Source organism: Saccostrea cucullata, unplaced genomic scaffold, assembly GCF_032062105.1.
Source record: "Saccostrea cucullata isolate Sc308-1 unplaced genomic scaffold, CSIRO_AGI_Scuc_v1 ctg500, whole genome shotgun sequence".
In the NCBI taxonomy this organism is placed as follows: domain Eukaryota; kingdom Metazoa; phylum Mollusca; class Bivalvia; order Ostreida; family Ostreidae; genus Saccostrea; species Saccostrea cuccullata.
In genome coordinates this window covers 8,198-80,286 of record NW_026925240.1, presented here as the reverse complement: position 1 = coordinate 80,286, position 72,089 = coordinate 8,198, and the positions used below count along the sequence as shown (strand labels likewise).

Sequence of the window (72,089 nt, the reverse complement as noted above, 5' to 3'; positions counted from 1 at the left end):
ATATTCATATATAAGAGACAATAGGAAAGACCTTCATGGTAGCTCAGCCAGTAGAGCGCTCGCTCCGTGCTCGAAAGGACGTGTGTTCGAATCATGACCACGACTGGCCTTACACTGTAGTCGATAAATTTGGTAGCAACTGTTTCTTCAGCAACTCTGCTTTCGGCACTCTGAATTGAAAGTTGCAGGTCTTTCCACCTTTATTTCACCGTAGGCGTTGTCAGAATAAAGAAACCTCGGTGCTCAGTGCCTCCGAGTAAAGGTCTAAATTTGAAGCCCTTCAACGTACTTGCTGACATCTTTTTGTGGGGTTAAAACTCTCGATCGGGACGTAAGACAACATGCAATCAATCAAATATCGATGGAGGGCCATGAATTAAGACTCATACTCGCATTCAGACCCATTGAGCAGTATTGATTCCTTATCATGCCAAGGCATACCATGACATAGGACCTTATACTATGACATACATGTAGGACCTTGGTTTTTAGGGTCTGATGAACCAATAACTTTCACTTAAGACTCACACTCGCATTCAGACCCATTGAGCAGTATCGGTTCCTTATCATGCCAAGGCATACCATGACATAGGACATTGGATTGTAGGGTCTGATGGACCCAGGACTTTCACTTCAACTGCCGGGCGCATGGCCAAGGGACAGAGCTACAAACCTGGAATGCCATTGTTGGACGTGGAGGCCGGTCCTTTGGACGAGACCGTAAAAAACCAAGTTCCCGTTTCGCATTAGAAACTGGGACGAAAAAGACCCCTCACTGTTCAATGGCCCTAAGTGCCGATTATAGGTCTAAATTTGCAGCTCTCCACCGACAAGTGGTGTGAGTGAAAAGTTCTTCATAGAAAGGGACGTAAAGCAACAAAACGTTTTTTAAGGAGTACTTTGCCCCCCCCCCCCCCCCAATGGAATTTTCAATTTAAGAATTCAGCCTAGCTATAGCAACTATTACTGTAAGTTATTTAAATTTATGTATTATATGATGAAGAGAGGCAAATAAATATGCAGCACACGCGTTTGAAGTGAGGACCGATCGTTTTTCTTCTCTGTTCATCTTTTCTATTGAAATAAAGGCAACAATGCTCCACTCGCGGAACGGACGATCGCGTCAATATCCGAGAAAAATAATAACCATTGAAACACAGAATAGTAACCTGTGAGAATACTACATAAAAAATCTAATGAGGGGCGGTATGAAACAGGTCGTCTGTGAATTACAAAAGCTTCGACTGGTCAATCTGACACAAGAAAAGTCAAAAGGATCGCTAACATTGAACCAGCGAGCCTTGTATGGACGCAGCCCATCATAACACGGCGTAATTTGGATAAGGTGATAAAAATCGAAGTCACATCGCATCAGACCTAATCCTACAATAATGTCCAGCGACAATAAACCTCTCTCCGGTGGATTAATTTCGTTTTTCTTACACATAATGTTTGGGAAACTGCCAAAGTTTCAGACACCAATATATTACAATATGAATTTCTTTCAATATTATATTAAATGCTACTGAAATAATAAAAATGTCTTGTAAAAATAACATACAGAGTAGTTTTATTTTTCGGATGAATCTGGCAAAAAGAATATTGAAAGTGAAATAAGTTTTTAATTGAAATTTTGGCTATTTAAAGTTTTCTATTAGTGTTAATGATTTAATATAATATGTCAGCAGATGTTAGGATGTTTGTCAAGAAAAAAATGGAGGTCAGTCTTTTATCTTTGATAGAGCTCCAATTAAGTGGCAATCAAATTCAATTAATTTTTCTCCATTAAAAGAAGACTGTAATTTGTTTTGCCCAGCATGATGCATTTTGCAAAATACAATTCTGTTTAGAACCAAGTCCTTTTATTAGGACGTTCGCTCTTTTGCGATCAAATGAAATGTCTGTTTGACTCCGAGTTATCTATAAGAATTTTGTCGATTCAATTTGCTTTTGATTGTTTATGATTATTTGTAAAATGTGACTTCATGTACATACAATAGCCTCCTATCGTGAATAAATATTGAAAAGAAAAATCATGTTAATTGAATTGTTATTAAAAAATTGTTTCAAAAAAACCCAAAAAAACTCTAATTTTGACAATGGTTAAAGCTTTTAAGATCATGGTAATTGAAAAGTACACAGAAAAATTTATAACACATCAGGGACGTGGGTTTTCAATTAGCGACAGGCGAAACATTGGAATAATTCAAATGAAACTTTGTACATTAGAAAGAAATGAATCAAAGGTGATATAGATAGTTCCTTATCAGTATTTGGTCTCGTCTCTTATCGCTCGGGGTACGTTATGAGAAATTTACGGTACATTACGGGATGTGGAACAATGCTCAACCGTGATCTGACCATGGCGTCTATTTTCACCGAAGGGTCACTTAAAAGTCATCTGTTTTTGATTTTTAGAAATCTCAATCGCCATTTCTCCACGCACAAATGGACATTGGAATATCCATATGCCAAGGTGTGTACAGAAATAGAGAAAGAGAGCGGACAGCTGAACTGTATGGATGCTTGACCATTAAGTCCACCATCATCGCTGTGATTAGATCCTCGTTAATGGGTCCATCGGAGCAGACGAAACAAGAAGCGTACACACTGGATCGGGTTGATCTAAGAACCGCTGGACATCATCAAACTAGGATCATTTGAAAAATCCGACGTGCTTTGATACAATCAAATCAAATTTTGTATAATGTGCTGCATCGGAAAGATAATGTTGCCATTAATGGCGCCGCAGGGAGAGTCAGATTGCACAAGTTTATTTGCTGCTGTCACGGATCTTCCATGACCAATGCTAGAGTTCCTCTCTACCAAAATTAAAAACAAATACTGACCAGAACGCTTCGTTTGATTTATTTCTTGCATTTCATGGCCTTAATTTAAGTTATATCATTACCCAGGACAATGAAATGACTTGCAAGCAAGACAAAGCACTCTTGTCCAAATTGCTAAAAGTGTACGAGATGTACCTATAAAATGTGGAAGCGAAAGTGCACTTCACAGCACGAGCGTCCGCGTTTCTTCATTCTTCTGTCATAATCGTTACATGGAAGACTTTATCTTTTTGCGTTCCCGCTTTGTGGCTAATTGGTCAGTGATGTACTGTGCTAGGTCTATTTTATTGGTAAACATCAGTGCATTGTTTGTACGTGTACATATTAAATGGTCCTGTCGTAACATTTGTAGTTGTTGCGTCCGGAAACGCATTTCTCGTTCGTGTTCTGACCAAACGACAAGACGCTTTTGGAGGAACAACGTGTTCTTATAACGGGTCGACATCAGCCGACCTCTTTTTCTTTCCCAAGGAGAGCCAAAATTCCGCTTAGTAGGGGATTGTTTCCCTTATTAACATACCCCTTGGGAGATTTATGAAGGATAAACATTCGGTGCTCATTTGATTTCATTTAATCAGTTAAATTTATTTGGGTTTTTTAACATCAGCGAATTAAATTTTGCAATCATTAATTTAGAATTTTCAAAATTTGAATCTTATCTGAGACAGATAATTTTATATGATAAGCATCTTTACAACAGTAACATACTTGTGGCTTGTTTCCTTGCACTTAAATGTATATACGTAAATAGGAAGGAACTCGAGGAGTTTTTACCAATAATAGTGGCTTTAAAGTTTTTTAGTTGTCAATCTGGAAATCACACTTGATTCTGAACATGCTTGATTTCCTATTCTGATAGATAAGGTTTGAGGATGTACGTAATACTACCTCTTTAATGGCTCCCTTTTCTACAATGTATGAGTAGGAAATAAAAAAAAAACGTTTAGAATTTCATCTTGATATAATGTGCATTATTTCTAAGTCTTTATTATATATAATTTTTTAATGTGCGCTGTGTTTACATATCCAAATTATGAAGCAGAAATTGTATTCTCCAACGATCTTTTGTTCTACTTTAGATAATAGGAATTTAAAGGTTGTCAGGTATTAATTCAAAGGTTAAAGTACGATTTGGTTAGAAGACATCGTATCTGTTTGACGGGAATTTTTCTCAATATATTTTAAAACATTGTTTTCCTTCCCTTATCTCTGGCTTGCAGTTACTGAATGAATAAATTTCCAAAAAAAAAAAACCAAAGTAAAAATTCCAACACAAAACAAAACTCAAGAAAAATAAGAACTATCGAAAAAGAAAGAAGAAAAATACAAAATAACAAAGAATCAAACATAACAGAGGAGCTACTCGTTTCTAAAAGGTTATATATATTTTGTTATTTCTTATGGTACTGCATATACTTAAACTGTATATATTTTTCTTTTTACCAATTCCAGTTACTGAAACATGAAAATTCTGTTAGTCCCCCACCCCCTAATTGAACAATGTTCTTTTTATTGAAAAATACAAACGTATGCATTGTGATATACCCCAAGTTTTCAGAATCATTTTCAAATTGGTAAAACAAAAAGACTGTTCAGAAATGTTCATCTTTGTAAAATTAATTTTGTCAGCTGAATGATGTCAGAGGAAATTGTTCTTGATGTCTGTGCGTTAGTTTGCGTCTTTTTATCTATAAAGCAGATATGAATAAAGGATACATCTAAAACCACAAAATGACCATTTTCCGTAAACGGCTACTTACAATTAAAGTTACGGAAACTTTTAACGCCGATTTTATCTTGTCTGCTTATTTTAAAGGAGTTTGTGATATAAATAATTGTGGTTTTATACGATATAAAACATGTTTTTGACGAATATAGCTTTACATGTTAAATATATCATCTCTTTGTTACACTGAGTCTGCCCCTAAAATTACAAAACTCACTGTTCAATGTGTGTTTTAAAACCGTACTAAACATATAAGGTGCCATGATTACACATGTACTTAGTATTACATATTATTCATTTATTTCACCTATAGTACACGCAAAATTTGCAATAAACAGAATTACCCAAAAGATGATGCAGAATTGTGGAATTAAGGCACATAAATTGATTCCATGACAACACAGAAACTTCCTTTGATTATTCAATAAAATGATGTACATTGTATTTTTTAGTTATAATCGTCACACATAGTAAATAAACATAATGTATTTTTAAACAAAATTATGTACATGTACATAATACCTATTATGAAGATAATAAAATATGTTCTGTTAGATGAGATAAGCGAAAACTCCATTAACAGTTAGAGAATAACGTTTGATAATGGTCGCATTTTCACCGCGCATAATGACGATTTTCACCTAATGAGGTGCCACCATTGGAGATTTTGCCTTTGATTAATTGTTAGTTAAGACAAGCATAATTTTACTAGCCTTTAGTTATCTCTCAATCCATAGATTGCTTATGGGTCTGTTTATCGCCAGATCGTCATTTAATAGTTCATTAGTTCACGTAAGTTAGCATTAATGTTTAAGAATATTACTGACCAATTACAATCGTACGATCAAACAGCTCCTCTCTATAGATAAGAATCAAACATCTCCGATTTACATGGCCGCCGCCTCCCGGTTTACGTGGATTTGTATTTATTGGACAACATCAAAGAATTTCTCTTGTTGTTTTATTTATTGATACCAAGGGGTTTGGCAATATTTCATGAATTTAGTCATTCTTCGATCTGACGAATATGAAGATAAAGCCTCATTTGCTTAAAAAAAGTTTTTCCCCATCAATCAAAGTACGAACAAACAATTTTCGTAACCCATTTCGTTTTCAAATGAATATTTTTTTTAAATAAAATCAGGCACAAGCATATATTTATTAATTTCTATTTTCATTAAAATTTATATACCCATGAGGCTGAATGTAATGTTATCACTGATGATTCATGTTTGGTCAGTTTGATCTTAATGTTAAAAAAATGTACAACCGGTCCTATAACGTGTGTATTAATAATCGATTATTTCCAGTCTTGAGGCTATTTTAAAATTTTCAACGTTGATTTATAAGTTCTATCTTTTAAATTTCTTACATCATTTAAAAGGACAGATTTGTTAAGCTGCTCGACTTCCGGTTTACTTCTTATTCCTGTTATGTACCTTCTGAAGTCTCTGCATTCCTTCAATTTGTCCTGTAATTTTGTACAGCAAAACTTGATTTCTGTTTGTCTACATTTTTTTGTTTCGTATGTGTGTGTGTGTGTGTGTTTTGTTTGTTGTTTTCCCCCACTTTTTTGGTTTGGTTGTTGGTTTAAATCCACAAAGACATTGACATTTGAAGGTCTCGACAACTACTGTTAAATTAATCGTTCTTTACTTTTCTGCTAAAATCATGACAGATATCGATGGGGAAAGCGTCATTTATCTTTGGTTGTACAATCAAATTCCTTGCTGAAAAAAGTTGGGCGATCCCGTTTTAAACATTGCCTTTAAAACAACATACAAGCGGCTAGCTGAGAAATACTATTTGTTCTATCTCAGAGAGATCTATTGGGGGTCAAAAGTGTATATTGATATAATTTTACTCACATTGCGCCGAAAAATGTTTATTGCTTATGTATATTCCGATTTTATCAGAGAAGTCCGGCCGTTAGATATGAGATGATAGCTTCATGGTTGAAGACCAAAACGCGGAATTTGTTTTCCCAAAGATACCGCTTACGAGATACGTGACGCTGGCTACTAACTATCTGTTGTCAAAATATACAATAGGATAAGACCTGCCAGTACTGAAAAAAAGAACTGCAATAAATTTTCAATAAAAAAAATTAATGTTAAGATAAAATGCATATATGACTTAAGTTTTCCTGTTGAAATTGAAGTGTTTAAAAAATAAATCTGCTACTTTTCATTATTGTTTTCTGAGTGCCAGATGGATGAGATAATATTGCATGAAAATGCGTCATGAGTTGATCATTTTGGCTAGAGTTCAATGAAAACACTGCCATCTTTCTTCACTGATCTATAAATACATAATTGAGAAACGGTTATCCTTCTTAAGGAGAGGTCCTTTTTTCTGCACTTTATTTAAATTCAGATCTAAATTTTTGCTTGAAAATATGCGATGAAGACATTTGATGTTGTTAATTGTCGAGATATGGATTCGACAATCTCTGATACAAGCGGCAAAAGTACGGAGGGGTAATGCATATTATGGATTTTAATGCTATTCTCGTAAAAGACAATAAGCATTAAAGAAAATATACGGACACGCACTGGCACGTGCATTTTCCTAATGTATCGCCTTATTAAATAACTGTCTTCTTATATTAACTTAATAGTTTTATAAAGAGTATATTTCTCCTAGGGAAACGCCATTAGAGGCATTGCCATAAATCATAAAAACAGGTTATCAGTACCTTAAGCATGTGTGTTATGAGCATGCCATTCGGAAAAATTATCTGGTATACATGCATAATTTAACAAAAATGTGCGTTTACATACTTTTTTCCATATATGTTGTATCACAAGCAATAAAACGGTGCATTTCAGACATGAAAATGGCGCGAGCGCTTAGTCAATTATAAACTTGTTTTACTGAGCACAGATTGAGACAAAAAAAGTACTAAATGTACTGTGTATACCATAAATCTCTTTTGAACCTGAGTGCTCTTGTTTCCCTAATGGCATATATGTTACCACTATTTTTTAATTTAAGAAATTCAAAACTTTAACAAAGTTTTGCAATTAAAAAACTATAACATTGTGCATTTAAAGATCATCAAGACACAAGACTTAGAAACATGTTTTTCATTTTACCCCCCTCAGTAAATAAGTTATCCCATTCTAAGTGGGACAGATTTATAATATTTATTTTACAAGTCAAATTTCAATTCTATTTTATCATTGCCTTTATGTGCAAATCTTTAATAACTATTATGACCCAATTCTATTCTCAAAGAAAGTCGCCATAACACTGTAGAAGCTTCAGTACACGACTTCCTGCTGGTGAGTTCGCCGCACGCAATAGGGCGTGATTCAGACGAACGAGGAACAGTTGTGTCAAATTCTGGCATATCCATGGTGGGAGTTACTAATACTGCCCGCCGCTTCTTCCTACATTCAGCGTTCAAGGACGGGTCTCGATACAGCACATGATTCAACATTATATAGGCTCTGAAACTTAGCATTTGCCATTCTGTTTAGATTACCCAAGGGTTTCCTAAAAATCTGCATTGTATTCCAAGTATGCATGATTTTCTCACTTTATTGGCCTATGCCAATTTTTTTCATGATATTAAGTGTGTTTGGCTCCTACAAATTGTATGATAACAATGGAAAACAAATTTTAGCACTTTTTTGATCATACTTGGGTGTATGATAAGGCTTTATTTTGAAACTAATGTAAGGCTTTATTTTGAAACTAAAATAAGGCTTTATTTTAAAACTTTCATAGAAAAAAAGCAACAGTACGGGATGGTTTAATGTAGTACAAACTACAATGTTCTCAAAAATCAACAGTTGTAAAAGCTCACAAAATGTCACTCAATTCACAAAATAATACGTATATGGTACTAGTGTATACAGAGAAAATTTGGCCCCGTTTTATTTTCGCCCTACCCTCGGTTGGGTGAATTTAAAGAATACTGTACAATTTCTTTAACAGAAATGTAACTAGACAAATTTCAGACGGAGCAAAGTTGTTTGCAAGTGTAAAAGAGCGAAAATAAAGCGGGGCGAAAATAATCCTATATGCAATATTTACTATATACCGATGTCATTCTCATGAACTCCTTACATAATTAATCATATACATAACTCTCTGGGGAAAATCTCAATCACAGATAAATTACAGGATATGTGTGTCATGTTGTAAATTTTGAATTTACCGGGTGGCAGTAAATACAAAATTTACAACATGAGTTGTCATGTTGTAAATTTTGTATTTACTGCCGCCCGGTAAATTCAAAATTTACAACATGACATGTGAATAAAACCACCAAGTACAGTATACATTTTCTTATTGACATCCGGTCATCAGTTATATTTTAGGCTATGTCCAGGACCTGGAAAAATATTTGGTTTTATATTTTTGCTATATTTTAGTTCTTTTATAAACTTCATTGATATCTATACATGCAAAAAATTTCACAGTTCACTTTAGATTTCAATACATAGGACTCAAGGCAAGTGTGACCGGTCAACGGGGTAAGTTTCCTCCTTTTAGCATATGATTCCCCTTCATTTTTTTGCAGGTGTCGGTTAACATATAATGTTTAGGTGTTTAAAAAGTTAACATACGATATGTCCAGTTTACAGAAAAAATTTCACAGTTCACTTTAGATTTCAATACATAGTAGTTTTTATGAAATCCCCTTCATTTTTTTGCAGGTGTCGGTTAACATATAATGTTTAGGTGTTTAAAAAGTTAACATACGATATGTTTGTAGTTTTTATGAAATCGATCACTTTTTATTATTTTCATCCCTTTTCCTTCATGATAATGAAAAACTGGCTTCTGAGGAAGAAGAAAGAAAATTCAATTTCTCTTAAAATGACGATAAAATGTACTTCTCGGAATGCAAAATTAATACTAATAGAACTACCGTTTTTGATTTATTGTAAAATCTTTATGAATCATGTTAAAAACATAATTAAATTTGTTTGCGCGAAAACTCGATTGAGAATTCTTTATTTTAATTCTAATTTTTTAAGAGTTATAGTTCCTGGTTGAGAAGCGGAATCCTTAATCTTAGTATTTTTTATAGTTAACCCTAAAATAACCTGTTGCACGGTCGCCTTGATGTTCTATCATAAGCTGTCAACACCAATCGCGCCCTTCTTAAGGAGTTCTTTTGAAGACTGAATTAAGGTGATGCTGACCAGAGCCACTGGATGGTAAACTTTTGGTACCCCCGCTTCCCCCCTAAGTGTGAACATGTGCAGTGAAATTGAGTAACACACGGACGGTGCGCTATGACCTAGCCGTTGCGATTAATGGCATCACAAGGAAGATTGATTCAGTCCGAATAGCGAAGCACGTGTTCACATTTAAATTTTGAGCTGAACGACCGGGTCATCGAAACCCCTTGCACATGAATTTTTCTCAACAAAATTATGTGCTGTAATTTGGAATACTGGTCAGTTTTAAGAAGGCCGTGGGAAAGAGGAAAAAAAAAACGGTAGATGCAACTGAAATACATCCAGCTCTAATAGTCTCCTATACTTGTTGGAACAGTTATACTTACATGTTTAAAAAATATATATATAATGTTTGATTTGTAAGACCGTTAAGGACTATATTTTTTTTCTCATCAATTAATGACAATAGTGCTTAGAAATCGTTCGTTTTTTATAGAAAAAATACAATCAATGTTGAAAAGAAATGATTGAAAACTAAAGTTCAACTTGTAATGCTCTCACTTTAGCGATATATTTAAATTAAACATAAAATGGACATATTCAGTAAGTTAAGTAAATCTGCGAAACAAATTGGAGAGAATTAACTCATATATAATGTAGAGTATGACTTCATGTTAATTTACTCAATTATTCCCAGAAACAATAGGGCAGTAATAATTCAGTCATAAGGTAATTATTTAGCGAGGTCAAGCATGTGAAATTGATCGACTTCAAAGCAATACAGTGCAGCCCTATAAGTAAGTCTCTCTTGCTGTCGATGACGTAAGAGTGATTAGTTCTCCCGACCTGCATCTTATTGCACAACAAAGACCAGGGAATTGGCAATTACATGCTTCACCGTTACTCAATGTTCAATGTTAATAATACCGGGTATGATGAGTTTACGTGAATTTGTACAACATAATAAAAGACTGTTTTCACGTTATTGCAATTATAACATGGCAGGTGCGAGCAACACAACCTTAATCTACGAGGGAAACATCACAGATTTAGTACTTTTGATGACGAGAATTGTTAAGCGCTAATTTGAGGAAAATACTCATAAAGTAAAGTTAGTATTTATGAAAAGGTATTGTTTGAAAATAATATATCGCTCGTAAACATTATATATAAATATAGTGAATGTGCTTGTGCAATAGCGTTATTTTTAGATTCATAATAAACTGATAAATATCGTAATGTATTTGAACTTACACAATAAATGGTTTACTTCTACAAAAAGAGAGGTTTAATGCTCTTGATCTTGCGTCTACCGGTCATCCGTTACATGGATAAGTATTGTCCCCCTGATCTCTTACGAGGCTTGACCTAACCATAATGGATTAAGTTTTATTCGGGCTTAATTTTACACAAAATGATGAGCTATTGGGATTCCATTCCCCTTCAGATTTTGCATAATTTTTCCTAAGCATATTGAGTAACAATTCTGAACAAGTATATTATTTTTGTAAAATTAACAATGGGAAATGTTGCTAAAGCCAGTTGTGTATTCGTTCTCTCTCACAGATGGTCACGTGGGGGACTTTGTATCCGAAACACTTGATCCCATCAACGTTATGTAAGAAGTTATGGCGGGTGACTTAACGAACTGTTAAAAAGTCGAAGTAACCTAGTGAATTACTCAACATTTACAGACTGAGTCACACAATAGAACTCAGACCTCTGCTTGGTATAGCTTCGGACCGTGAACAGTTTTTATTTGTAAATGACATAACCTGGCCAAATTCTTATGCAACTCCCAAACACAAAGGGGTTTCAGTCAGATTTAAGTTTTGTGGTTTGAGGGTTAGACAGGAGAAAGGAAGAGGGCATAGAAATTCCCATTTAATAACGTTACATTTAGATTTTAAACAAATCTGTTGATATTTTTAAATATGATGAAAAGAGTATCCGATATGAAGTGTATGAAGATGTGGGGGAATAAAAGTTTAATTAATTTATTTATTTGTTAGAATTAAAACAGTATTGAACAATTGAACATAAAGAAAAACACTATTTAATTTAAAGAAATTTTGCATAATATTTATTATAACTTTTGCAAAAGAAATGTTGAGGATCATTTTATTCATTCTCCCCAAACGATTTCAGACTTCAAGAGGTCATTTTCGAGGAGTGCAGGTGAAATTAATCCCATGATGATCGCTTACAAAGAATGACCAAAGGTGACCCGTGGTCAAAGCCGTCTTCCTACTGAGAAGGGTCTCTCATTTACCAATCCAAAAAATTACCTTTCGCAAATGAAAAACACAAATTCATATCATTTAATCACCCACTCATCAGTTTCACATTACTTGCCTCGATAAAGAAGCATAATGCTTATGAATATTTATAGAACACTGTTATCATTAATTTTTCGCTTTTCAATCTTTGTTTTATGTTGACGTTTTTGAAAAAAATCTGTTTTATTGTGTTTTAGAAGTCAAATAAAAGAAACTATTCCTGCTCGTGCCAGATGCGGCACAAGGAAAATAATACCATTGGACACATTCGGGTGGCCATTGTTCTGCCCAGGCCTATTCGTGTATTTACGAGTTGTATATTCTTTTTTTATTTGCCCTCGTGTGACAGGACACACGCGGGTCATCTAAATTAAAAGCCCCCCTCTCGTGTCATCTGATGGCAAAAAACGACATTCCTGGTCATAATTAGTTTCTTTATCACTCAAAATCACAATCGCTTCAAAAAAGCCACCTGACCATGCCCAATGATTCCTTTGAATAATTCTTGATGTATCTGTTTACAAAGAAAATCTCATATTATTTAGTAAATAAATGCATGTGTTTCCTAACCTGAAGAATGTAATGCATGATTATTCATTACGTATATCAGCTATACAGTAGTAATGTTATAATCTTTTAGCATATTTTCACTTTAGGAACAAAATGCATAGATGTTTTATACTATTTTAAAAGGATACTACTCTATATCTAGAGTGTCTATTCTTTCTTAGACTGCTATAAGATTGGTTTATGTTCGAAAAATCTTACGAATTGAGTTGTTCACATTTTTTGCGTAATTTGTACTCATATAAAGCTCATTTTCTTAAAAAAAATAAAAAAAAAAATTAAAAAATTTTTTTAAAAATTAAAAAAAAAAAAAAAAAAGATAATTTTTGTGAATAAAAATGAAAGCTTCACCCCGAAAAGAAGAGAAAATTGCAAAAAATTGACGAATTCAAACTTCTAGTCGAGCAGAAAAAGAGAAGTCATGGCTTTTACTATTTGAAGAAAAAAGTGGGTACTAGTATTCGCTATATTATCATGCAAACATTATCCCGATTAAATTCCACTGGTAAAGAAGATTTTATAAGTTATTATACATTTTGAACAAACGACCAACTTTGATAGCATCTCCCTGGAGCCTACACCATGAAAAAGGACCCTATTCTGGTACAGGGTTCATTTCTTATTATAAAAACCCTGCCCACAGTTGACTGTTTAGCGACTTATGAAGATAGCTGTACATTCTAATGGTTTTGGTTCATCCTTGCAGTCCCTGGGGAGACACTGTGCAGACCATGAATTTCACAATGATTGTTCTATGCAAATAGATAATATACATCATACATTTATTGCACGATTGTGATGTATAAAGATTTCTTCGCCCTTGAAACCCCCCCCCCCCCAAGGCAACGCCCTCTATACAGGAAGGAATACAAAAATAGAGCATCAGAATCACAAAGGTTGACATAAAAAGAACAATTACTTAAGTTGGAGAGCTTTCTTCCTTATATGGTAAAACGTGTTTGTTAATTTTCCATATTTGAACCTATTTTATGTACATTATGTATATTTATGCCAGGCTACTTAATTTGTTTAAAATTATATATATGAAAGTGGACGTTCCAATGGAATGGTTGATACATATGTACGATTAATGAAGCCAGTATAAAAATCCTAGAACAATCCTACAATGGCTTTTTAACATAACTTTATTAAGTTATGTACTTGCTTAGTAAAGTGTTCCTACGTATTCTAATTGGAATATTATGCATCTGAAATCAATTTAATAAAAATTCGGACTTCAGAACTAAATAACTTAAAATATATCGTTTCATGCAAACATTACAGATTCTATCAACTATCGCAATTCAAAGAAAGAAAACAAAATATTATTAGCTTTTGTTGACATCAAACAAGCGTTTGATACTGTATACGGCGAATTGGATTTTGGACCAAGTTGCAATTCAGTGAAATAAATGGCAAATGTTAGCAATATATTAAAAATGTTAAAAGATATTAAGTATTATAGGAAAATGAAAAACTTGTCGACAAAAGTTTTAGCTGTAATGTCGGAGTAAGGCAGGTGATTTTTTTTAACCATTTTTATTCTCAATGTACATAAAAATCTTGGGTTTTTAACAATTTATTAATGCTATAAGACGTATGTCTTTTGCAATAAAGAAATTGAATTAACAGATCTGAAATGTTTTGGAGTTCGTTATGAAGAATTCAGTAAATTTGTTATAACAGATTAAATTCGATAGAATGATTTTAAAAATATTGATATACAAAAAGTATTAGATTAGTTAAAACAAATTCGACAATTCTTTACAGAGAATTCAAAACTAATTTTTGATTGGTCCTTATAGAGCTTCCGTGAGTCTCAAAGATCTTTAAGGACTATAATGTCAACTCAAAACGAAAACAGCAGAAATATGGCTGAAATATTACCGACTCGGCGTAAAACAATAATCAATCAATCAAAGCGAAAACAAACATCCTCAAAAAAACAAAACAAAAAAACACATCTTTATCCTGAAAATTATAATGCTGTCTGATCCCCTGATATAATTCACCCCTCCCTTTTTTTATTTTTAATATTTTTCTGTCGTTTTGGGGGTATCGTACGTGTACTTCTGATCAGTTTGTATATAAAATGTATATAAGCATTGAATGTCTATTGTTAATGTATCTATATTCTGGTCTGGATGAATACTGTGCATTCACTCATTACTATAAAAAGAAAGTGTTGCATAACTCCAGTATTTTATTAACTCGTGGAGGGTGTGAATTCGTGTGTGAAAGGTACTCACGAATAACACGAATATTGAACCAACACAAAATGAAATGATTTCACAGTAAATTGAATTCGATAAAAAAAAAACATTTTCAATCTATGACAGCCTCTGATTTAATCATGGTTTCCTTTATTATTTCAAATTTTATACATTGTTCAACAAGCCTTGTTCTTTTCATTGGAAACAAATGTAAACTTATTCAGTTTGATATTTATAGAAATTGTTTATGAGGATATTTTTTTAATGAGCTAACACATACAAAAACCTCTTCATTTCACATATTAAGATGCTGATGGCATTTTTGTATATTTTGAATGTCTAATATTTTACAGGGCTAAAAAGTGTCACATATCACACTTCATGACTTCAGTTTCAGTGATCTTAATCAAGAAATGACACAATACAATCACAGATACAGGCATGCTTCATGAAAATTTAATTACTATAGCTGCTCTTACGCTGAGCAAACAACGAGGTGGATTTTGACATGTAAATTATTCAATAATCCCTCGCCGTGGAAACGTTGTCTTACAATGACACAGAGTCAGCAATTGATTAGGACAAAATTAGACAGCAATAGTTGCGAAACAATTGTGCCTTGTTATGAGTTCCTTAAAAGTACTAGCTGCTTTATAAAAGCTGGCACACTTGACAACAAGTCCCTGATGGCATTAGAGCTCTGGAAGTGTCCAACATAGAAATATCCCGGACAGGTTCTAATGACTAGTTTTCCCACGTCTCAGCCAAAGAAGTGAAAGCAACAATTCAGTCGTAAATTATGGATTTCACACAAGTTGACCACGCCGATCGAATTATATAATTAATTGAATTCTCCGGACATATTATTGCCATGTCGTAAGCGGCTATTGAGATCTCGAACAATAGGTGCGTTATTGGAGATGCATCCCAATCCGGATGCAGGGACTGCCCTCTTTGTTCTGGGTTGTATGGGACCCATTCTGTATTATTTTTAGATATTTAGTCATTTAGCACACAGTTGGGGCGATTAATAATTGAAGGGAGGAAGCAGATTGCGCCGGCGTGACATTTCCAAAAGTAATCTGTGCCAGTATTGTGTGTTGTCCAGACATCAGCAACTCCAATTTGGAGGGAGGAATTCAACATTTCTACAAAAAAATAGTTTATTTGACCAGCTTTGGTCACCTCTAATTAGAATATTCAGCCGATTAACAGATAATGCATCAAAAGTATCATAAGTTACCTTTTCTGAAAACTCGCATTTGGGACATCAAGATGATTAAAAGACCAGCAATGCAGTTTTCGAGTTCTATATGCATCCAGCAGTGATTTTGACTTAAAGATATAGTCTTGAAGTTTTTTTTCATCACGGTGTACTTTTGTTTCTAGATTCGAAGCGGTATTTTGAGGCAAATCAAGATTTAACACCATGTGGTCATCACTTAGAATCTGATAAACCCCTCTTTGATGGATGCCCAGCTTCTCTCCTTTATGTCAAACAAATGCTAATGTTTATGTAATTTGAAATGCCCTTACTTACAGCCGAAGTCATATAAACAAACAGGCAGGATAAAGGGGCTAAGATTTCCCGTTTCTCGCCAAAATACCGACCATTATCGCGTCTGTGTCGGTCAGTTTCAAATATATTACATGAAATTCAATATTGCGAATTTGTTTGGTCATCCTGACCATCTCTATAACCTTGCATTCCGGGAAAATTTAGGAACAACACAAAAGTGATAAAATATTTCGAGGCGAGCGTGCGAGAGAGAGAGAGAGAGAGAAAGAGGGGGGGAACTCAAGCATGATAGTACGATGACTTGTCAATGATTATTCTTTAGCTGTATTTAACATTATTTTTCGACGTTATCGGTAATGGCCAAATATTCAATTTCCATTCGGCTGCTGTCGCCTTAATGTTAAAAGGGTTTTGTTTATTGAATTCGTTTACTCGTCTTGTACACTCCATTCTTATTGAATTATTCAACCAAAAAGCATTATTCTAACAAAAAAAGGCAATGTCCCTAATCATAAATGTACTTTTATTTTAGAGAATATTGCAAGAAAAAGTTAAATTGATTTTTTTCCTTTCAAGACAAAACAACTTTATTCAACTTTCATTAAATCTAATAGTATGAAAGATATGGAGATAACAAACAGCATTCAAGATCAAAAGTCCATTAAACTTTACAAAATAAGAGGAGAGCTAACACGGACCTCCAAAACATCAAAGGTGGAATCAGGTGGCATGGAGGAGTGAGCATACCCTGCCGTCACACCCGCCGTGTGCTCCTTGTCATGATCATGATCATGATAATGGAAAAATCCGTCGTCAATCCAGTATATAAATAATGGACTTACAATTAGTATGAAAAACGTCAGTCAGCATTTGTAGAGCTTCCAATTCTCAGTGTAGGTAACATATATTCCCTCTAACGTTGTAGAAAAAATAAACATACAGAATTACGGCATTATTCCTTCATCTCTAGAAAAGGACACAGCCACTGTGGTAGCTAAAAAGTATATCAGACCTTTGATACTAGGACTTTAGTTTAAAAAAGACCCAAAAAGGACCCTTTACATCTTGAGCAACAATTACCACGGTACATTTATATAGTTGCGAAAGAAAATGCTAATGCTCTGATAGATAAATAAAAATTGTTTGAATCTCTCTTAACGAAGCAAAGATTTCTGGATTTTGAACGGCCAAAGGTATCATACATATACTGTAAGGGATTTCTCTTGATTTGTAGCCGTGTACTTCTTAATTTCCAAGTAAAAGTCAGTAAGCGGCAGTTGTATATGATTTTTTTTGTGCTTTTTTATGCCGCGAGGGGATTAATAAACGAGTTGGATAAAACAATTCATACTAGATTATTTTATCCCACGTTTTATCAATATTTTACACTGTTTATTGTATTCTTTAATGGAAATTTAAGTTTGAATACTGTTCGTTATCGCCATATATTTCCTATCCGAATCTGCCTTAGTTTTTACTACATCACTTTCACGTAAAACCCGTGACGTCACAGCAGTGGGATATGAAGAAAAAAAAATCCAATGAGTGATAACCACGGGAGGGGGAGGGGGGGGGGGTAAACATGGGATATATAACTGTATACCAGACATGTCCTGTATCAAATTATACAATGTGTTGTAACTTCCGGTCTTTGTGATTAAGTGGACACTATAAGCCAGATTGACCTTATGGTCATGTGGAAATTTTGCGCAATATTTTAAGTCATGGACATGAATTGCGGTTGATTGACCATATCCCACTTGTCTGAACATTTTCTCAGAGCTTTGGAAAACGATGGGAAAAGGTCATATAAATAATGATACATAAAATAGAATTTTCAGCAACTGCCATAAAGAAGATACATATTATATCCTTCCAGAAAAAACGCCACACCAATTTTCTATTCACATTAAAGAGAACTATTACACATTTTTGTCACATGGTTAAGAAAATGAAACTGAACAAACAAAAAGCAAACTAACCAGAAGTCTCTGATGAGACTGTAGCTCTACTGGTCTGTACGTATAACATAGGAAAAGAAGCACTTGGATTTGAAACTTTGCAACAGGCAGCAATGAATAGAATTATGTATCTTAGTGTAGTCTACTTGTGTGCCAAGTTATATTGAAATCAGTTCAAAACTGTCGGATGAGTAGTGTTTTAAAGGAATTTCACAGAAATTTTTATTTTTGGTAACCATGGCAACACCGTTTATCGATATTAAAAACCAATGCATTAATTTATGTTTCTTAGTGTTGTCTACTTGTGTGCTAAGTTATATTGAAAGTAGACCAAAACTGTAGGAGGATTAGCGTTTTAAAGGAATTTCCCACAAATTTCTATTTTTAGAAACCATGGCAACACCGTTCATCAAAGTCAAAAACCGATGCATTAATTATGTATCTTAATGTAGTCTACGTGTGTGCTAAGTTATATTGAAAGTAGGCCAAAACTGTAGGAGGAGCAGCGTTTTAAATGAATTTCACAGAAATTTTTATTTTTAGTAACCATGGCAACACCGTTCATCGAAATCCAAAACCGATGCATCAATTTATGTATCTTAGTTTAGTTTACTTGTGTGCCAAGTTATATTTAAATCAGACCAAAACTGTAGGAGTAGCATTTTGAAAAATTGTTTACAGACAGCTGGACAGACAGACTGACGGACGGACGGACGACGGACGCATTAATATCGCATAAGCTCTTCTGACCCCAGGATCATAAAGCATTTTAAGCTTATGTCAAAATATTCATATTTTACTATAATTTTGATTAAGTCAATTAGGCAAAAATTAAAATATTTCTTAATATTGCTTTACAAAAGTGTTGTTATCTGCGAGATATCGTACAATAATTAAGAAACATTTTTCAGGCAATTAAAAATTTGACTTAAGGTAGGATTCTTCTCTGGTTTCTGAGTAGATGAAATATTCAATGTATATTTGCTTACATGTCTTATATATTTAGGTGAAAGAGATTTAAAAGACCATATTTTTCTTTCCTCATCACAATTGTACAACTTTAAATGGAAATGGTAAATTGTGTTCGAAAACTAGCAGGGCCTATATTTTTGGCGGAAGGACGGCGTATGAAAATATCTTCATTTCTGTCTCTCAAAATTATTATAAAACTACGAATATAGTAATAATTTTTACACAATCAAAGAAGACTAGAAGATTTTTTCAAATGTTAGCTAAATTAATAATAAGAAAGTAAAGTTTTAAAATATATCAAATAAATATGAATTTCCAAACAATCTACAGTTATGGTAGCTTTTATAAAAGCTTCAACTCTAAGTACAGATATGAGCCAAAAATCCATAGAAAGTGTTTTACTCTCTTAGTAAACAGTCAAAACTTTTTGTTTTTGTATCATTTTGTATCTCTATATGACTGCTTTACCATATGTGAAAATAAGAAAAATTTAAATATAGGGTGCATATAAAAATATCTTAAATATCCTAAAAATTTAAGAAAAACAGAGAAAATTCGGATTAGCCAAAATCCATTTTTGTTAACCTATTTGTGTCAATTTGGTAATATCATCTTATAGACCCTATATGGTAACATCTTTTTATGCCAAAAAAAAAACATTTAATCTTTTGAAAAAGAAGACCCTTTCTCGTGATTGGATGCAGTTATTTTTATTCTTAATGACCAGGGAAAAGGTAATGACCTTGACCTGACCTTGACTCTGATATAAAACGGTCAAAACTAATCTAACTAATACCATCACTTACTAATACTGTCTTCTTAATTCTGTGAAAATTTCATTAATTTTTGAATACAAGAAATACAGTTTTGTGTGAGAAGAATCCTACCTTAAGTAAAAGTCTGTTTCATGATCCTGGGACCTGGTTCCAAGACCATAAACTGAGAATAGACTTAAGTCAAAATTTCAAACTACAATAACTTTTGAAATGATTTTGATATAGAAACAAAAATTTCATTATATATTTGAATCGAAATATTACATAACATAGCAAATTTTTAAGCACTTTAAAACTCAAGATATAAAAAATCAAAATTTTGACTTAAGCCTGTTCTCAGTTTATTGTCTTGGGGCCTGGTCTCTGACCAGTAGAGCTAAAAAGAAAGATTGCTAGTGTTTTCTTTAGCTTCCAGAAGTACAAAGAGCTAAAAAAGAAAAAAAGAGTATTTAAGTATGTTATGTAAAGAATTTTCTGATATTTTTTTTTATTGGTAATGTACTACTTTTCAAATAATTTTTCGATTTTTACAAATTATGAATGATAATAAAACACTTTTTGTGCTATTTTTTGAATCAATACAATTTATCACCATCTTCAAGGGCATCCTTCATTTAGATAATCCAAATCCGCCTACAGCGGGACTTAGCTCCGATTCCTCGAAGCACTTTTATATTTGCGGCGCTCGCATTTCCGTTCCGACTGTATATCCTTGTGCAACATTACAACATATGTCCTTAATTGTTCCGCGCAGTGAATGCATGTGCCCTACATATAATTTCAATGTACTAAAGGTATATGGCCGAACAAGGTCACCATGTAATATTGATATCTGCTTGTGGTGAATGTGTTCAATCGTTAATATGTTAGGTAACAGAATAAATGATTTGCCCTATTTTCTGATAGTTTGCTTTTGGATTCGACCTGACGTTACGTAATGACCACTAGAAATGACATCACAATCTTGTATAACCTTGTGTAATGTCTTGGTAATCGTTGACTTAACTTTACTGTTCCGATAAAGAAAGATGGCAAAATTTCAATAGACCGTGAATTAGAACTGTGTATCGAGGGGGTAAATTGTTAAATAACCATTTAAAAGTTCACCACTACCTACGGAGAAACAGGATAGTACATGTATAGAACTTCAAAAGCATCTCTAATAGTTCACCTGCCAAAGTGTGATCAAACCGGGCGAAAAATCCTTCAGAATATTAATAACATTACATATATTACCTCGATTATCTTTTCAATCAAGATTCAGTTCACGGTAAATGTTGTCCACTCAGATGCTATTCCGGCCCAAGATGTTTTTTTAAACTACATTGTAAAAGGATTTCCGTTCAATAAATATACGTTGAATTCTTGTGTAAAGATTAAATGTCGAGCACATAACTTAGAATATTCAACTGTCCTGTTTAAACCTGGAGGACATGTTCATTTGTTTAATGATTTTATGTAAGTAATTAAATCCAGCCAAATTGACAATAAATCAAACACCAAGTAGTGAATTCAGCTTTATTTTTCTGAGATAAAATAACACTGATTATGAACAAATGAAAAATTAAAAAGATGCACCAGATGAGAAAAGAGTATATAAATAAAATCAATGTTTGTATCGTAAGCAGTTTGTAGAGTAAAAGCATAAAACTTTCAGTGTATAAAGCTTTGGTTAGCATGGATTTCAAAATTTCACTGAGATCATTTCGAACATTCTTTTGTGTTAAAAATTTATTTTTAATTTAAAAATGAATTGAAAGCATTGGTCACTTAAGTTTTCATTTATGGTCAGTTTTGCCAATTTTATTTTTATAAAAGCACTTTTTCTTTTTAATAAATTCTGAGTTTATTTCTATTCCTTTCTTTTTTTTTTTAATTCTTCAAAACACTTAAGATTTGAGTTTCAATGTCCAGGTGAAATATGAATTTGAAGTTTACATACAAATGACATTTAACCGGGCTTAAAAATAAAATAACAATTTTCATAAAAATAAAACAAGAGCATTCATTTAGTGCATGACAGATGCGAAAAAATCCTGAAATGGCAAAGATGAGGTTAATACATAAATTGTCTGACCGTATCATACCATACTCAAGATATCTTGATAGAAAATATATTGTTATATGTAAGTAAACATTGATAAAAAGTAAAAGATTGTCTGAGATTTTATCCCAGCCGAGGTTTGTATTATAAAGAGCACACAAAATTATGATAATAAATATTTCTTTGAAAAAAAAATTTCATTCAACTCTCTTAGCACTAGTCATCAGCACATATTCTTTAGTAAAACATTCAAACAAAACAATCATTCAACAAACATGCATGAATCTTGAAAAAAAACAAATTCAGCATTTGATCACTGTTTTAAAGAAAAACGAAACTTTAAAAATCAGCATTAGATTACTGGTTATTGACAAAATATAAATAATCGTACCTTGAATATCGTAAACATTTTTGCAGAGAGTATTATATTTTAAAACTCAATATCTGCAAAAAATGCAGACTTTTTTCATTGTGTATAAGGAAATTTTAGCTGTCTTAGAAAATGTAACTCTGTTAAATGTGTCATTATATTGCAGTCTATTACAAAATAATCCGATTAGGCGATTATAAAATTTAGCACTTTCGTGTTTCTTTTGCACCTTCAATGCCACATATAATATATGATAAAATCGTAAAGTACAGATGAACAACAAACAAATCTCATAATCGGTTATAGAGCATGTAATGTAATTTTGCAGTTTCGTTTTTGAGGATGGCCACCTGAGCACGAAGTTTGAGGTTTTCCTGTTCGAGAAAAGCCGCTCTCATAGCGATTTCTTCCTCCTTATGGCGTCTAGCGTCCCTGGAGCGTTTGGCTGCTTCGTTATTTTTCCTTCTTCTTTCCCAATAAGCATCATCTTTTCTTTCCTCCGGGACGGGTTTTGTTTTTTTGGGGTCCATCACATCCGGCCGAGATTCAGACCTTCGTTTTCGTTGCAGTAAATGAGAAGTCAGCGGAGCTAACGGGAAACCCGGGAACCCTGCGGGACTCTCGTACACTGAAGGGGGAACTCCTAACGCTGCAGGGGATGTCACTGTGGGTGAGAGGGGCGATGAAGGAGTAGGTGTCGCCATGCTGTATATTGAAAAAGGATCCATGGGGTACATTTTGAATGGTCGCGACACAGTAGATGAACTTAGTTTGTCGGGGGTACCAGCGTCTTCCTCACTTTTAATAGAGGTACTGTTTGAATTTTCACCGAGTGAGTTTACCGGGGGATTGCTGCCTCTTGTTTCATGTCCGAATACACTGTTCTTTATTGAAGTGTCACTTTCGTTTCCGTCCGAGTGAACTGAGGATGCGGGGGAGTTACGTCCTGATCCCCCAGAGTTAGAGTGAATGGAAGTTCTGCTGATGAATTTGGAGGTTCTGTCGAGATCAACCCCAGGCTTAGATGACAAGTCCAAGGCTGTGTCTGCCATTTCGGCAATTTGCTGAAAAATTATTTAAATATTTTTAAATTAGAGAAAAGTTCAGCTATTAATTTTTTTCTGTACTTGTTTCCTTTGATGCATTTTATAACTTACACTAATTTAAAAAAAAAATGATGGACAAACAAAATGTTACTTCGTTGAGATGACTTTTTCTCTTATTTCTTATAAATAGAAACTTTTTAATTAGAATATAGTAAAATCTGGTAAGAATAAATAATTGATTATTTACCTGTGAATGTCAAGACGAGCTGTTCTTGTTGATGGTTTGTCCAACAGTCTAGTAAATCCCGATAAAAGACTTCTCTCTCTGGATCCTCCCACTGACCAGAGCTAAATGAAAACTGACCAACCGATAGCCGTCGCTTATACGGTTATTTGCAGTGGATGAACTCGAAATGACCTTCTTGCACAATAACTACATAAAGCTCTGCGCATGTGACGTATCTGACCTATTTCTCTAATCACTTTCATTAGAAGTTTGAGTCTTGCTCTAAGGGAAAGATGGTAGTGACCACTGTGAAAAAAGAAATAAAAGTTTTATTTATCAACAATTGTTATTTATGCAATGAGGTAGGAAGAGGGGGCCGTGCTGGAAGGTCGCGTTTGAAGTTTTGAATGGATATCTTCTTTGTTTACCGGAAGTTGTATACTGGGGTCAAATTGACCGCAAGGCGTTTCTGGCCAATGAAGTGGAGAACGAAGAAAAATACTTGTTTTCAGCAGCAAAACATTGTAAAAATATGATTCATAGCTTACAACAAGGAGCATGAGAGGGAGATATAGGAGCTTGAGTATCTAAATATATTTCAAAACTATTAACGGCGCCAGGTCATTTGTATTTATCTTCTCAAGAGATGTTAGGTAATAATGAGATTGATTTTAGGGTGAATTGTGCTGTGTATTATATAACACGGTTGCACTGTTCCCCAGCTTGATGAAGTGTGAAAAACGAATTAGTTACATCATTGCCAGGCTGGCCAGTTGCTGGGGCAAGAGAAGGGAATGGTAGTGGCTATTTGTGGACGGACGATCAATAGCCTCGTGTCAATATGTTATAACACTGGCGTAATACAAACAGCGTTATTGTGAACCATTGCGTTGTACGACACTTGAACTTTAAAAGCAAATAACAGTGGTCCAATGTTTATGACCAGTAACATAAATCCGTCATTTGAAACAAAAAGCCAGCCTCCAAGGCCAAAGGTTTCAACTCGATAATAATCGAAAAATATATAGTTTAAATTATAATTGGAAACTACGAGTACTTTTAGAATCGTAAAATACCGGTTCAGCAGTCTTTGATGAGAATTACATGAAATAAAATGCCACGAGGCCAAAGGATAGAGTATGATTATTTGTATGCGTATCTAATATTTATTAATGATAAACTAGCATCAGAAAGAAGGGTTTAAACAAATGAATCAATGATATGCATTGTAAATAATAATAATGTTCCTGAGCATTTTACACTTAATTTTTTTTTTTAAATATGGTTTTAAATGCATAATGATACAAGTTATGAGATGATAGTACACATAGAGAAAATTTATACTTATCTTTTTTTACTGCTCTTAGTATGAAACTCAAGTAAATAATTTCAAAAGAGCACTTGAGAACAATTTTTCCTGCATCAGTTTGAAAAAAGAATCTTTTTTTTTTTGGAGAAAAAAATTCTATTCTATTTTCTATTATCTATTAGTTAAAGTTTCCTTCAATTTTTTTTTAGATCAACGAGCTTTTGTTAAAAAATCATTGAAAGTTAAAAGATGAAATATATGGTTAAAAGATCTGTTTCTCTAATTATTCAGTAATTTGTAAGAATAAACAATATAACAAATATTTACATTTCAATTTATGTGATGAAATTAACTATTGTGTGAAGACTTCCTTGATAAAAGAAACAAAATCTATACCAGGCAGATGCGTCCAAAGTTTTCCCCTATAAGGTTGAAGTGTGAAGCACTTATTTTAATCTCATCAAGTAGGCGTCTCCTAAGCGGTACAACTAATGTGTGCTGTTTATATAAGTCTCCTGTCTTTACATTGTTTCTTACTTTTCCGGTGATGACAATTGACAAGGCTTTGTTGCAGACTCATATGTAATATATGTTTATTTGACTCAAAGGGGCTCTTTAAGGGATCGCAGTAATATTTTTTTTTTCTTTTTTTTTTTTGTGAATAATATAAATTATCAATTTCTTGTCTTCCATCTCAAACCCGTTAAGGCACATGTTCTAAGCTTAAAATTATTTGTTTGAAATTTAATGATGTTTGTGAAATAAATTTAGATGATGTTGCCCTAATGCCCTTTTACATTTATGTGTTAATGAAGATTAAAGAATGAAGCAAAATAACATAACCCCCTAACAGGAAATTTTCTTATACATGTAATTACCAAAGTTTTTTTGTACAGGAAAAAGAAGTTTCCTCGTTTATCTGTTTGTAGGAAAAAATATTTATATTATAAGGTATAATGTCCGTTTTCTGTTGCAAATGTTTTTATAGGAAAAGTAAATGAATAAAATTATAACTTTATTAAAAATAATATTTTTATACACGTGTATGATGCATTTTGCAAGAAGGAAACACAGAAAGATTAAAGATGATGAATCATAAAATGTATTCAAATTAACTCAATTTATTAACAATAATAATTCATTTATATTAGTGCTCGATTGATAAAAAAAATAAGGCATGATATTTTTCCAGTTTTCACATTCCATGATTTATCAAAAATAATAAATTAATAATGATAATAATTATTTTTTACAAAATATAACTTGCTCTGGTAAATATATTTTTGTATCTCAGACACAACAAATTTTAAAAAAAATTATGTCAGGAAATCGATATTGTTTTTGTAGATTAAATATTACAAAACATTTTTGTATTTGTACCATAATTACATCATACCATACCCAAAACCCTGGCAACAGATGCCACTCTACAAATTATACCAACGACATAACTAGGATAAGGATTGACTCTAAGATCTGTCATTGCATCTTTAAGATTGTTGACATTCCAAGAATGCACGCTTATCCGATATGCCTTTAATTATCCCCCTTGCTTTTAATCCTGGCATTGTCCAGCAGACTTCATCCATCGCAATATGACATGTTTTCGCGCCATTATAGACCTGTGGAGTTGAATTTGGTTACAGCAATATTGGGATCTTATCTAATACGATACAATCCATTAAGACCTAATTAATCACAGAAATAATTGCCTGTCATTTCCTAGGAAGATGAAGGTAAGCGTTAGTGTTGTATGTATTCTTGTCCAAGATGCATTCTTAATTTTATGTCAAATTCCAGGAAAGGTTAAAATTCTCTAATCTTTATATTTGCAGGAAGTAAAGCTGTAACTTTGAAAATTGCTGAACAACACGGAATGATGATCAGGAAACAACTAACTCATCTAGTCAAAATTACATTTTCAGACAGAATATGAGCTTATTTTCTTTTTTTTATATATGAAATATATTTTTTTTATATGTAAAAGGAAGATGGCCGATGAAAGTTGAAAATGATATTTTTAATCTTTAATAGGAAAACCGAGAAAATAAATCAAACAAATCAAGAAAGATCTTGCCTGCAAATATATCTTCTTGTTGTTGTTATATCTTACGACCTTTCATTGCCATCGTAAATAAACTTTAACAGCAGTTCTCTTGGTTTTAAGATTTACACCATCAATTACCAAGCGTTTACTTATTTAAATGGCTTTTTTTCTATATGCAACAAAGAAGGAGGCTATGAGACAACGTCTGATGAAACATGGGAAACCTCTGCTTGAACTTTCAACAACCATCAGGAGATTTAATTTGACTTGAATTGAATGACAAGTTTCTGGCGAGAAATGACCACAGCTAAAGTCTGATACAATCTTAATGTTTCACCCGCTATGGAAAAACGAGGTATAAGACGTAAAATTGTAAAAGGGGATTGAAATGTGGCTTATAGGAAGGGTGTCATGCCTCGCATGACAGAGGTGTAAAGTGTACTCTCAATCCAGGCTTTCAGTGTAATGGTTATGTCTGATTCTGAGGTCTTTCGTCAGAGGTCAACTAAAAATTTCTACATTCTTACTTCTGGGTGGTGTTAGACCCCTGTTTTAATAGGTAGTTATGAGGGCTTTCGGGTGTTTAGAATTTTACATTTTATCTTCACAAACAAGAAAATATTGGACAGATCAGAATCGTATAACTTGTGATAATCTAAGTGTTTCTTTTACAATTTTGCCATTGAAATAAGTAAATCGACTAAATGTGATCTCTTAATAACAAATTCATACTCGAATTCAAGAATAAGACAACATTTTTAAGACGTTTATCCGTTGGTCCTGGTGTGAATGAGTTCAAGTCCACATATTGCATTAGTAATAAGTGCGTTCGAATATTTTTACTTGGAAACATTCCTCAAAATAAACATATATGTTTGTTTGCTTTGCAATAACAAGTTAAATCATCTGCTGCCAAGAGCATTTTTACTTTGTGATTAACGATATGTAACATATTGATGGTGCAGAGGGAAAAGATACCATGGCGTCTAAGGAATGTTTCTTTACAAGACTTTGGCCTTGAATCTGTTTATATTCATTTATTTATAATGTAATATGACCGATGTATGACCATTTCAAACAGCCCAACCCGCCGTGAGTTATCAGAAGTATTTTCTCCCCTCAGTTTATCCAGATGAAAGTCACGTGTTCATCTTTCGGTGCACAGAACCCATATTTTATCAAAAGGCGTTATGTAGAGTTATTCAACATTTACTTAAACCGATATGAAAAGATGAACTTTTCACCTCGCCGCGAGAAGTTTAAAATGGTCTCCATTCGACTGGTGAGGTATATTTGATCAAGCGATACCATAATTATTGCGTAAATGCAAATTTCAACAAATCTCTCAAGGGGGATCGATTAGATAAACAACGCATGCGTAACGCATTTGAAATACACAAAATATTAAAAAAGAGGACAATCCTGCTTTAGAATTTGTTTCCATTACCCAAGAATTACACAACGTGTGTGTATTGTTGTCAGTATAAAGGTTTTGTTTAGCCGTTTAAGGATCGGATTAGAAGGAATTGGTCTGTCAAACTCAGCTTTTGACCCGGTCCTTGCTTGAATACGTAACTATTCCGTCTGATTAAGTCATACACTATTGACTCGTTATATCGTGATATAAATCCCATTTATAATGAGATTATTTCGGCCTAACATGTACTTGTAAATGAAAAAAAAAGAACTTATGACGACTGCTACAAAGGTTTATATTAAATAGGAAAAGAGCTCACAAGCAAATCGTTGTGTATTGATCATAAGATCAGTAATAACTACACCTTAAAACAAGTAACTCGGCAATCTTCCAGAATTATACATTTATAATCTCTTTTCCGTAATAATTTGCAATACATCTTATCCTTTTATTTGTATATTAGGTAACACGGTGTGTTTGGACTATAATTATATAACAGCATAAGAGGTATTATCGTAAAAGTGACGCAATATTACTCGTATGTTCTACATTTGTCGATCTAGTGTAATACACATCATGAATGGTGTATCAAAGGATTATAATGGTGTATTGAAGATACAGAAAAGAGAAACATAAGGTTTTTTTTAATGCTGATATAATACTTTTTCATAACAGAACCTGTATATGTTGGTTTGGAAAATTCATATCTTATAAAAAGAATTAAAAAAGTAAATACCAAAATTAAACAGATGTAAATTTGAATATATTAATCGGTGAAAAATAAATTATCCAAGAAAAAGTACATATTTTCAATTAATGCTGTAATAATAATCAGACAGAAAACGATATATCTACCGATACAAAAGGGCATTGCATTACCGCTACAATGCCTCGCCTTCGGTGTGTACAGGTACAATAAAAGTACAACATGGACATGCATAAGAACTGTTTCCCCTGCTTACAATGGGGAGGTGGAAGTACGACTTTATTTTTTAAGGATATTATTTTAAATAACTTTTTTGTAAATCACTAAAACCATTTTTATTATATAATATTTCTTAAACTTTTAATTTATTACCCCAATTTGTAACAATTTTCTACACGGGGGCCATTTCGTTCATCTGACTCTGTATACTTGTACTTTTATTGTTTATATGTTTTATTGTTCCTTTTCGAGAACTTCATTCAAATGGAGACGCCCCCACGTGTTGGAGGAGTGTGCAGTATTATACCTATACTCGGCACCCAGGGTCACTGATGGTAATCCTTATAATATACCTTGAAAGAAAACGGCAATGCCAAACTTTCAATGATGAAATATAGCTAGAATGTAGAACTGAAATCTAGTTGAAAGAAGTGGCTATTAGTTGCAATTTCTTGCTATATAGATACAATGAGCTCTTCATCCTTATTGTGTATGGGGAGAGTTTTTTTTTTTTTACCAAGTTAGACAAAGTGAAAAAGTAAGGAATTATAAAAAAAATATAGACATCGGATAACACTGTTATTTTAGTCTAAGTGTAAACTACTAATCTAAGAACAGTAGCCTAGAAACATTTTCTTCCTCTAAGTATTTTCTTTAATTTGATTTTAATTTTAACAAAATTAGAGTCTGGACTTTGGAATGAATGTATGAAAAGGAAAGTGAGATTTTTTAAGGAACGTCGATTTTTTACGAGGTATTTTTACGCTGAAAACGGTATATAGGTATGTCATTTAACAGAATAATACTACTAAAATACAAAAAATATCAACCTAGATAAAACTAATATTTATTCGAAACATGCCATAAGGAATACCAGGGTATAAAAATCGATTACAGCTCAAAACCAAAAATAGAATAGCCGGGTCATGGCATCGAAGAGCATTACACAATGTTTGGCCATTAAATACACAACTGAATAGACGGCTTCTAATTCAAGTGTAAAATATTGACCGAGCCGATTAAAGTTTATGTATACTTAGGTCAGACGTATTATTTATTATAAAATGTCTGCGTAATTCCCTATAAAAGTAGGTAATTGAGTAGGACGGGAAATGAGCAATACACTTTCTAACCAGTGGCCAAAGCTGGAAACCAGCGGTCTTTATCAAAATCAGTAGGAGAGCATACCAATGCTGATCGGATGTCTTTGCGGCGCGTTCATGCTTACGCAACTCGTTATTCCCATGCTCGACGACTATCTTTTAAAAATTTTCAAGCGCTTTGTCTCCCGTTTTCAATAAAAGTGGGGGATATTAATCTCGGTATGTCTGTCTATCCTTCCGTTCCGTTCGTTTCCGCGCGACTTTTAAAGCTTTTTGTAAATTTTGACCCCTTTGATTGATCTCAAAAGGTCAAAGATCAAGGTCACACATTCATTAACTGAGTCTGTTTTTAACACTCGTTTCCATGCGGTAACTTGAGAATCCTTTAAGCTTCTGCAGTGAAATTTTATATCACAACTCCCTTTGACCTAAGGAAGACCCTTTTTTTTTTAGCTCACCTGAGCCGAAGGCTCAAGTGAGCTTTTCTGATCAAAATTTGTCCGTTGTCTGTCGTCGTAGTGGTAGTCGTTGTAAACTTTTCACATTTTCATCTTCTTCTCAAGAGCCACTGGACCAATTTCAACCAAACTTGGTACAAAGTATCCTTGGGTAAAGGGGATTAAATTTTGTTCAAATAAAAGGCCAAGCCCTCTTCCAAGGGGAGATAATGATGAATTAATGAAAAATGTATGGCATCTTTTAAAAATCTTCTTCTCCAGAACCACTTGGCCAGGAAAGATGAAACTCATGTAGATCATCCCCAGGTGATTCAAGTTTGTTCAAATCATGACCCCCGGGGGTGGGGCGGGGCCACAATGGCTGATCAAAGTTTTACATAGGAATATACAGGAAAAATCTTGCTGCAGACCGGGGGGGGTACATAGTTTGAAAATAAATTAATACTTTAAAATTTTGAAATCTGATTTTTGATATTAATCAACCATTTATGATGAAATGAAATTTATGATATTTCCAAAACTTTGAAATGTATGGCCCAGGGTCAGTGGTTCCTCTAGGTTGGGGTGCACAACTGGTGGTTATAAAGTGGAAATACATTTTCTCTTTGTTTCTCTGATCTACCTGTGGGTATTAAGTAACCAAAGTTAGCATGCCAAGTCTATACTTATGATAAACAATGGTGCCTCTTTCAAAATTGTGAATTTCAAGGCTTTTTTTTTAAATTGTCAAACCAAATTCAGTTGTTGGAAAGTTGTTACATGTTACTTAGGTGACCTATACGGCCCGTGGGCCTCTTGTTTTCCTGAAGCGGGGATAACAGATTCTCTGAATTACCTTGTATCGTATTCCAAAAGCAAAGTTATTTTCAAAATTACTTGCAAAATTGTAAACAATATTTAAATATCACATGTCTTGCTATTTCTCTTTATATTATATCTTTATTATCTTTCATGTCACCAGTCAAAAATGAATAATTTCGGTAAAGCTGTGTAATGATATCATGTAAAATGCCAATGCAAATAATATCTTTAAAACAGCTGATACCAACAACAACAAAAAAAAATATCGAAAAAATCTTTAATATATTTTCTTACATAAAGTTATTAAATAATTTCTTAGCATAGATTTTAATTTTTCCGCGAAACGTTTCACAATAATGCGGTTTAATGTCACAGAGAGTTGTATAGATAAAGGAAGAATTGTGAACATTTTAGTAAGTTTATCTCTCATTATTATATTTAATAAAATATTATTCGTATCATTTACAACCAAAACGGGTAAAAATTATACCAGTCCTAGCATCTTTTTTTTTTGTCTCATCTGTCCCTAAATCATAATTCGTCATAATCTACATAAAACCAATTTCCGCTGTAACAGAAACACTAAAAACAAAGTCGAGCGCAACACTGAAAAAAATAACTAGTTATAGTCACTAAGAAGATTAGTAAAATTACAGTCCATACAATAACTACCTTAAAAGTAGAATGTATTGTGTAGATTTACTAGATAAGATTAGTAAATCTAGAATTGGTATGTAACTTTCACTAGGTATCTTAGTATCTATACTACCCCCGCTCCAATTCTCAATATCTTAGCCAGTAAACAGAATGTTTACTAATCACGACGAACGCTTTACTAGGCACACTATAGGTATTTCTTTCAGTGTAAAAGTTATATCGATATTAAGGTTGTATGGGATACCAGATGAAACGTTTCCTGTTACCTATTTATTTTCCTAACTAAGCAGGATTTAAAATGCTCTCACCTTTCAGTATCTATTTCAGTATTAAATTATAATTTAATATTAAAAAAAAAGTTATGAGAAAAATGTGTTTTTTTTTCTATAGAATTTTTCTTTAAACAGCTTAAAGTCAGACGAAACCATCCCCAAATATCTGTTACGTACAGCTGTGTGCCAAAAGTGAAGATAATTTTATTTTTTCTTTATATATTTCATTGAAAACAATATTTTGTAAAATCGCTGGTATGACAACATTTCTTGACAGATCTTATCAAAAATTTCTTGATAATCCAAGAAATTGTTGTAGTTAAAAAAAACAATAGTTTTTATCTGATTAGCATTGATAATTTAAAAATATTGTAATTTAAGTGTGACATGAATTTTAAAGTCATATACTCACAATGAATTATATAGTCAACATTGATCTTGAATTTTAGAACTGATGTTTAGTGATGAACTATATTTTACTGCATAATAAACGTGTAATGATCTTTTAAAGAAAGATAACTACACATTTTCTGGTTTAAGTGCTGAAATAAATAATTAAATTGGACAAAAATTGACCATTTACCTATGATTTTACAAAATGTTGTTTTCAATGAAATATATAGAGAAAAAATAAAATTATCTTCACTTTTGGCATGCCACTGTATATTTTTGAAATGTATGAAAATATTCAAAATCTTGGTAAAAATATTATTTTTATATTGAGGAACTTATCATATGTTCTTTATACTAGAAATTAAGAGTTTACGATTAAAATTTTGAATAAAAACAATGTTGACAAGCAATAAGTCTAATTATAGTCTATGGATTTTTTTTTCAACTAAAAATGTTTTAAAGAATTTGAAAACTTTTTTTTTGGTGAGTAAAGGTCTTTATTAGAAGCCCTTTACCGGTATCGGTATATGATGACTCTGTAAATAAGTGAAAAATTCTCAAATGGGACGTAAAAATGAAAATCAATTAATGATTCTTTAAAACGGATCACATTCAATATGCCATGGTATTAACTTTAATGTTGGAATATGCCTAATTATGTCATGAAAATGAAATTTTGACAGTACAATAATAAGTAGTAACATCGCTGAAAGTTTTTGCTTATTTAAATAACATGCCACTTTGTGGAACGCGCATTAAAATTGCTTCAGAGTTCTCTCATGTATAAGTTTTGACAACAAGCAATCAACGTAATCAACAAGACGTTGTATCATGAACTTAATTTTTAGCTAGCAGGAAAAGGGAAATAACTCTTGTATGTATTAAGAATGTTCAATCTTACGAGAATTTTCCTTCCTTGGATGACATACTTTATCACATAAAGTAATGTTGATGTATAAAACACCCTTCAAAATTAAATATATGTACAAATACAAGATTTAGAAATGGGAATGTTTTAATGGAAACAATATGATATGATCTATTCTATCACAATTCACCCATTTGCATTTTCAAGTTGAAATTGAGCGCTAATTCTTTTGATATATCAGAAAATTGATTGTGTTTTACAATTACGTTAAGAAAGTACACATTTAACATTATCTTCCACTTGTCCTTATATTATACTCAATCCAAGGTCTGTACATAGAAGTTCGGGTATAAACATCTGGGTATCCACTCGTCTCGCAACCCGTGACTCCAAATGACGTCACACCTGCCAATGTCCATTTCCCGTCTTTCAAACAAGACAGAGGTCCTCCAGAATCACCCTAAGTATATAGAGAATATGTAAATTAAATAAAACATAGATACCTAAATCCAAATGTTACCAAAAAAGTATCAGTGGTATGGAACATGTTCAATTCGCAAGTAAGAACAAGGGCATTTTTATAAAGATAAATAATGGGCATAATATTGAAGATTTGCCGTACAAAACGAACGTGATGTCAAAATTAACTTTAATATTATAAACAATTAAATCTTTCTGTGCTTGTTAATGCAAGAATTACTGTTGCAGTTGTTAGGGAAAAATTATATTACCAGTAAGATATTTTACCTATTTTACCTATTGCTATCCGTTTTCGTCTGTCGTCGTCCGTCGTTCGTCGTGTGTTAACATTTGAACATTTTCAGCTTCTTCTCTGAAACCACTGAACCAATTTCAACCAAATTTGGTATACAGCATCTATGGTTGAAGGGGAACATAAATTTTGAATTTCATGGTCCCTGCCCCCCTGAATGTATTGAGCATTGAGTCCTCTACCAAAACTGTGAAATTCATGGCCCCAGGGTCAGTGGTTCTAGTGCTAGGGTGGGGCTACATAGATTATATAGTGAAAACGCATTATTTCTTTGACAATCTTCTTCTCTGCTCATGGGTATTAAATAAACTAAGTACATAGTTATGATGAGCAAGAGTGCTTCTTCCAAAATTGTGAATTTTATGGCCCCAGGGTCAGGGGTTCTAGTGCTAGGGAGGGGCTATATAGATTATATAGTAAAAATGCATTATTTCTTTGACAATCTTCTTCTCTGCTCCTGGGTAGATAGTTATGATGAGCAAGAATGCCTCTTCCAAAATAGTGAATTTTATGGCCCCAGGGCCAGGGGTTCTGGTGTTAGGGCGGAGCTCTATTGATTATATAGTGAAAATGCATTTATTCTTTGAAAATCTTCTTCTCTGCTTCTGGGTATTAAATAAACTAAGTACATAGTTATGATAAGCAAGAGTGCCTCTTCCAATATTGTGAATTTTATGACCCCAGGGTCAGGGGTTCTAGTGTTAGGGCGGGGCTCTATTGATTATATAGTGAAAATACATGTATTCTTTGAAAATCTTCTTCTCTGCTTCTGGGTATTAAATAAAATAACTATGCACATAGTTATGATGAGCAAGAGTGTCTCTTGCAAAATTTGAATATTATGGCCCCAGGGTCAGGGGTTCTGGTGTTAGGGCGGGGCTTTATTGATTATATAGTGAAAATACATTCATTCCTTGAAAATCTTTTCCTTTGCTCCTGGGTTTTATGCCAATGATCCAAGTATATATATTTATGATGAAGAAAGGTGCATCTAGCAAAATGGTTATTTTTTATCCCCCCCCCCCCCTGGCTCGGGGGGGGGGGGTGTTACATAGTCTGAAAATAAATTCATGCTTTGAAATCTGCTCTTTGATATTAATCAACCATTTTGATGATAACATTTGCAAAATTTTGAAATACGTGGCCCCAGGGTCAGTGGTTCCTTTGGGATGAGGTGCAAAACTGGTTATAAAGTGGAATACATTTTCTCTTTGTTACTCTGATTAACCTCTGGGTATTAAGTAAATAGAGTGAGCATGCTAAGTTTATAATTATGATAAGCAATAGTGCCTCTTTCAAAATTGTGAATCGTGAATTTCATGGCTTCTGGTTTAAAACACGAACCAAAGTTAATTGTTTGAAAGTTGTTACACAATACCTAGGTGACCTATAAGGCCCGTGGGCCTCTTGTTTATATTTCTATCTGTGTAAATTAATCATTTAAATTACGATTTAGTATGTTAATTATTTCATTATTGTTAACATCATTTAATATTTAATTTATAGAACCTAAATCTAAATCAAGAAAACTATGCAGGTGGTTTGCACACCGTTATTAACGGATTACAAACTATGGGTCGCCCGCGTGGCGCAGTGGTTTGAGTGTATGCTCTAAAATCCCGAAGTAAGGACGCGTGGGTCCTTCGGATGAGACCATGTAAACCGAGGTCATGTGTCGCAGGATTGTTCGATTGTATATTGTCAAGTACATCTCTCTGGATAATTTTTCATTCATTTGGAGACGTCAGCTGACTTGCCGGTGGAGAGCTACAAATTTTTCCTAAACTCGGCACTAAGGGTTATTGAGCAGGGAGGGAACTTTTTCATCAAGCACCTACTGCGACACGGGACCTCGGTTTGTACGGTCTCATCCGCAAGACCAGTCTCCACGTCCCACAATGGGAATTCGATCACGCGACGTAAAGATTGACTCCTAAAGCCCTATTTATACGGTCTGACTTGTAAGATGTGATTTCAGATGTGATTTCACATCTGACTCCAGTGTTTCATTTAAACAGTATGATTTGTCAGACATGAAGTTCATTAATATTTCCCTCCAAAATTTTTTTGTTTACATTTCACAATGGAGAATGATGATAGTTTAATAGCCATTTGTGTTTTAATAAATCTACTTCTTCTTGATATAGTTCTACGAATCTTTCAGTTTGTTCTGTAGTTAATTTCAGTTCTCTCTTCTGTCCAGCCAATAGAAAATGTCCTCTCAGGATTTCCGTTACATTTTAATTACAATAAATAAGATTTATTGATATTGAATTATCTTTGGAGAAGAAGTGTGGGAAAAATTCACATGTTAGTTCTTCTTTATATACATCAACCTCTCTGACCTTGTCAATGATTGGTTAAAACCATCTGACTTGCCAGACGGAATAGAGTATGTTTCTATTCCATCTGACTCCATCTGACTTCATATCTGACTTATAATTTTTCTATTTACACGGTATGATTTGTAAGATGTGGGAAGTCACATCTTACAAATCAGATCGTGTAAATAGGGCTTTACTTTGCTGTTCTAGAGCAGACGGTCTTACCAATGCGCTACGCGGGCGACCCCCCAGTGCCCAATGGCCGTAAGTGCCGAGGGAAGGACAAAATTTGCATGCTCTCCACCGGCAAGTGGTGGCGTCTCCACGAGTGACAAATTCTCGAGTGACGTTAAGCAACATACAAACTAAACCAATAAAAAAAATAAACAACAACCATGGTTTTCTGAAGTAAAAATTTAAAGGAGATAATTGTTTTGTAATCTGAGGTAAATAATAAGACTCGGGCGTTACTGGTTCGATTTTTCCATATTTATGAAGAAGTATTTCACCCTTCACAAGAGTTGGAGGGAATTCCGATATGGTCACGCGTTGTTGTGCGAGTGGCTTAGTTTATCCTTGTGCGTGTAACGACAGTGGCGTTATTTGCATCGATGTCAAATGCTGCCTCATATAGACGTGTTCTTTGGCAAGCGGATGTTCCGCATTGTGGTGCTCTTGCAATGGTAATATTTCGGAGAAATTCAGAAAATCTACACCTTTTATAAATCAATTTATTGGAATGTCCTTTAATGAAACATATGGAGATAAGGAACAGTGCCCAAGATCAAAAGTCCATAAAACAATAAAAAAAAATAGAAGCAGAGCAAACAAGGACCTCCAAAACATCGGAGGTGGGATCAGGCGCCAGGGAGGAGCGAGATCCCCCGCCGAACAGCCACATCCTGGTGAGCTTGAGATAAAAGATACCACAGAGTCTGTCACATCTGTTTCATACTTGGATATTTTACTGTAAAAGACGTTAATGGTAATCTAACAACCAAACTCTGTGATAAACGTGATGACTTTAACTTTTCTATCGTCAACTTCCCTTGCTTATAGAGCAATATACCTTCATCACCTGCATACGGAGTTTATATATCTCAGTTGATTCTACACGCAAGAGCATGCTCTACGTATGAACAATTTCTAAAACGAGGTAAATTTTTGACAAGTAAGTTGATGAAACAAGAATATCAACAGTGTCTTTTAAAGTCATCATTTCGTAAGTTCTATGGTCGATACAATGACCTTGTCAGCAAATACAATTAAAAATTTTATCATTGAGCCAAATGCTGACTGATGTTTTCATACTAATTGTTAGTCCATTATTTATACACTGAATTGACAACGGGTCATTTCCCGATTATGATAGGGAGCACACGGCGGGTGTGACCGGTCGGCAGGGGATGCTCACTCCTCCATGGCACCTGATCCCACCTCTGAAGTCGCCCGCGTGGCGCAGTGGTTAGAGCGTCTGCTCTAGAGCCGCGAAGTAAGGAGTTAATCCTTGCGTCGCGGGTTCGAATCCCACTGTGGGACGTGGAGACCGGTCCTTCGGATGAGACCGTATTAACCGAGGTCCCGTGTCGAAGTAGGTGCTGGCACGAAAAAGACCCCTCCCTGCTCAATGGCCCTGAGTGCCGAGTATAGGACAAAATTTGCAGCTCTCCACCGGCAAGTGTTGGCGTCTCCATATGAGTGAAAAATTCTCGAGAGGGACGTTAAACAATATTCAATCAATCAATCAATCCCACCTCTGATGTTTTGGAGGTCCGTGTTTGCTCTGCTCCTATTTTGTATAGTTTTATGGTTTTTTGATATTGAAAACTGTTCGTTATCTCCATATCCTTCATTTAAGATGAAAGCAATCTAGGAAAAAATAAAACAAAAAAATAAAATTGACAAAATACACCAGCAATTGGGGCGTGGGGGGAGTGGGTTAAGGAGGATGCAGTCTCATGAAGGCGTGTAGAAAGCAAAAATTACAAGGTATCAACCGTTTTTATTGATTCTTTTTATTCGTATTTATTAATCTATCATTTTTGTATTAATTGATTGATTGACTGTATGTTGTTTTACGTCCCATTCAAGAATTTTTCACTCATTTATAGACGTCACCATATACCAGTTAAGGGCTTCAAATGTTGACCTTTACTCGGCACTCAGGGCCATTGAGCAGTGAGGGTTCTTTATCGTGCCAACGCCTGCTGTGACACGGGGCTTTGGTTTTTGAGGTCTCATCCAAAGGACCCGCAACTTTCACTTCGAGCTCATGGCGAAGAGACAGATGCTACTCATTTTTCATGGACTTAGGTCAGTCGCTGTCGAGATTCGAACTCGCGACTTCCCGATGAAGGAGCGAGCGCTTAGTTGGTTTTCTTGTTGCCCCTCAGCCACATAATTCTAGGTTTCAACATCCTCCATCTGATACTTTTAATCCATTGCAACAAAGTATCAGCTTTAAAAGGTCTTGGGACGGACGACCAGAGAGCTACAGTGCCACCCGTTAAAATACAATGTATATCTTTGGTCGCCCATCCTAATTTCTTCAGACCATGCAACAACTTACAGATTTGCAGCTATAAGTACATATGTTTATAAGATGGATTAAATTTGACCTAATATGAGTACTGAGTGTGATAGATAGGGATTTCCATACATATGGTTAGCTCATTTCAAATTTTTTTTTTATCAAAATATCATTACATGAACTTACACTACATGAGCCCGTCTCCCCGTCACCGATACATATATGGGTGTTCAGGATTGAAGTCGGCTGCCATTGTCGTGCGCAGGATTGTTGATCTATTACGTTCGTCCTCAATTCATTGAGTTTTGTCGGATCACCAGTATCTGAAATATTTCATTAATGATTTATAGTAAATTAATATGAAATGTATTCTGTTCCTTATATGTTTTACTCCTAATTTTCCCACTTAACTGAATGAGCAAAGTTATATATACTAGAAGATTTGTTATTTTTACTGTTGGAAATATCAGCTGTATACTTAATTTGTTGGTAAATAATTGCAATACTTATATATTTAATATATAAATATGACTTTACTTTAAACTTTAAAGTCAAACATTTTCATAATTTTTATTGATGAGTTTGTTTTCTTTACGTCCTTTCGGAATTTTCACTCATATAACATACTGAGGTAACCACTCTCCGGCAAAGAATTATATGCGGAATACTGCATATCTTTGCCCCCACAAAAGTCAAATTTTGAAAAATTCTTGAATTGTGCTGAATTCTATAAATTGTATGAGAAATATAAATTAACAGAACATTTTATAGTTTCAAAGTTGTTAATTGACAATTTTGTTTTTATGGCGTAACTATAATATATTAAATCAATTGTTTTAAATGGATAAAATCACTAAGTTTTAACACAATTTTATATATTTTATTTTTGAAGAAAATATACAGGAACAAAAGTCAATGTATAGTAATGCAGAGGAAATTCGGACAAATTTTTATTTTTTCATTTTTGTCAAAATCTTTTATTTCTTGCAATAATTTTCAAAATTAAAGATTGTATGTTTCTTCAGACAATTTTATAGCTTAAAGCTAAAAATTATTTCAAATAATTAAATGCTATTAAATAAAGAAATTCAGAAATATGAGCAAAAACCATTTCAGGCAATGTAAATAATTTGATCATTGACCCCATATAATGTTAATACCATGAGAATTATGGCAACAAAGGTAATATGAGGCTATAAATAATTTAGAGTTCTCATCAGTCATATTTTTTTAATATTCGATTTTACAAATATGACAGAAAATTCGGACTGTAATAATTTAAAAGTTTTTGACCCTAACTCTAATCGTTTTTTTATATGAAGCAACAGAGTTTCATTGCAATAATATTTCAATATTCAAAGAGTTTTGTTGCTTGTAATATTTTGTGAGTGATTGGTCATAGTGTGAAAAATGTATTTTCCGAGAAATACTAAGGGGCCACTAGCATGAAAAGTATTTGACCTAATTATTTGAAATCAAAATTTAACACAAGAATTATAGGTGTACAATGTGCAATACACATTTTTTTATATCAAAATATTAAAATTTATAGAGCGCAAATTTGATCAGTTGATATTATCATTCTACACATTATATCAAAATATTGAGCCGCGCTCGGTGACTTTTACTCGAAATATCGACGCAATATATATACATTTTTCTGTATAAATCATGGAAATTTTAAATTTACGTCATTTTCGTGACGTCATTTAAAACATATGACGTCAATGCGTATGAAAATATTCAGTGCTTTGGAAGTCAGCATATATCCCCCTGTTTAAGAACATAATTAAATATTTCTCCGCCAAAGTTTGATTTGGGGAGCAAATATTGGTTATTATACCGAATAAAGTTCTTTAGATTGTCCTAGATACCTAGGTCTTGGATCAGTGGTTGATCCTTTTCGTGCCAGCACCTACTGAGACATAAAAGCCTTAGTTCATACGGTTTCATCTGAAGGAACAGTCTCAACGTATAAGTTGTTGAATCGCTACGACGTTTTTTTTTCTACGTCGCACTTAATTTGCATTCGTTAACCGAGGCGAGGTTACCGATCTGAGAACACACGATTGTCTCGAACCGAATTTGTGGTTCTCAAGTTTAAAAAAAATCATATTGCCAAACTTATAGCCAATAACAGTACAGTTTCATCACAGATTACTTTATAACATATGATTTTATAGTATATAACCTGACAGACATATTGTCAAGATTCTCTCAAAACTCCTTCATCATGCTCCTTTCCATGTCCATTTTCTTAATCTCCTTTATTACTCTCATTACTGCAAAATTCCTCAAAAATGACCATGCATAGTCATAAGTTTTAGATCGAGACGAGGTGTTTTCCCCGAATCCAATCATTAAAGATATAGCATATATGTAATATGTTGACGGTGCGACCGTTATGGCGAGCGCAGATATTAATTTTGTTTTAATTTAGATCGGGCTTACAAACCGCACGTGACATTTGGTGCGTCTAGACTCTGACGTCACATGACGTCGTATGCAAGTTGCAATACCAAGAAAAAACATGAACAGTTCTGAAAGTTAATGAAGAACGTTTCGTTTACTATTCATCTTCATTATGTATCCATTAAATCAAGGCATGTTTACGTTTAGTTGAACTTTTGCTGCTATTCTCGCGAGAACGTAGCTAAAACAAGTGATGCATTGCGGGTCCAAATTACTGCATCAAAAAATTCTATCGAATGTACATGTAAGTGCAGTAATTCTCTTCGCACAGGCGTTGCTTTAAGAGCTAGCAGTGACAAGCGTCGCGAATCGCTGCGCTCGCTATAATCCATCATTTTTTTTTTTAATTTAGAACACTAACTTTTGGTTATGCCCCATCCTGTGATCCAACATTCATTGTTTTCGAAATTGGCTCCTTCATTTGGCATATAGATTGGTTGTACTGCAGCAGAGTATGACACAGGTGTTGCAAGCTTTATCAGGGCTATGTCATTTGGATATGGGTCCCTGTTCACAAAGTTAGGGTGCTGTGAATAAGTTAAAGATAAAATATGTAATCGGTCTCAAAAAAGCTACAAACAATACAAATTTGTGAAACAGGCAGAAGCGGAATCAGGTTTTTCGAAAGAGCATGTATTCCCCTTTGACTGGTCGCGTCCACTGTTTGCCCAATGTATTGATCAGATGGAAAGAAAGATGGACGATTTACTATCATGACTATATGTAGTAATACATTGTATATTAAAAATATCGTATATATTGGGAGCACAGGCACTTGCCCATTGTACACTAATAACACAAGGTATCTAACTCCGAATTACACGGAGTAACCCCCCCCCCCTTTCCCCTAGAATAGCAATCATTTACACTTACAGAGGAAATGCAATTTGACAAACTATTTAATTTATCTACACAACCATATATGGCATGCTTGTGTCTTTATTCTCTTTAGCCTCGGTAAACAGCGTCAAAACTCTGCTCGCCCAGGCAGTAAAAATTCACATATGCTTCCGACCCTGTGGACGTACCTTTATAACTTGAGAAACCCCTCGGATGACTTCTGTTCCTTGTCTAGTTGTCAGATCGTGATCCCCCAATACAACACGATCAGCAGATCGTCTACATAACATACAAAAGTATCACGTGATTATTTCAATTCACATAAATACTTAACGCCATACAATTATGCATTAGCAATTTTTTTCTTACCCATCCAGGCAGTGGGCAGCAGTAACGACCCACTGTTCATTGATCAGACTGCCACCACAAAAGTGAAATCCTTGGTTAGTTTGGAGAGATACCTGCCAAGGCCATCGGTTACGTGCCGCCTCTGTACCCCCAACTATCATCGTGCCAGGAATAGGCCCATTTAAGCCTTCATGTCCTCCTATATGTTCAGGTACTGTAAATAGAAACAGATGATCACAGTAAGGATTAGTGATTACTAAACGCAAGGAATGTTTGCCCAGATCTGGCCTTTTTCTCCATGACCTTTACAACATTATTACAATAGTAAAAGATGTACTATCAGTTAGGTCCAGGTTTTCATACGCTCAATTAAGATGAATGTAAAAATCCGATAAAATATTAAATATTTGAGCAAAAAATGGTGATATAAAGGGAAAGAGAGAAAAAGAATTATATGGAAAAAGGATAAAATATTCGGAATCTATCTCCTAAATGGATTTTCTCACCATATCTGCTTGGATTTATATAATTTAATCACTGGCAACGAAGAACTCTGGACTATTCTGGATAATGCATAATCTACCCATGCACTGGTACGCTAAATCATGTACGAAAACATGTTATAAATCATATTTTGTCTAAAATTACTGCAGAACACAATAGTTTCTTACAGACGTTAGGAAGGCAACATATTCCAGATCCAGCACAACTCAAGCTTGGTTCTAAATCGTTGGCACACTCATTTTCATTGGCTACACAGGAACCATCTAGCGACTCGCAGGTTCTTCCTGTATATTTAAACAATCATAGAAGTGAAATTATGAAACTATTATTTTTCTAAGTCAGAGATAAATCAAAGTGTAGATTACATTAAATAATGTGAAATCACAAATTTTCCTGGGGGTTAATTTTCGTTGTGTTCGATGTATGAAGAAAACCACGAATTCTTGTCCACCACGATAATGTAAAATGTTACATGATACATATCTGCTCATCAATTCTTCATCCACGAATTCAAATCCCCACGAACCAAGGGTTTTTACTCTTTACCACGAAAATTTGACACCACGAAAATATGTGATTTTACAGTATGCTGCAATAGATGTTGGTATAAGAAGGACAATTTCATATATTTGCTTATAAGCAGCAAGGCGTGATGATATATATTAAAGAAATGCAACAGCATATTTTCCGCTACCATCAGTCCAACCACAAAAAAGACACCCATGCAGTCACCGATAGGTTGTAGCTATGGCTTTTGAAGATTTCCACATCGAAGCCTTTAAATATGTGTGCATTACGTTTACCCAATGGATCGATGACATTTTCCCCGAAGATCCACCAAAGAAATTCTTGATTCCCCATCACAAATGTGTTGAATATATGGAGTTCAAATTCTCTCTCTTCACAGAAACATGTACATTAAAGTATGAAATCTTTGATTCTTGGTGTTGGACAAACAAGAGGATAGACGAAAACAGATAAATGGAACAAATGTCCTTAGTAGGTAAATAGGGGTATAGCAACATTATATGAAAGAGAAAAATATATTTTAAGCTTAACTTAATATGATATTCTAGTATGTATTACTTATAATTTTAAAACAATGGATACATACATGTATATTAAAATGAATTTAATACGGTCCTTTCTTCCGTATAAGTAAATGAAAAATAACCTGAATAACTTGTTGGATTTGCATTGGGTTCTCGAGACCAAAGTCCTGGTCCTTCACCACCACGATTATCGTAGGAATTTGGACCTGTAGGATTTGCATTGGGTTCTCTGGACCAAAGTCCTGGCCCTTCACCACCACGATTATCGTAGGAATTTGGTCCTGTAGGATTTGCATTGGGTTCTCTGGACCAAAGTCCTGGTCCTTCACCACCACGATTATCGTAGGAATTTGGTCCTGTAGGATTTGCATTGGGTTCTCTGGACCAAAGTCCTGGTCCTTCACCACCACGATTATCGTAGGAATTTGGACCTGTAGGATTTGCATTGGGTTCTCGGGACCAAAGTCCTGGTCCTTCACCACCACGATTATCGTAGGAATTTGGACCTGTAGGATTTGCATTGGGTTCTCGGGACCAAAGTCCTGGTCCTTCACCACCACGATTATCATAGGAATTTGGACCTGTAGGATTTGCATTGGGTTCTCTGGACCAAAGTCCTGGTCCTTCACCACCACGATTATCGTAGGAATTTGGTCCTGTAGGATTTGCATTGGGTTCTCGAGACCAAAGTCCTGGCCCTTCACCTCCACGATTATCGTACGAGTTTGGCCCGGTTGGATTTGCATTGGGCTGTCGGAAAAGGTCAGAGGGATTGCCATAGAAGGTTGCCTCAATTGACCAGAGGCCAGGTCCTTCTCCCCCTCTGTTATCGAATGTTTGTGATGCTATCTGTCCTGTGAAAAAGAAAAATAGTGTAGAATCTTTAATATTTGTTTACTCCAAGCGAAAATGCTGAAAGAATAAAAGGAATACCAATCTTAATATACAAGAAAAGCGTTTATGACTATGCGACATAATGATAGCGAAATCAGGGCTCTCCATGAGCTGTTTAACTGTGTTGGGGCGATATAGTAAAATTTTTCTAGAAACAGTAATAAATCAAATTTTATGCGTGCGACACATATATTTTATCATAACAATAACTTGATCCAAAGAGTCGTATCACGTCAAGTTGAACGGCGTGGATCATCAGATCAAACGCTCATCTTCAGGACGCCACCAATCATATTATTCCAAAGGTTGGTTTAGCTACAGCAAAGAATATTGAAGGGATTCTTCGAACCATGTTTTGAAGATACACATCTTCTTGCAACTCCTAGTTAGACCCCAGGGTGAAAGCTAATTGTCTGTATAAGTCATATCAAATTTTAAAAGTCATCATTGGTAATTTTATGAATTAAAAAATTCAACTCAAAGATTTAACATTTTTATCCTGGTATCTAAAACTTTATAATTGAAAAATTACTATTTCTATTTTCTGGATTCTGCAAAGTCCAAAAACTTATTATTCTGGCAACTTCTTTAAGCGGGAAAGTTATAAATAATCTCAAGTTGAATGACAAAAACTTTAGTGGTCAAAATGTACACACTATAATGTAAAGCGGATTCCTGTGGTGTTCCGTTGGGGCCACTAGCACATTCGCACTCTCGTCTTTAGGGCGATATAGTGGGCTCTTGGATGTTATTGGTATGCATGCGCTTTATACATGTATAAGTGTGACGTAAAAAAATATTTTGCATACTCATAAGACTAAAACGGTTGTGAAAGTAAGGATGTCGTGCTAACTATCAATCAGTTATTAATTCCCAGTTTTCGTAATGGTTAGATATCAAAATCGTTAGAAACCCTGGAAAACGTCAGATATTTCGGACTAGGCTTGAACATGGTCATGATTATGTAATTCTATTTTAAAACGTAATGCCCATAACGTGTGTGTGCTCTTCGACTCCGGTCACTTTTCTTAAATAGCATACCTTAATTCGATACCGTGATTTAATACAATAACATTCGAATCTCATTATGCGAAAATCCTCAAAGAGCTCTACAGAAGTAAAAACGCGAAGCCAAAAGTGCAAATTTGCGAAGGCGAAAATGCGATTTTTGTATCGCTCCTTCGCCATCGCACTCTCGCCTTCGCCCTTATTGCGAAGGTGCGAGTTGCCCTAACGGAATACCTTAAATTCCCTCGACCATTTTAAAAAAAAAAAAAAAAAAAAAGATAAACAATAATTTCATGATAATCAATTAAGTTCCCTTTAAAAATAAACTCACAAAATTTTGAGCGAAAATTCGTTTTCTTGATTTTGTAGCTTTCGCCTTTTTTTTTTTTATTTCCAAGGCATCAGATCATTTAGAAAGAGTGGATTCATATTCTCCATCTTTGAAGTAGGTAATCGACTTACTTTTTATTCTTGCTGCTTCAGAAAAAGCCACAAAGAAAAGGACGGAAATCAACACAAAGTTCGCCATAACTACTGACACAGCACCCCTACTGGCTATATTCATTTTTAACAATTTATTTATACTTCCTCGGTCATAAAATGACCGAGGGTCTGTGATCACTTGACCCCGCCGCTATTCTTCATTGTCTGTCTCTGTAAAACCTTTTCCGAGCTGGGTTTGCTCCTATTCCATGTGTCAAAACGGACATAAAATGATGACATTTAAGAGCCTTTTGGTCAGTAATTTTGTTATAATAAATTATCTTAGAATGCTTCTTATGGTTTTAACTTGAATGCAAAATTAAAAATCTAAAATTCCTTTCGAAAATTATATTTGTATGAAATAATGTTAGACCCTTTAAAGTGCTATTATAGAATAATTGGGTTTTTTGTTTTGTTTTTGTAAATATTAGTGCTTCCTTATTTGATCTATTAAAATGAATTGGATCAACATAATATTCTATGAAGAAATGTGCCGTTTTAACCATTTACTTCCCTTACTTGCGCAGCAATATATCCTTATCACTTGCATAAGGGGTTTATATCTCGAGATTGATTTCATACATGCTCAGTACAATATACATGCGAAATTGAGGCAAGTTATTGAAAAGTTTATGAAACAAGAAATATCAACAGTCTCATTTGAAGTCATCATTCGTACTAAGTTTTATGGTCAATACAATAACCTTGTCAGCAAGTACTACCGGTATCTACCATTAGGTCAAATGCTGACTGACGTTTTTATACTAAACGTTAGGCCATTTTTACACACTGAATTGTCGACTGATTTTTGCAAAAAAAATTCCCGAGGGGGAAAAGGGGCACACGGCGAATGTGGCCTTCATGGCACCTGATCCACCTTTGATGCATAGGAGGTCCGTATTTGCTCTACTCTGCTTTTGAATGGACTTTTGAGCGTCAATTCTGTGCGTTATCTCATTGTTTCATTGTCGCCCGCGTGGCGCAGTGGTTAGAGCGTCTGCTCTAGATTCGCGAAGTAAGCTGTTGATCATTACGTCGCGGATTTGAATCCCACTGTGGGACGTGTAGACCGGTCCTTCGGATGAGACCGTATAAACCGAGGCCCTGTGTCGCAGTAGGTGCAAAAAATATCCCTCCCTGCTCAGTGGCGCTGAGTGCCGAGTATAGCACAAATTTGCAGCTCTCCACTGGCAAATGGTGGCGTCTCCATATGAGTGAAAAATTCTCGAGAGGGAAGCTAATCAATATTTAGTCAATCAATCAACCAATCATTGTTTCATTACAATTTATTAAAGGGTATCAATTATGATGAATGTCTTCTATAAATGCTTTACAGTTCATAACTTTATCTGTATGACGTAACATCATTATAACAGTTTTGTTTTTGAACTTTTGTTCCATATTTGCTTTTAGAAATGAATTAAATTTCATACATATATAAACACTAGGGACTATTGACTTTCATAGTTAATGCTATACAAATGGCATGAAAAGGGGGGAAAAGAACATAAAATTAATATTGAAAAATATTTCCGTGAAATTCCTTTGAAATTCTACTTCTCTTAAAGCCGCTAGGTCCGATTCTAATCGCAAAAAAAATATATTCGTTTTTCTTCTTGAAAAATAATTGTCCATGAATTGTTTCAACTTTTCTCAAAATATATCCCTAAAGTCTTTTTCTTTTAAAAGATATCAAAATTCAAAAGTTAAAAAAATAATTTTTGTTAGGTCACACAAAAAATAATCCTATGTTGATATCGCGTGAAATCACCTTCGAAAAATTAAATTTATCGCTTGTAAACATGTTTATCTCATGAGGAACAAACCCGAGCATTTTTTTTTTTACAAGAAAGTACTTATACATGTACCTGTACACAGACAATATTTTAGCCTTCGTAATTAAACTTTCTTATAAAAAATCTTTTAAAATATCTGATTTTCCTTTATTCTTTAAATATGCATATATTATTAATATAAAAATTACTTTGGATTATATTCAATTATTTTCTTAATTTTTAAAAGATATATTATGACGTAGGCTTCTACTAATGGAAAAAATACTTTGGGTTTGAATTATCTTTATAATTAGATATAACCGATAAAATTATTTTTTCAAAGGTGACTTCACAACAGATCTTAACTTCCCGTGAGAAACTTCTGTTTGTCAATAGGGTTTTTGATCTATGTTTTCCATGTAAGGATTGTTGTAGTAAACTATTAAATCAATCTCATAATTTATTTTTATGTATTATCTATGTAATGACGTACTTTCATTATGTGAGATAATATGTGCCTGTTTCGGATTAAGCGGCTTTAAAGTTTTAGTGTGATTTCAACATAACTTTGCAAACAAGTAAAATACAATAAGACAATTTAAGTGCATCTTTTTATTTAAATGATTGCCATGGTTACTAAAAAAGAAATTTCTGTGAAATCCCTTTAAAACGCTACTCCTCCTACATTTTTGGTCTGATTTCAGGGTAACATGGCACACAAGTAAACTAGACTAAGATACGTAATCCATTAACGGTATGGCCATGGTTACTAGAAATTAAAAAAAATCTTTGACATTCCTTTTAAACGCTACTCCCCTACAGTTATGGTCTGATTACAGTATAATCAGTTACTGCAGTACTTGGCTCACAAGTAGACTACACTAAGATACATAAACTAGTGCGTCTTTTTTGTTAATTCGATGAACGGTGTTGTCTTGGTTACTAAAAAGAAATTTATGTAAATGTGAAATTCCTATAAAATACTACTTCTCCTACAGTTTTGGTCTGATTTCAATACAACTTGGCACACAAGTATACTACCCTGCTATTGTTTTGGTCTGGTTTCAGTATAACTAGGCACACAATTTTAGGTAGACTAGACTATTAAGATACATAATTAAGTGAAGCAGGTATTGACTTCGCTTAATGGTTTTGCCATGTTTACAAATCACTGGCGGATTTAGAGGGGGCCCAGGCCCCCTTCTGTGTCCAAAAAATACACAATCTTTAATAAATCAATGTTTTGTGGCTGTGGGCACCCTAACCTCAAACTGGTCAGCCCCCCACCCCAACCCCCAATTAGAAATTTCTGTAAAATTCCTTTTAATCGTTATTCCTGCATCAGTTTTGGTTCGATTTCAATCTATTTGGGCACACCTCTGGCTCAGATGTGAGGAAATCACTTGGAATGCAGTAGAGTGTAGAATGTCTGTTTCTCAGAGGGAAGGTAAATAGTGGCTTTATTGTATGACGTGCAGTTCATCAGGCCTGAAGAGATGGTCCCCACGTATCTGTTTTTGTTTTTTATGTATAAATCTAGCTCGTATATATGCCTACCCCCTCGGCACATGCTAAAGGATTTTAAAAAAAACTCCCCTGTCTCCAACATGTGTTACAGTGATGAATTACTTTTTCTTAAAACCTCTATTCTTAGCGTGTAATATGATGTACATGGCACATTGGCGTCGGAAGCAAATTGAAAGTGGGGGGCTAAGTGTAAAAAAAAATTTGTACGTTCAAACAAACCTGACAAGCAAAAAAAAAAAAAAGGAAATGTGCCTTTTCCAAACACGAAAATCCTATTTCGGGGGGGGGGGGGGGGGGGGGTTCGAACTTCAGTACCAAAATGTTTTCCTAACACCACCACTTTCCGCATTTTTAATCTATACTAAGACCTATCTGTTGAAAGTGGGGGGCTAAACCTACGAAGATATGTTCAATGTCTATACTAAGTATATAATGGGAAAAAAAAGTGGGGGGGGGGGGGGGGGGGCCCCCCCCTAGCCCCCCCGTTTCCGACGCCTATGTGGCATATTTTTGTGTCGTTTGTTTTTCTTTTCTCAAAAACTAAAACATTGGTACATCATATTCATAATATTAGGAGAATAGAAGCTTTTTCGGACGGCTGTAAAACTGTCGACTGTATAAACTATAAATAAAAATCGGACCTGATCTTGAATTGAATCTACCACACTCTTGTATTATTACTTCTTAATTTTCCATCTAGCTTTGTACTGGTAATATTTTAATTCTTTTATATGACAATCAGTGCTTAAAGTTCGAAATGTCCTTAGTCTAAATGTCAGCAGTTAGCGCTATACTTGTTTATGATGCTTATTTAGATGAGTATATTATTAAGAATAGTTCATAATATAATCACGATGTCTCATTACTTAAAACTTCACGAAGTATTTCGTACAAACGCATAAAGTTTTAATGATTTTTGTAAAATCTTGGATTAATTCAGGGTTATTTTCAAAATTAAAATAATGACATGCATGTTTGGTTGTTAAAAGAACATTAAACACATTTGAAAATTGTTTGTGGGAAATAGCTGATTTGTGAAGGTAACTCGACTTCAGGGATGTATCATTTATAACTGCACACCTGTAAATGACAAGTGGAATTCGGTTATACACTGCAGTTGGTGTATACGTCACAAGTTCAATATAAAAATCACGTCAAAAAATAAAGTGTTATCTTAGTTCTCGGCTCTGTTAAAAAGTGCATGCAAAGTATTCCATTCTTCGAATATGCCAATTAACAAGGTGTGTTTATTTTTCTTCCTTTCATTCATGCTGGTTGTTCCTGCTGAGATGGCCTGTTGGGTTGATTCGGGAAATGGTATGTAACATGTACCTGTATATATGTATGAATTGTATAGTGTGTAAAAATTTATGTAAAATTTTTTAAAAATTATTATGTTTAAGTACATATGAATTATAAATGAAATTCAAAACAAAATATATATGACATACATGTTTTTTTCCTCAATTTGTTTTCAAAGAGTTTCCGATATAAGTGGCTTTCTCTAGTTTTAAATATTAAATCCAATACTAAGTCATTGCTTTTCTGTTCCTTATAATTGCTCGATGTTATGAGATGAATGAAACATTGACTTATTTTACTATCGACAAGATTTCGAAATAAATTCATATCACAAACAAAATATTTATGATGTTCAGTTGCATCAAGGTATTGTAACAAGTGTTTTCCTCCATTCTTCTAGGTAAGAATTGCCAACATGAAGGACACACCCTTGCCCTGAATGAGGTGTATGAAAACAGCTGGGGACCCAGGTGTTATAAATGTACCTGTAGAACGTTTGGATTATCTTGTTGCGAGTAAGTGAGCTTTAACCTTTTCCTTAATTTTTCACAATCACAAGAGTTCTAGAAAGGAAAAACGAAGACATGCAACCTGTGCATTTTAGCTCTACCAATAGAGATTATGCGATAGTAAGGTGTCTATCTGTAAACAATTTTTCGAATTGCTATACTTCTCTTACAGTTTTGGTCTGATTTCAATATAACTTGGCACAGAAGTAGAAGAACAAGGCTAGTTTTATTCGCTCTACTGGTCAGAGACCAGAAGAGCTTATGCGATGGTAATGTGTCCGGCGTCCGTCCGTCTGTCTGTAAAATTATTTTTCAAAGTGCTACTCCTCCTACAGTTTTGGTCTGATTTCAATATAAAGTGGCACACAAGTAGATTATACTAAGATACATAATTCTCTATATCGGGTTTTGATTTCGATGAACGGTGTTGCCGCGGTTACTAAAAATAGAAATTTCTGTGAAATACATTTAAAATGCTACTCCTCCTAAAGTTTTGGTCTGATTTCAATATAACTTGGCAAAAAAGTAAACTATACTAAGATACATAATTCTATTTATCGGTTTTTGATTTCAATGAACGGTGTTGCCATGGTTACCAAATTGAAAATACTGTTAAAGATTATTAAATGCTTCTCCTACAGCTGTAGTCTTATTGCAATCACTTGCCACAAAAAAGAGCTCAATCAAGCATCATTACGAGGGCTGTTCAATAAACAATGTCCTAAACTGTATGACATACAATACAGATATCATATGGCATTAAGCTTGACTTTTTCGCATTATTGAATCTTTAATGAATTTATAACAATTTATGTGATCACATTTCATCACATAATTTCATTGTGAGAAGCTGGAAAACGAGGGCTAATCGACACACTGCATGTAAAATGAATGGCAAAGAATCAGTAAACTAGAGTGAAATTAAACGCTTCATGAAAGCTGCTGTAAAACTCGTTAAGAATCCCACAGAGATATTCACTGAAATATGTAAAATTTACGGCAACAAATGTCTGTTTTATAGACAAATGAGCAGGTGGATTTAAATGATAAAAAAATTATATAATGGGCATCAAAAATGGGTATCGTGCTTGCCAACAAAAATTATAACAACTCATGTACTGTTTGCCAATTTTCAACAAATAATCACTGATGATGTATGATTGACTTTAAGACACATAGCAAATTTGATAGACATCATTTCTGGAGTTGTTCACACTATTTTAAAGAAATGTTTGACAGAAAAAAATAGCTTAGTACACAAAGGTCACCCTATGTTTTGAAAAATGAGTGAAAACGACAGCGTGTGAGAATATTTAAACAAGAGGCCCATGGGCCTTATAGGTCACCTGAGCATTATGCAACAACTTTCCACAATCTAATTAAAATTAGATCCTTTACGCTCCTTATATTTTGTTAAGTCGCCTTACAGCGACATAACAAAATACAAGGAGCGTAAAGGATTTAATTTTAATTAGATTGCAACTTTCCAGTGATTGAATTTGATTCATGTTTTAAGCCATATGCTATGACATTCATAATTTTGAAAGAGGCACCATTGATCATTATAACTATACACTTAGCAGTTGCTTAGTTTGGTTACTTAATACCCATAGGCAGGGTAGGGGAAAAAATGCATTTCAACTAATCAGTAATATGCAGCAAAAATTAGTAGTGCCTTTACCACACATGAACACCTGACCTTTAGGTCTAGATCAACACATTGCACAATTTTTGATAAGGCATCCTTGCTTTTCAAAAATATTTTGCTTAATACCAAGGAGCAGATTTCAAACAATTCATTCATTTTCATTATATAAGTACAGACCCCCCTCTATGGTACCCCTGACCCTGGGGCCTTAAAATTCACAATTCTGGAAGATTAGGGCCTTTGCTCATAACTTTATAGGTAGTTCATCTGCTTAATACCCAGGGGCAGAGAAGAAGATTTTCAAAGATTTAATGTATTTTCACTATATAATCAATAGAGCCCCGCCCTAACACAAGAACCCCTGACCCTGTGGCCATAAAATTCACAATTTTGGAATAGGCATTTTTGCTCATCATAACTATGTACTTAGTTAGTTTATTCAATACCCAGGAGCAGAGAAGAAGATTTTCAAAGAATTCATGTATTTTCACTATATAATCAATAGAGCCCTGCCCTAAAACCAGAACCCCTGACCCTGGGGCAATAAATGTCATAATTTTGGTAGAGACACTCTTGTTCAACATAACTATGCACTTAGTTAGTCTATTTAATACCCAGGAGCAGAGAAGAAGATTTTCAAAGAATTCATGTATTTTCACTATATAATCAATAGAGCCCCGCCCTAACACCAGAACCCCTGACCCTGGGGCCATAACATTCACAACTTTGGTAGAGGCACGCTTGCTCATCATACCTATGCACTTTGTTAGTCTATTTAATATCCAGAAGCAGAGAAGAAGATTTTCAAAGAATTCATGTATTTTCACTAATGAGTATGTAATCAATAGAGCCCCGCCCTAACACCAGAACCCCTGACCCTGGGGCCATAAAATTCACAATTTTGGTAGAGGCACTCTTGCTCATCATAAATATGTACTTAGTTGGTTTATTTAATACCCAGGAGCAGAGAAGAAGATTTTTAAAGAAGTAATGCATTTTCACTATACTTATTTAGCCCCACCCTAGCACTAGAACCCCTGACCTCAGGGCCATGAATTTCACACTTTTGGTAGAGGACTCAATGCTGAATACAATCATGCAAACAGTTTGACTGCTTGATGTCGAGGAGTAAAGAAGAAGATTTTTAAAGATTACATTAATTTTAGTGGTTTTTGCCCCACCCCTCAGGTCCCAGGGGGGCAGGGATCATGAAATTCACAATTTTTGTTCCCCTTTACCCATAGATGCTTTGTGTCAAATTTGGTTGAAATTGGATGAGTGGTTGCAGAGAAGAAGCTGAAAATGTTCAAATGTTAACGCACGACGGACGACGACGGACAACAACGGATAGCAATAGGTCACCTGAGTTTACTCAGGTGACCTAAAAAATAAAAAAATTGTAGTTATCCAAGTTTGTTTGAAATTCAAACAGATAATGAAACTTGAATCTATTGCTTAAAACCCTCGTAACAAAATTTACAATAAGATGTACTTTACAAAAACAGCAAAGGTCTGAGAAGAGCAAAGAAATTGCAAGAGCACAAAGACAGTTTTATATGCAATTTTCGTAAATATTAGTGGTCTCGTTGTTAAAATTCGTATTAATTCGAGGAGGCAGTTTAATTTCTGGAAGAGTCTAGAAAGCAGTTTTTTTTGCAAAAAATCGAAAAGTTAATGAGAGGAAGGAACCAGAATCAGGAATCCACTACATTAAATTTCTTCATGACAGCGTTCAAACCCACACGCCATGAAGAGAAAAGGAGTTTTGGGATAAACAGAAAGTAATTTTTTTTTTCAAACTAACAATATTCGCCAGATCTTTCGCCTTTTGACATGTTTCATTTTTCAAACTTGAAAATACACCTTTCAGAACGAAGAAACTAGTCCAGGAAATCATAAGATCTGCCATTTTCTTGTATACAAAGGGTCATACCCAAAAATGAGTTCTAAAAACGATCAGAAGTTGGATAAAATTTTTTATCGACATGGGTTTTAATTGAAAGGCAATACTAAGTTAAATTATTAAGACTAAATCATTGAAAAGCGTCTTTTGCTTCTTTCTGAGCACCGAGGACATTATTTATTGAACAGCCCTCGTATTCTATTTATTGCTGTTGTAAAGTTTCAAGTCCCAACTGCTACTTTTCCCTTCATTTTTGATAAGTACAAACCAGTAGAGCTTCAGTCTCGAGAGACTTCTCGTTTGATGAATGATATTGCCATGGTAACTAAACTGAATTTTCTGTAATTTTTTAAAGGATACTCCTACAGTTTTAGTCTTATTGCAATCTTGCCACAAAAAGAGACTATCAAGGATCATTATTCTATTTATTTCTTATTCAAAGTTTCAAGTCCAACTGCTTCTTTTCCTTCGTTATAAGTACAAATCAGTAGACCTACAGTCTCGACAGAGATTTCTGGTTAAGTTTATGCTAACAACGCTGATTTATAAGGTACCCTGTGAAGAACAAGGCTAGTTTTATTCGCTCTACTGGTCAGACCTATGCGATAGTAATACTCAGATACATAATTCTGTGTATCGGTTTTTGATTTCGAGGAACAGTGTTGCAGTGGTTATTAAAAATAGAAAATTCTGTGAAATACTTTTAAAATGCTGCTACTACAGTTTTGCTCTGATTTCATTATAACTTTGCAAACAAGTAGACTACACTAAGATACATAATTCTGTGTATCGGTTTTTGATTTTGAGGAATGGTGTTGCCATGGTTACTAAAAATAGAAGATTCAGTGAAATACTTTTAAAATGCTACTACTCCATCAGTTTTGGTCTGATTTCAATATAACTTGGCACACAAGATTACTACACTAAGATACATAATTCCATTTATCGGTTTTTGATTTCGATGCACGATGTTGCCTTGGTTAGTAGAAATAGAAATTTCTTTGAAATATTTTTAAAATGCTACTCTAAATACAGTTTTAGTCTGATCATTATACTGTAGATATATATTTTCGGCATGCAAGTAATTTTCACGACTCTTTATATAATCTTAAGCAATACTATTATACGATACATTGTTACATTATAATCAGTTTTGTGTTTTTGATTTTGATGATTGATGTTGCCATGGTAATAAAATTGAAAATTCTGTAAAGTTTTAATAAAAGCTTCTCCTGCAGTTGTAGCTTATTGCAATCTTGCCACAAAAAGAGACCTAGTCAAGGATTATTATTTATTTATAGCTTTTGTAAGGTTTTAAGTCCCAACTGCTACTTTTCTCTTCCCTTATCATAAGTATAGACCAGTAGAGCTACAGTCTCGACAGAGACTTCTGGTTTCAGATGCACGTACTTTAAAATGCCAAGGCCTTGATGCTCAAGTAACAAGCTATTTTATGAGACAAGTCAAACAAAAATTAAGTAAACTTGACTCGTCTTCAGTGTATTGATAGGTTTCCCCAGCATATCTCTTTTATTGAAATTCAAAGGTAGATATTTTTGGCAATATGGAGATGCGTTCTTTTTTAAAGTTAAACTTGTTTTAAAGTTAAACTTTTTCCATGCAGTACGGGCAGTATTATTCGAGGAGACCTGCCATCGAACTGCAAAGTCATAAAGATAGGGTGCAACGAGGAGGCGGTAAGCAAGACAGATGAATCTAAGCCTTGTGACGGGCCTGTGAGTGCAGTGCTGGGTTAATTTTTTGTAAATAGAAAGCCTTGTAAAATGGTATTCAAACATACTGGATGCAGTATCAATTGTACATACGTGTTCAACATTACATGGAATAAATTAGAAAATCGCTATTTTCTCCTTTTTTTATTGTACGTGTTATGGTTTACTATTAGTTTCACTGTTTGTAATATACACATGCAAAACCGCTATGTTTTACGGAAGAAAATAGGGCTAAATAAATACAACCTGTTTTCAAACTTCTAAAAGGAATTGACGTGGTTCTTAACCACAATTTCAAAAATGCCCAGTCTTGAAGACTGCACCTTTTATTTCATGCAGGACTACAAAATATCTCGATTACAGTATTGCTTTAAACCTTTTAATGATAGGCAAACTTTAAAGAGCCTAGATATCGAAAACATGTATCTGAAACAATCCTCCGTTGTGTTCATGTTCTTTTTCATCCTACAACTTTAGTCCTGCTGTTCACATTATTACAGGTGACGTAAATATAGTAAATAATGAGGACCTTAAAGCACTTATTTTAAAAGGTCTTAAATATAGGGAACCCCGATCCTTCAACTGGCGTCGAAAATTCATAAATATTATGAATTTTGTGGATGGTATCGACAGACATAAAAAAGATCCTGACGCTTTGTCAATTTGATATATTAGATGTATGTTTAAAATTAAGCGATTGAAGGGCAATATGACACAATCTATCCCTCTGTGTTCAATATTTCAGAAGTAAAAAAAAGAATCGATAGATAACACGATCCGTATGTATGTATTGGTCCCAGCTGACAAGACAGGTAACAATAAAACAGTGTCTTTGTTTTTAAGGGTTCATAATTGAAATTGTATGTTAGAGGAACTGGAATTGAACGCTACTAGGAATAATCCAACTTATATCGATAACTCTCTTTCTAAGGACTATAATACAGAGGTCAAAATTCAGGTTTATTCTTATGTACATGGCGGGTGTGACCGGTCGGTAGGGGATGCTCACTCCTCAATGGCACCTGATCCAACTTCTCTCAGTAGCAAGTACTTATTTCCTTCCTAATATACTACATCAGCCTTATTTGACAACTTCTCTCAGTACTCATTAGTAAGTACCAAATTTTCCTCCTAGTATACATCAGCCTTATTTGACCCTTAATCTTACAAAAAGTGGGGGGGGGAGCCAACCGGACTTCCACGAACCATTTTAAATAGTATAAAGTTATGTCCGGAAAAAAGTGGGGGGAAGCCCCCCTCTCCCCGTTGCTACTCGCCTGAGGAGTAAATTCTTCAAAAGCATACCTCAGTTTTGAAAATGTTTAATATTCACATCGACCTAAATGAATTTGAATTACCGTGTCTATACTAGTATTAGATTCCGAAACTTCATAAAGATCCTTGCAATCAAAGATAGTACTACATTCGGGTCCCAGTACATGTTCTACCAATGTTCTTTCTTTACTCCTCACTAAAATATTAACATCAGTGAAGGGGCAATTCAGGAATACTGTGCAAACATATTTTCGAGAAGTGGTGTAAATCGGATGTGAATATTCAAAGTTCCATTTGAAAATTGGAAATCACAAATTTTAACAAAAATCAATAACATAAAAAGTTATGACTTTTCAACTCTTCATACAACTATTTCTTATTGACGTAGGTCTTTTGACATCGTTGGCAGATGCTTTTTCAATAGAATGGAATAAATTAATTACCTTGCCATTGGTCATTTGCAATATTATTTTATTGTACAAGCAGGTATCCTGAAGTTGATCATAAAAAGACGCTTGAGGTTCTGATTGGCAATATCTATCTGGTTTTTGAATATTAGGTCTAACTTCCAACAATCTATTCGAAATCCCATGGAAACCAACTGCGCGCCGTTGTTAGAAGACCTATTTTTGTATGCATATGAAATAGAAATGTTTTGTACATGAGAAGAAGAATATTAATATGAACTTGAATTTCTTAACAGAATTCGCTAAGGACGTTTCGGTCTCCTTTCATTTCATTCACTCGAGCCGCTGCCTTGGTGGTATTCAATCTTGACCATCAGCGCAGACTGATTACTGTGTATGTGTCCTTTTCCGTTCCGCCCCCCCCCCAATGATTTGGATAATGTGACTAATACTTTAGTCATTCAGCTACGTCTGATATTTAATAAAAACATTTTTAATGTGTCATTGGTTATTGTTTACTGTTTCTCTTTCAATATCTTGTCATTAAATTCCATTTTATTTTACATAGATAGCTATTAGCTTTTATACGAACTCTTTTTTAGTTATTTTGCAAATATCCATTTCTATACTAGTAAATTTCAAATAAGTCTTTCATATGCCTGTTATATAAAACTAATAGGGGGCTCTTATATCAAAGCTGTGAAATCACTAGAGGCCACCGAACGCAACAAACTACAATGTGTCACCATTGATGGATAATACTATCAGAATTTGTTAAGCTTACCGGTGATATAGAAATTCTCTTAAAAAAAGAGGACAGGAGATAGTGAAAAAATAGTTTTATTACTTAGTGTCCGTTGCAAAGGTGGTTGGATAGCATATTCTATCTAGATGTGTGTTATTGTCCCCCTCTTCTTTCGCGAAAGCAAGGGAATATTAAATCTCATTCTGTAGTTCTGTCCGTCCGTCACGAAAACTTTAACCTTGATTATATCTTTCGAATGAGAAGAGGAAGGATTTTCATATTAAACATGTTAATTACTTGTTGCCTGACGTCACGGCGCCAGGCACTACTAAGAATCAATATTTCCTAGGTGCGAAGCTAAGAGGTCACAGTTAGGCAGCAAAATTTTGTGCATGCTGATTATCATCGGATTTTGTTACATATGTTTCAGAATAACAGTTAGCAGAAAAATAACCATATTGTTGATACAATACATTGATGTATTTATTTCCTGCAGCTTTTTGCTAACAGCTTTTTATTCCATGCGATTTCTTATACGGACATGTCCGTTTGACCTTTTTTCTGCGTTTCTATACTACTGGATTAGTCCATTTGTCTTCTAGGAAAGGGGTGACACAATCATTTCGCGCCGAAATGTCACATGTAAGTTCTTGCGCCCTTTTCCTGACTATTGAATTGCATGAATTATATAAAGTATGTTCTTTTTCGTCGGAATCCTGGTCGAACTTTTGAAAAAAAAAAACATATCGGTGATATTGTGAAGTGAGTTAGAAGTTATATCATTTAAAGTAATAAAATCGAAACGAACAAAAACCTCTTAAGAGGATATACTGGCCAAATATACATCTGATCCCCCCCCCTCCAGTGGGGTTTCTTCCTACAAAAACAGTATAGACCTATGAAAGTGTCCTCTCACATTTCAGGATTGAGAAAGTTTATTACATTTTTGTTCGTACAAATATTTTTGATGTGGACCCCTCATCCCTGAGAAAAACTTCCTGAATCCGCGCATGTCGCCATCCATATATCGCTGTCAAGTTTGTTGGGTCATTTAAGTATATAAAACTTTATTCCACGTTTCCAACCATCTTTAATGCTCTGGCATACCCAAGAAACTATTAAACACATTCGTCATGTCAGTCATACCGTTCCCCCCAATTTCTTGTAGTTTACATGCTTTCATTTTTTATTTGAGATACAAACAATATATAGGTTTTATATAAAATGTGTTCTTTTTCCATTGTTCTGATGAGTATATCATACAATTGACTTGAAATGAATACATGATGTTTTGAGCAACATCTTCGTAATTTACTCTAGTGAAATAATTTAACACCCCCACCTCTCCCAATGTAAACGTTTATAAATTAACATGCTTATAGGTTCTATAGATATTGATTGCATTAGTCAGGCAAGCTTTTTGAAAAGCTTTTACTTGTGACAATACTTTCTAAATACACTATGATTTTTGACCCGGTGACCTTGAAGTTTGACGTGCACATGTATTTTTAAAAAATTAAACATTACATTGAATTGGCCATAATTTTTGAATGAGAAGAGATGGGGCTTTCATATTAAGCATGTGTATTACCTGTGACATGACCTTTCTAAAAACAGTATGATTTTTGGCCTGTGACCTTGACCGTGAAGTTTGATTTACTTTTCAGAAACTTTAACTTAGGTCATGACGTTTGAATAAGGAGAGGTAGTGCTTTCATTTAAGATCCGTGTACTGCCTGTGAAAAGACCTTTCTAAATACACCATGATTTTTAGCCGGGCTTATTGCTCAAAGAGCAATTGCCGGCTTATGTGATCCTGTTCAAGGCAGGATGTTGACCCCATAGTCGCCATTTTAAAGTTACGTGCAAAAATATAGTTCTTACTCTCAACCGCTTTTGAGATAATACAAACGCTAAATAAAGCAACAAAAATAAAACGAAGTTTTATCTATATAAAATAAACATTAGTAGTAATGACTTTGAAAACTTCATAAGTCAAAGAACATAGTTCATTAGCGTAAGGATTTTTGATAATCAGTGTTACCGTAGTTCTCTACACATACAAGGTAAAGCAGGAGAGGGAACCAGACTGGCCTGTTTGTTTACATTCAGCTGCGGTACCAGATTAATTCTGATTCTGACAAAATCGGACCGTGGTATTAGGATTGAAAAACTCACTGTCAGTGTCTTATCATTTATATTAATAGTTTTAAATTAATATTTTCATCAGAATACTAGTATATACGTGATTCATGTAAGAAATCCATTCTACTCTGTAAATGAGCCCGGCTCTCTGTACTTCTGAGTACTTTGATTGATCTTGTGACATTGTCCTGGAAGTTTGAGCTAATTTTCAAAAATGTTAATTTTTCCTTATAATTTTAGATTGAGAAGAGATAGGGCTTTCATATGTGAGAAGTGCATTTCCTGTGACAAGATATTTCCGAGCATTTTATAATTTCTGACCCCTTGACCTTCAAAATTGACATAATTTTCAAAAAATCAACTTTTGTGATTACTTCTGAATGACATATGAACGGGCGTTCATATTTGACACAATACGTCATACAAAATGACATCTCACATACAAAGAAACCAAAAGAGGGGGACCACAATTCTTTGAATTTGCTTGTTACTTTTACAATTTGCTTGATACAATGAATTTACTCATTCTTTTTTTTTTTACAGAAATTAGGACATGCCACCTCCCCCGGCCCACATAAATCCCACATTACATGTATATGGAATAGGAAATATTGTGTAGAGTATATAAGAATCTTGTAAACTGTCATGTAAATTTTATAATAAATTTTGTATTCACTGCCATCCGGTAAATTCAAAATGTACATGACAGAACGGTTGATATGAGTGATAGTGACAGCGAAATCTGTCCATTAAAGGTTTCGGTAATGGAAGATGAACTATTGAAGAAATATCCCAAAGTGTTTGTGTATTCCTTTTACCAGTATAGATTTAGCAGAGTGAAGATACACCGGTTTGAACAAATCGTGAGTACCAAATGAAAGCCGTGCAAGCATTGAATTTTTTTTACCAGAAGTTTGTAATGAATGGGTACTGTACAACAATATAATCGAGACGTGGTGTCAATCACATTTGGATACTTAAAAATTCCAAGGAACTTTTGGAAAATTTGAAATGACAAAATGTTACCAAAGTCAACAGCATAATAACTTATGACTTTTCAGCTTCATATACAACCAATCCCCACGATAAATTAAAGTCCCTGGCAGTCGTGTTTTTTTTATATCATTGACAGCTGCTTTTTCAATAAATTTGGAACTTGCAAATTTACTTACCTTGTCATTGGTCACTTGCAAAATTATTTTGTTAAAAAATCTGATTGTACACACAAATACTCTGAAGAGAATATTAAAAAGATGCTTGAGTTTCTGATTGACAATATCTATGTGGGTTTTGGAGACCAGGTCTTGCAATAATCTATTGGAATTCTCATGGGTACCAATTGCGCCCCGTTACAAGTAGACCTATTTTTGTATTCATATAAAGCAGAAATTGTCTAAAATCTTATACATCAACATCGACGACGTATTGTCAATTAAGGGTCCTCCACACCCAGTGAATTGTGACATACCAAGAAAAAAAATACTTTTACTTCCGGTTTTATATAGTTTATGTACTGACGATTTGCCTGGCACCGCCTGTAAAATAGTCTGAGAAACGCTTTAGAGATAAAGGTTTTGTCTAGGGAAAAGTATGCAGTAAACTAAGAAAAATATTCTAACCATAAACAATGAACACGTGGTATGATGACAACGCGACCGAAAGAAAAAGGTGTCGAATTTCTCAATAGAAGAACAGCAGACCTCTGGATTGATTTTTGCATAATAACTAAATAACAGGTATATCTACAAGAAGAAAAGTTTCGGGTTATTTACAATTCATGCTAATCAATCCATTTACATATCGTCAACTAAGTATGCTGCGAATGTTAATATTTTTGCACAAGTTAATTTGTGCGGTTCAGTAATAACCCTCTCATCGTGTGCTTCTAAATATTTATAGTGTGAGTTTCTAGGTGGCAGGGGATAGTTTCGTACTAAAGACCCGTCAAATTTCTTTAAAAAACTGAGATATTCCCTGTTTTATGTGATATTTTATGTAGAAAAATGAATAGAATAATTATGGTACACATTTGCAGTAAAGCAGAGTGCTTGAAAAAAAAAAAATGATATGCCACATGTAGATATTACTATGACACTTAGCATATACAGAGTTGTAAAAATTAATGCGAAACTAACACACTTGGTCAGTTGCAGAGAAAAATTCAGCTGAAAAGCCGTATGCATTATCTGTATCTGTATGTACACTGAGCATGTTGAACATGTAGTATCCTATATAGGCTTTTTCACAACGGTAAGAGAGAGCGCCAGGTGTTATTGGCGTCGATGTTCCTGTCTGGCGGTCTTGAATCCCTCTATTGTTTTCGCATGTACGACAGAGTTGGGTAGATGGTTCCACTGAATACACGTGTCAACAAAGAATGAGTGTTGATATTGTGGTGTTCTACTGGCTGGTATTGCCAATCCTTTGCCTTAGAAGAAGGTGTGTATCTTAGAGGGAAGGTGAATGACCCCATATCATTTGGTGAATTTTCTTTAGGGCATATATACCCCATATCATTTGGTGAATTTTCTTTAGGGCATATATTGATTTACAGAATACTGGGTGTTTTGTCCTGCTCGCTCGGGTCTGGGGGTGGGCTGTATGGGTGCGACTTAGGCCAAAATCTCGGAAAAACAAACCAAAATCTGGGTAGTTCCGGGGTGCATTTTGGTACATGTGCATTCTAATAGGCAGATTACCAATCTGATTAAAATCAGCTGTTCTGATACGCTACCGCTTAGTAAGCGGTAGCGTATCAGAACAGCTGATTTCAATCAGATTTTTAATCAGCTGTTCTGATACGCTACCGCTTAGTAAGCGGTAGCGTATCAGAACAGCTGATTTTAATCAGATTGGCAGATTACATGTAATTTGTTGACATAATTTGTGAGTCATGGGCATACACTGTATGTATTGTAATTAATTAGCCCCTGGAAAACGGTTACTATGTAAATGTTTTTATGGATTACATGTATATGTGTACCCCCTCAGCACAGGTTTATCATTTAAAAAAACTATCCCCTGCCACCTCATTTAATATCGGCCGCAGCGGTCGATCTATTTGTGATTGTGTTAGAAAGTGCACATGGGGAAATGAGACGTTATTTGTTATTAGTTCAGTAAAATAATTCTTAAATAATAACAAGTACAAATCATGAATAAAATATTTTTTGAACTTGCTTTAAACTTAGTATTGATTGTTGTTATTATATTTCAATTTCATTATCATTTCTCATCAGATAATTGATAATTTATGGTTATATAAATGTGAACAATAGATACTCCCCAGCCTAGGAGTGATTACGATATGAAAGGAAATCGTCAAGCTTTTCCGGATAATAATGACGTGGTAAAAGTGTATGGTGAATATGATTGAGAAGTTTTTCAACTAGTAAAATTTGTTTTGAATATGTTCTGCGGCTGCAAATGACACAAAGATATTTTTTCTACATTTGCACCGCGGCTTGCAGCATAGCCTACTCTGCAGAAACCATGGGCATTATCACGTAACCAAGATCCAGAGTATCAGCACGTGGTTCATCTAATCAATCAATCATTTATTTGAATCTCTTCACCATTTTACAATAGTATACAGAGATACAAAAACAAATAGGTGATTTTATATATAACAGTATGTCTAAAAGGCATGCGTGAATAAGAAACTAAACCAAAAAAAAAAAATGTAGGTTGCTCACATAATTTCTCTAAAGTAATTTCCTTTTCTTTCGATTCTTCACTTTCATGCAATACAGCCCTAGTCTCTCCCAATAAACTCACAGTTTCTGTTTTGGTTGACATCATTGTTTACACTGTTGGAAGTGTTTACCATAAATAGGCGCTATAAATAGACACTCCTGACTTGCAGAACAAGATTGCTCAGCCCTTTCGAACACGTACAACTATTTTGTTATTTTTGTTTAATTCATGTCACATTTCTACCAAAACGAGGAGTCAGTGTGATCTATTAATGCTGTAAATGCGATTAAAATACCTCTTTTCTTCGTTCTCCTGTTGAAATATGGCAATTTATCCCATAATTTATCTCTTCTATTTTAGTCTACCTTTCACATTTCACGCATGAGCAGTACCCTTGAGAGGCCTATATCTTCATTTTGATGACAATGAATTCTTATCATTCTTCATTGACTTTTTTTTACATCGATGAATCTATTTATGAGCAAATCCGGTAAAATGTCCATTTATTTATTTTTTTTTTTGAATTATTTATTTTGCTTTGAAGACAGCCTATAATAAGATTCAACTGTTTCACCTTATGGACACTTTTAAAATTGTGAAAGAAATTTTTAAATGCTAAATTTTGTTTGCGGCCGATTTGATGCTTTGCATCAATTTTACTTGTTTAATTTTATATATAGATCTTTGTCTAGTTTAGTAGCTACATGTAATATATGAGTAACCTTAGTTTAATGGCGTATGCGGAGACTTACAGTGTACTTAAGTTTTTGAGTCTCGGGCAAAAGATAACTAGAAAATTTGCTATTGCAAGCAATAGCGTATGTCGCCCAAAACTGGACACGACTTTCATTTTTTCATCACTAAAACAATACCCATTAGCTAAGCTTGGACAACCATCAACTGGTATCGGTACTTTTAGTACTTTGATTTAAAAATCAAAGTTAAAGAATTTTCACTTTTCCTCTGTTTCCATGGAAACTATTGACAATTTAAAATTTTTAAATCCAATGAGCACATTACTACGGAAGCGTATTAGTGCCACTTGAACACTTTACTTTTTTTTAATTTCTACATTTTAAAGTGTAAATTTTACACTTTAAAGTGTAAATTTTACACTTTAATCTGTAAATTCTACACTTTAATCTGTAAATTTTACACATTAATCTGTAAATTTTACACTTTAAAGTGTAAATTTTACACTTTAATCTGTAAATTCTACACTTTAATCTGTAAATTTTACACATTAATCTGTAAATTTTACACTTTAAAGTGTAAATTTTACACTTTAATCTGTAAATTTTACACTTTAATCTGTAAATTTTACACTTTAATCTGTAAATTTTACACATTAATCTGTAAATTTTACACATTAATCTGTAAATTTTACACTTCAATCTGTAAATTTTACACTTTAATCTGTAAATTTTACACATTAATCTGTAAATTTTACACATTAATCTGTAAATTTTACACTTTAATCTGTAAATTTTACACTTCAATCTGTAAAATTTACACTTTCTTTTGAACAACCTGAACTGCAATAGGTTATGATCAGACGGTCGATTTGTGATGTTTTAACTCTGACACTTGAGAAAAAATATTAAACTGAGATGTTTACAATTGTTTGTATACTTTCATTTTACATGTACTCGTACTTGTTTATTAGTATATGATAAACAAGGATGGACTATTTCCTCATGGGTCCCGTAATTTTCCCCAGAATAAGAAATCAGGGATCTGCTTTTGTTTCAGTATATATACATGTGTTTCTTTAGTTTTACTATAGTGTAAAGAAGAGTAAAAATATATATCTCAAAGATTTTTTTTTATTTGCAGTTCAGATTGATATTATGCTTCCGTAATTATCTTGCATGATTAACGGTCTGTTGGCTTTAAAATGCGTTACTGGGAATGTGTGAAGTTACTAAGTTAACTATGTGAATAAACAAATAAAGTGTAAAATTTACAGATTAAAGTGTAAATTTTACAGGTTAAAGTATAAAATTTACAGATTAAAGTGTAAATTTTACAGATTAATGTGTAAATCTACAGATTAAAGTGTAAAATTTACAGATTAATGTGTAAAATTTACAGATTAATGTGTAAAATTTACAGATTAATGTGTAAAATTTACAGATTAATGTGTAAAATTTACAGATTAAAGTGTAAAATTTATACTTTAAAGTGTAAAATTTACAGATTAAAGTGTAAAATTTACAGATTAAAGTGTAAAATTTACAGATTAATGTGTAAAATTTACAGATTAATGTGTAAAATTTACAGATTAATGTGTAAAATTTACAGATTAAAGTGTAAAATTTACAGATTAATGTGTAAAATTTACAGATTAAAGTGTAAAATTTACATTTTAAAGTGTAAATTTTACAGATATAAGTGTAGAAATTAAAAAAAAGTGAAGTGTCCAAGTGGCACTAATACGCTTCCGTACATTACAGATACTAATCATTACATCAATAAAATTTCATGAAGAATGTTCAAGGGACCTGATAGAACACTTGCGGACAAAATTCGTCGCTTTTTGCAGGTTTCCATGGCAACGGTAGCCATTTTGAAACTGAATGACCACACAACACAACTACAACCAGTGATCCTTTCAGGAATATTGTCCCAGCCATCTCCGAGAAACAGCCTGGAGAACAAAAACATGCGTACAATCGCAATATGTCGTCCCGACTTCGTTCGGGGCGACATAATAATAACTCTAAAAAGGAACTTTGATACGATTTTGAACAAAGTTTTTTCTAAATTCAATTTCTTTTGTAATTAATTTAATACATTAATGTCTCTTCTATACTATCAAGAGTGCTTCTTATACTTTTCTGGATGTATTTTATAAAAAACGAGTTTTATTAATTTTTTTAGAACTTTTATTTTTTTTAAGTATGGAGACTAATAAAATTAATTTTTGTGGTTGTTTTGTGACCTTAATAATATACGGTAGGAAAAATTAAAATTTACTGTGCTTTGTTTCAAAACTCCATGGGGGAAAATATGAAATTTATAAAATTAAATTTTGAAATATACAATATATATATATATAGTACTTAATATTTCAATTCCTGGCCAATGCTTAAAGGCTAATATGGTTGTTAAAAGTAATGCTCAGTAATATGAGAACATAAGCTGGAGGTGTGTGGAGGTCCTTTAACAATGGTTAATTGACTAATTTCCATTTTTATTTCGATACGATATAACCCGGTGAGCCTGAAATAAAAGATACCACACAGTCTGGCTTATCTGTTTCATATTTAGATATTTTACTTGAAACTTTAATGGTAATACGAGCTTTAAGATAAACGTGATCGTCAATAGTCAGCTTCCGTTCCTTATGCAGCAACCTGTACACGGCGTTTATAGATCTCAGTTGATTCGATACGGAAGAGTATGCTCTACGTATGAACAATTTCTAAAATCGAGGTAAATTATTGACAAACTAATTGATGAAACAAGAATATCAGTAATCTCTTTAAAAGTCAGCATTTCATAAGTTCTATAGTCGATACAATGACCTTGTCAGCAAATACAATTCATCATTGAGTCAAATGCTGACTGAGGATACGTTTTTCATACTAATTGTTAGGCCATTATTGTCGGGTGTGACCGGTCGGCAGGGGATGGGCACTCTTCAATGGCACCTTATCCCACCTCTGATCATATGTTTTGGAGGTCCGTGTTTGCTCAGCTTCAATTTTGTATCATACAATTAATCTACAGTGAGTCTTCAAGATTGAATAAATGGTTTAAGTGAAATAAAAGAATTCAGGACAAACAAACAAGACAGAGATTTGTTTTTGTTACAAATACGCGCAGATTTTTCCCCCTGGTAGTACCGTATAAAAAAATTGCCATAAAAGTGTTCTGGTAACGAAAAAATTATAAAACTTTACAGAGGTCAGGCAACAGACAAGGCAGAAGAGAATTTATGGTGCGTGGGAAAGAAAAATGTGCGCCAGGCGATCGAGATTTGAAGCCAAGGTAGGTTATTCTCCTCTGTCACAAGCTACAGAGAAATATTCGGTCCCTTATAGCTTCTTCAACGGAGTTACAGAGACAGGTCAAGGAATATTGATGTAAAAAGGGAGCGAAATCGTGAATAGCTTTTAGCGTTAATGAGGTTTTGATGGAAAGATATTTGGAGATAAGATACAACCAGAAAAATTTGTGCCGCCAGCACACTTGCAAAATTAAAAAAAATCTCTCTTTCAGGAATCAAAAATATGGTCTGAACGATTGAAAAAGATGAATGATAGCGTCTCCCAGTGCCCAAATGTACTCGTCAGCTTATGACTGTAATAGTGGTGGTAATTCAATTATACGGATAGCTCCCTTTTGAAGAAAAGGTTCTTTAAATAAAAAGTCATTTTAAATATTTTTTCAAAATTTCCACCAAAAATTAATTTGGCTCACCATACCTGTACTGGATTCTTAGGCATCATAATTCATAAACAGGCTTTCATTACATTTAGAGTATTTGCTTTCATTACATTTAGAGTATTTGCTATCAATTAAGCCTATTTCTTGACATGACATTTAAAAAAAATATTGACATCAAAGAATGGCAAACTTCAGGGGCCCGTTTTACAAAAGAACTTAATACGACTAACACCAAAAACTTCAGATTATTGAAAAATTTTGCAAAATTAATAATTATCTTTGAAATTGTCAGTGTAAAAATATCTTAAATTACCACATTCTTTTCAAAGAGTTTAAAATAATTTTCGATATAATGTTAATTAAAAAGTTATATGAATAATTAAACTTGGTCTTAAGTCGTAAGTCCTTTTGTAAAACGGGCCCCAGACGTACTATGCAACAGCATACTAATATTGGAGAAATTAATTGTGGAGTTATCATTATTCGTGGGGGACCAGTGTTTGTGTGTGGATTTCGTGGGTTAACCTTATCCACGAATATTTACATTTCCAATGTCTTTGTTCGAGATAAGATTACAAATACTTAATGTACTTTATTTCTCCATCAATGTACAGGTTCATCGGTAGGCGTGGTTAAAAAAAACACTTGCAGGGCGGGATAAATAGAGAAAGAAGCGGGGCTTGTAGCACGTGGATTGGCGGAATCAATAGCATGTAAATATAAGGAATAACTGTCAGATTTTTCGATTTCATGACGATGATCAATCGATTGGCTTGCCTTCGGCGTTTATGCAAATTATCACGCAAGCCAATCGATTGATCACATTATGAAATCGAAAAATTAGACAGTTATTCCTTAAATGAACATATCTACGAACGTTTATTTTGTAAACATATGAATCCATTTAATGTACCGAACAATTAAACGAGTAAATGACTTATTGTTAGGGCTTTGTTATTATAATATTTACATTTCCAATGTCTTTGTCCTAGATAAAATTACAAATTGTAAATGTACTTTATTTCCCCATCAATGTATTGGCGCGGTTCCAAAAAAACCACGTGCAGGGCGGAACAAACAGCTAGACAGAAGCAGGGCTTGGAGCACGTGGATTGGCGGAATCAAAGCATGTAAATATAAGGAACAGCTGTCAGATTTTTCAATTTCATGACGATGATCAATCGATTGGTTTGCGTGATAATTTTATGCATAAACGCCGAAGGCGTTTATGCAAATTATCACGCAACCCAATCGATTGATCACATCATGAAATCGAAAAATAAGACAGTCATTCCTTAACTGAATTGACTAGTACGGAAAGTTCCGTCTACCTGATCAACACATATAGGGCTCAACGCGGATGTTACCACAGGCACCTGAAGTGTGGATCAATTGTCCCCCCCTTTTAATTAAAAAAATGTAAGAGTGTATAATATCTAAAAAATATAAAAGATTTCCCCGTCAAATACATCTATGTGTCGTTCTATGAAAGAAGATAGTACTTTTTCAGACTTGCCTTATATGGTATAATATATTTTTATTATACAATGTACCGTATAAGGCCATTCTAAGGCACCCACTATATTAGTTCTCTCTCTCTCTTTCTCTCTCTCGTTCTCTCACATTCGAATTATAAATAATGGAAATCATTTTCTCAACCTAAATTAATACATTTTTCAAATTAAAATGGAAGACATTCCACGAAATGTATAGACTGAAGTCTATTTATTGTGTATATTTACTAAAAAGACTTCATTCGAAATATTTAAGAAGATCCATATCATCTCTGTTTGCTCTGTAAAGACCAGGGCCCATTTTTCGACTGCCCCCCCCCCCAAAAAAAAACAAAACAAAACAAACAAA

The 72,089-nt window shown here is 34.0% G+C and overlaps 2 protein-coding genes and 1 pseudogene across 2 annotated transcripts; 1 reads left to right on the top strand and 2 right to left on the bottom strand.

Annotated features, from left to right (window-relative positions):
- Positions 1-22,532: 22,532 nt before the first annotated feature.
- Positions 22,533-25,502, bottom strand: LOC134268426 (transcription factor ces-2-like). The gene is made up of 3 exons (XM_062750684.1): positions 25,395-25,502; positions 23,711-23,995; positions 22,533-23,481 (listed from the first exon to the last, which is right to left on the bottom strand). Exon 3 carries the CDS (start codon positions 23,467-23,469, stop codon positions 22,708-22,710), a length of 762 nt encoding a protein of 253 aa, XP_062606668.1. The 5' UTR covers positions 23,470-23,481; positions 23,711-23,995; positions 25,395-25,502; the 3' UTR covers positions 22,533-22,707.
- An 8,630-nt stretch (positions 25,503-34,132) lies between these two features.
- LOC134268425 (uncharacterized) lies at positions 34,133-47,539 on the bottom strand (annotated as a pseudogene).
- Positions 47,540-51,663: 4,124 nt separating this feature from the next.
- LOC134268424 (uncharacterized) lies at positions 51,664-57,692 on the top strand. The gene is made up of 3 exons (XM_062750683.1): positions 51,664-51,785; positions 52,171-52,285; positions 57,455-57,692. Exons 1-3 carry the CDS (start codon positions 51,695-51,697, stop codon positions 57,585-57,587), a joined length of 339 nt encoding a protein of 112 aa, XP_062606667.1. The 5' UTR covers positions 51,664-51,694; the 3' UTR covers positions 57,588-57,692.
- The last annotated feature ends 14,397 nt before the right edge of the window (positions 57,693-72,089 follow it).

Bases quoted from the DNA above. Each gene is read 5' to 3' on its own strand.
- LOC134268426 (XM_062750684.1), bottom strand. From the start codon at position 23,469: ATGGCAGACACAGCCTTGGACTTGTCATCTAAGCCTGGGGTTGATCTC.
- LOC134268424 (XM_062750683.1), top strand. From the start codon at position 51,695: ATGCCAATTAACAAGGTGTGTTTATTTTTCTTCCTTTCATTCATGCTG. The intron at 51,786-52,170 runs GTATGTAACATG...CCATTCTTCTAG, and splicing joins TTGGGTTGATTCGGGAAATG to GTAAGAATTGCCAACATGAA. The intron at 52,286-57,454 runs GTAAGTGAGCTT...TTTTCCATGCAG, and splicing joins TTTGGATTATCTTGTTGCGA to TACGGGCAGTATTATTCGAG.